We start from the raw sequence: 60948 nt of genomic DNA on the forward strand, positions 1-60948 counted from the left end.
AACGACAACATGAGGCGAAATTTGCCGGATATCGTTAATGAACCCGGTGCCTAGACGGTGGAATACGGTTGAAGAAACTAGAACCGCTGTCTTCTCGCCGTCCATAAACTTAACAGCTTTGAAGGATAAGTATTCAAAGGTTCTAAAAGACACAAACTCTATATCAAACCCTAACTTCAAACCACGAGCAAATTGCCAAAGATTATCTCTGATTAATTTCGATTCGGTTTCGTATTCTTCGGGTACCACAGCAGAGATTCTAACCGCGGGCGAGCGAAGTTTTTGAACCTCTGCTTTCTCCACGATCGCCTTCATGAATGACGCCAAATGACCGCCCAGCCCGATGTCAAAATCGATGACGTGGACAATTGTTGCACCGTCCACGGCTTCCAGCATCGCCTGGTTGGCGGTGAAGTCGGAGAACATCGGGATCGGCGAGACGTTGGAAAACGTCTTGTACGCCTTGATCGCTTGTACGATCTCCGAGGCCGAGGATGGCTGAGTCATCCGAGTTGGCCCCGTGAGTAGAGACTGAAGTGCTTCTTTGAAATAAAAAGCGGCTCTCTGAAGCGCCTTTCCATAAGGCGCTTGGAGCCGCGTGTTTAATCGTGCTAGCATTAATTGAGCTAGCGGGATAGACCGAGTTTCGAAGCACTCGGCTATCCTAATCAACTCATCCACGAAATCAACCCCGTTTTCGATATTACTAATATTATTATCATCATCATCATCATCGCCTTGGCTCATGAAATCAAGTGAGTTTAAATTCGGATTCAAGTTCTCGAAGAACACAGCCGTCGCTTCGGAGTGAATCGGAGGTAGTTCGGGTAGATCAAGCGGGTAAGCGGGTTTAACCGAGTCATCATGAAGCCCTAACTCCTTCATGAGTGAATCCCATTCTTCAAACTGATGGACCATTCCATCTTCAGTATTATTATTATCCAAGGCCTCAGATTTTAAAACCACATCAACCGAATTAAACTCGGTCACCTTACCCGTAATCGGACTAGGCGGACTCCGTTGCAAATCGAGTACCGAATTCGGTTCGTATCGGTTAATAGAATTGAAATTGTTTTGCGATGAAGCAAAGGACAATTTCATTCTTCAAAGGTGTAGTCCTTTAGTTTGTTTGTTTGTTTGTTATGGGTAAAGGTGGTGGTATTGGTATAATTATGAGGTGATTATTGTGTGCTTTTGTAACCAGAGAAAGTGGTGGTGGGGTATGGACGGCCATGGTTAAGGGCCATGAGGTTCATTGAATTGACGGCACAGGGTTGATTGATTAAGCCATATCATAGAAACTTCCTCCTCAAGCTCTTAACAAAAATTAAAACAACTTTTGCTTTTGGGGATTATCAAGTGAAAAAACAAACTAAAGGACAAGTTTCACTTCATGTGGTACAACGTATGAAAATAGCATGTTTTGTGTTTTAACGATCTCCACTCTGGGAAAACATGTCACCTTTGCTTTTGGGGATTCTCTTGGTTTGCCTCTTTTTAGAGTTACCAGTGCATGGGTTGACTTTAAATTATACTGTCGATTATTTTTTCTATAAATTTAATCTAATTTGGCATTTGAATTATAAACCAAAATATATTATTTATCATACACTTCTGAAAATTGAATAAAAATACAACTTTTACTAATTGAATAAAAATACAACGTAGGTTTGACCCATCACAAAAAAATATAAGTACTATAATCGTGGGCTATAGGTAACGCTATGGTTAGCACTAAAGCATGATTTAGTTTACTAATGCCATATTATTTTTATTTTTTTCTCTAGATGTACATACGATTTTACATTACAAATTTAAGTAGTTTTACAAATTATAGAGAAGTATATCAAATAAAATTACATAAGAGATGTTTGTATTGAATATAACATGTGAACTTAATTTTCTCTTTCATGTACTTTGAAACGTTATGCAAATTTGCGTTAATACAGGATTTTTCTTACGATTTCATTGACCTACTGTGCGTACAGTTTTTAGTTATATGAATTTTGTGTGCCAAATAGGTTAATTGAAATTGTTTTTTTTTATAAACAACTAACTATCGTATTTGTATCAATCATTCTAAAGTTAAAATATGAACTAAAACACATGCTTTTTATTATTAAATTACAGTTTTTCATATTTATTGTATTAGTTAATGTAACCATTAAAGTTTCATCATAATATATTTGCTCGTTTAAGCCGAGTCTTTAAGCCAGTATATTAGTATCATAAGAACATCTTTTTCACGTGGAAAACAACTATTTTAAAATGAAGTAAATTTAAAGTGTGATTCTTATGATTTGATTCCAAGAATCAAGGTTTTTCGGTGTAATTATATGATAGATTTGATCTTCTTTTCCTCCACTATGCACTATGCTTAAATTTATATATAAACTATGGGGTGGGTTATTGTATAATAATAAGTTATCGTACATTAGGTACGCGACTTCCTACACCACCGATTCTAATTGAAATTAAAACTGCTTAGTGGCATAATTGTAATTAACATAAAAATACTTAACGCATACCCATCAAAGTCCACCATCGCGACCATCATCTACTGTCATGAGCACCACCATCGTCCGTCACCACCATCGTCCGTTGGTCACAGGTCAGTTAAGCAATTTATAATTGAAATTGAAATTGAAATTGTTGATGAGCTTAATTGATCAATTAACCTTGAAATTGATCCAATTAATCATCAATTTGAAGTTTTCGTCGATCAATTTTGAGTTTTGAGTTCTGGGTTTTGACATTGAACGTATTAACATTAAGTTTAAACGATCTGTTTATACGTTTTGTTTAAACATATTATACGTTCTGTTTAAACGTTCAGAACATAATCAATTAAACTTTAAAAGTTCAGTACAAAAAGTTTATACGTTCTGTTTATACGTTTTTAAATAATGTTGTTTATAAGTTCAGTACAAATATTATGTTTAAACGTTTTGAAACAAAACGGAATACCTTTAAACGTTCTGACAAAAAAAGAACATCTTTAAACGTTCTAATACATTCAAAGAAGATTTGGGTGTTCAAAAAAGTATTGAAGTTCTGATAAAGTTTAGAAGTTCTAAGAAGTTCTGTGTGTTCAAACTGGTAAAGTTTAGAAGTTCTAAGAAGTTTTGGGTGTTCAAAACTGATAAAGTTTAGAAGTTCTGGGTGTTCAGAACTTCTAAAACTAACAAAAAAATAAAATTAAACACCTGTAACATGAAATTGAACATTGAAATCACTTCATATAATCTCATAATCATCAAACAATCGTCAATCGACCGTTAATTTGATCATTGATTCGATCATATGAACAAAAAATGGAGCGTCTGCAACTGGGTTTACTCAAAACTCAAAATTGATTAATTGAAACTTCAAATTGATGATTAATTTGACCAATTTCAAAGTTTAATTGATCAATTAGTTCAACAATTTTAATTTTAATTGGTCACTTTTATCAACTGACCTGTGAAAAAGGCGTGACGAGGAAGATGGTGTTCACGACGGTACCGTCGACGGTCGCGACGGTAGATGCAATCATTGGACGGTGACGGTGAAGGCGTACGGAATCGATGGAGCAGTGGAGCATAATTTTGAAAATCAATGGTGAAGAAACTCACGTAGCTATTGTATGATAAGGGATTATTGTATTTGATCCTTTATCTATAAACTATTGAGGCCGTCTGTTCAAACTTCAAATATAAACAAAATTGAAACTCTATTTTAAGCATATCTATGATTTATTTTTATTATTAATGACATAACAACAATCATAACAATCATACCAAGTAAAATTCCAATCTTTTAAAAAGATGTTTGCTCTATATGACTAACATAATATCTTCAACAAAAAGATGCATCACGAATCTGCCTCCTTAATCGACTTTGATAACACTAAACAAAGTAGTTAACCAAGAAACTTCTTCTCCTAGACACTTTCACACCTTAATTGGTATGTTTTCTGGATCAACAGTCTTATTAGCCCTTCTCATATTCCCAAATACCGTCCTCACCTTTTAACGTGTAATACTACGACATTTGCCTTTATTTTCAAGTCGTCGTTGAATGTGGAATTGTCGCTTTTTTCTTGGTAAGCCTCTCGTTGAAAAGATTATGGATGTCGATTTACCAACTTAAATTGATGTATTGTTGTTTGACTAAAATATGTCCATCCACACCCTTTATAAACTTCACGGCTCCTAAATTTTGCCTCTTGTACGTTTTCCTAGCTATGACAATCTTAAATGTATCGTGTTCCTCATCCTTTATATCTAGGTTTGTATGACAAAAATTTAATTTATTTAACAAATTATAGTTTGTATTATTAGGGCTAACAAATATTTTTTATACCACGAGGCTAAATATTGTTTTAATGTAGAAAATTCAAACTGTTTATGAGGGCTAAAAATATCACAGGATAGAGCGTTATAAATGATCTTCATTTTCTATCGGTGGTAACGGTATAATGTCATACTAGCAACCATAAAAGTAGGGCCGTCATAATGGACACCTGTTTAGACACGATAAGACATGTTTAGCAAAAAAATGTGTTGTGCAATTTTGTATTTTTTTTTTTGAAATAATTAAAATTAAAATTAAGACAGTAGAGTACATCATTTCTCTTTCTTGGTACGTAAAACGTATAACTGTCATGCTCAAACCATCAAAGTTAATTGTTAAACGAGTAATTTTCATGTTTGATACTTGTGTTAATCGCGTCGTCTCTAACCTGTTAAGTCTGTAAAGAAACGAACTGACAGCCCTACATAAAAGTAAGCATTAAGTTATCTACTCATACACTCTCCCTAATTATCATATAAATATTCAGATACTTAATCTCACATCGTGGTTATGTCATTAGACACCCATTATGCGACAAGGCTACTTGTGTATCATGGTATGCGTAGATAAGACAATGCTTTAGAGCGGATCCCATCATCTCTTGGGTTGATTCCTTGTCTCATCGGAGTCTTCTAATTAACCCTGTGTCACGTGTTAACCGAATTCAATCATCACACCTCTTAGGAGATTACGACATATTGGTACTCCATTAGGAAAAAGAAAAACTATAAAATTTAAATTTGATATTTATATGTTATGTCGGACGATTATCTAATTGAAAATTTTTGAATTAAAACTATCCTAGTGGAGATTTGGTATGAATCCATGTACTCATTGTTCACATCATTTATTGTCCAAAATAGTAAACTAAATGTTGGATAGCCGGTGTAAACAAATCAGTATGTGGAGGAAGGAATAATGTATACGTAACATGATGACATCAACAACTTAAGAGCTAAGGTTTCGAAAGATGAAAGACACGGGAAGCACGCAAGGCCCGAATCTAATATAAGAAGCAAGGTGGACGCAAAGACGTGGTAGTGAGAGACTTGTAGATCACAAAAGTGTTAGTTGAGAGAATCTTAATATAAACAAAAAATAATTCATCAACGATCAATGGAGATGGATCGAGAAAGACATGTCAAAACACACAAACCATGCCATATAGGCAAAACACTATGAAAAGAAATGGGAAAGGGGGTTTTGGCCATTTTCTAAAGTGAAAGTTAGATTTTTTTTAAAAAGTATCTTTCTCGTTTTTAATTATAAACTTTTTATTTATTTTTTTACTAGGTTAGCTATCCGTATACAACACGGGTTTAACAAATTTAATTTCATATGTCCAAAATATCAATAACAAAAAGCCATGATAAATAATTTTGCTTATTAGACTATATGGTATGGATGCATCCTTGCTTCCCATTTTAAAAAGTCATTTCATCACTATATCCACTCCACTCCACTCCACTCCACTCCACTCCACTCACTTTCACAATACGAAGAAAATGATCATTAATTCACCACTTCTCTCTCGTTTCAAATAAAATATTATTATTTATGTAACTAAAATTAAATTAAAATTTAGCATAACTAAACTAATACCACATAAAATATTACCGATTAATTAAAATTTGCATTGATTTATGTAAACATTTAATTAATAAAAAAAGGTGAATTGGCTTCAAATATTACCGGTTATTCTTCTTATTACTACTACTACTATGATTTGTAATTAATGACAACTCATTGTTCCCGTCAGTTGGTTAAAAGACACATCAGGGGCCACATCACTAAAAACGAACGGCTTGTTAAATTTTCGTTAACCTTGCACCCACATGAGTAGTTAGGATTATTTTTTGTCATTTCAATAGCTGAGACATATCTTTGCCAATCGAACATAGTTTGGATTATTTGAAACCAATTATAAAAAAAAAAAGTTACAATTAACCTAGAAGTTCCAACACACAAAAAGAAAATAAAAATCATAGAGTATTGAAATTAAATGTTTTTTCCGTATGAACATATAGGCTACCCACTAACAGATTACCGCTCAAAATAAATAAATATCTAAACATAGTATTTCATGTCTTACAATACCTTTCGAATATGGTATTCAGTTCAACATTAAGGGATGGCAATTTAAATAAAAACATTGATTATAATATAAGAGAAATTTAAATAAATAACATGTATATCAAGAAGATTAAGAAAATAATAATCAAATTTAAAAAAGCAAGAAAGTTGATTGAAATAGATTACTTGAATCTAGTCTCCATTATCCACGAATAATTTAGGTGCTGCAATAACATCTTCATATTCATCAATTGGAAGAGGATAAGGGACTAACACCTGCATATAATTTTTCATCTACTCATTAAAACCAACACCACATATTGAATCACAAAGATATAAATAGGCCAGTTTGTTTCTCATTATTTCCGAACTCCTTTTGTAAAGAAGAATCAAGAAGCTATCATGGCGAATCAATAAAACGCATTACAAATATTTGTTAATTTCATCTAAGAAATTAGGGAAATTACAATCTGTTTTACGTTCAGATTGATAAAAACTGAACAATATTATGAAACCACAGAAAATGTTACTCAGATTTAAGCAATTTATTGATCATGTAAGAAAATCAATCAGAGGCATGGGCACGAACAGATTCATGGTTTATCATAATACAAATAATATTCAAATTTAAATTAATAATCTTCCAGAATCTACATCTCTTCAGGGTATATAAACCAAGATATTCAAGTTTAAAATTATAACTATGGCTTATTAATTTAAAATTTTGAACTGATTTCACTCAAATCACAATCCAACGCCGTAAAACATACACTTAGGGTTCCACAACCCAAATTTCCAACTAATTTATTCTCCAATCATGAGTTATCACACACATCTCATAGTCATAATTCCAGAATCCGGATGTAACATCGATATTAAAAAACTAATTATTATTAGTAATGAAACTTGGGAGTGATGTTTTGGTTAAACAGTATATTGAGATGGGTTGCAGTTTGACATTATGATATATGGTATGTTTTCTAAATCCTAATTATACTTTAATAACAATATATGTAATTTTACAATAACAATCAATCTAGAAGTTGAACACAATAACTAATGAATTTGATAATTTCCTGTAAGCTTCAGAATATCAATTGTTTAGATTAGCAATTGCGTCATCAAGTTGAGCATCAATATTTAACTTCAAGAAACAAAAGTATATAAAACATCACTTCAAATTAAACCAGTACAATGATTTTTAGAAACAAAAATCACTAAAGCATGTACGATTACTAATGAATTTAATAATTTACCTGAACAATTTGACTTTTGAGGATACCAATTGTTTCATCAAGTTGACCTGCGATAATCATTTTCAACAAATAAAAATAATCAATCAAGAGCATAGAGATGAGAAAAATAACAAAAAACTTGACTGTTATGATTCAAGCACTATTCTATATAAAAAAAATACATATTTGTATACACAGCTAAACCAATAATGATCGTTACACAGTCCTTTAAGGTTTATACAATAGATTAAATTAACTAATTCAGAAATACAACGAATCAAATGATTTTTAGTTATAATGGTAGAAAAAAGGTCAAACGTGATCCAAAACACCATCCCGATGTCACACGCATAATCGTAAGTCCGTGCTTAGTAATTAAGTACCTCAATGTAGAACTGAGATTTACAAATTAGCAAGAGTAGTAAACAGATACTTATATTGCATAATTTTTTTAAATGATCAATAATTTTACAATTTGAGAATATGTTCCAAATACAATGCCAGATCACTACCCTTTCTCTAATTTCGTCCTTAACATCACAAGCCAAGCAATAAACCAAAAAAGAAACACTCAAAACATAATTTTCAGGAAGGTATTTAAAAGAATATTACCAATAAATCTGATGAGTATAGAGACTGATTGAATTTACTTAACTACACATAACACGAAACATCAATTCAATCTCCATCGAACAACTTCAAAACACAAAATCACTAAGCAAAATATCCAAAATTAATAACAAACTAACAAAAATTGAAAACACATATGTAAACAACCTTAGAACATAGAGGTAAATAACAAAAAAATTGATTGTTATAATTCAAGTACTATTATATATTGAAAAATACATATTGTGAACATACAGTAATCAAAATTGGCTAAACCAATAATGATTGTTACACAATCGTTTTAAGAGTTTATACAATGAATTAAATTATACAATTCAGAATTAATCGAAGACTCTGATTAGTAACATACCGTCTGAAATAAAAGATTTCGATTGAATAGTCACCGATGGCGAGGAGCATGTACTTCGACGGAGACGGAGATTAAATTGAAAAACTTGGTCGCCCGTGATTTTAGAGTTTAGGAATGAGGTTTGACAGATCTGAAACATTAGGAAAGAGGCACAATTGATTTAGGGTTTTGCAAACATTGATGAATCTAATTGTTTGGATAAGGGATCCGAACCGGCGCTGTGAAAGGAGAATTTTGGGAGGCGGGAATTAGAGAGCGAGGATAGGCTAGATACAGGACACGTGGCAAAAGCAAACTTTTATTTATTTAATAGTATAGATTCTAGGATTTTCTTTGCTTCTAATGTTTTTAATTTGCTAATTTAAACTAGAAATTTCCATCAATATTTTAGGAATTTATCAAACTGAATGAGAATGCGGTGAGAGTTTTCATTAACAATTGAAATTATTCAATCGCTTAATTGATTCATGTCGGCCGGTTTGAGATCCTCTTGTTCGGGTTCACTGTTCAGGTTCAGAATTCCAAACTTAGAACTGGCTGTTTAACTTCTCTTAGTTTATGTTTGTGTTTCTATTAGTTTTAAATTTTAACCACCTTTACTATTTTATAATTATTAATACAAACTTTGAGAAAAGTAAGATCTGTTCAAACCGCCGAAATTGCAAAACTTGTTTGTCCGGCTGACCTATCCAACTCGCCGGTGTCTGTACATTTTTTTGTCTGAAAACACAAGCGGAATGTTAACAACCCTACATAACAAAATGAATGTTGAAACACAATAATTTGCATTAAAATTAAAAAAAAAAGCTAGTGAACTTAAACATGTGTGACAATAAAGTTCTTCGACAGGATGTATTTGGTTGGAAAGGTGCCTTAAAGTTTCCTTTTAGACCATGGAAAGCAAAATGGGTTTTTTTCACGGCCATGATGAGCCTTTTTCATCATATAACAGTGTGCTCTCAGTGCTAGGTTAATGTTTCATAAATTATATAGATAAAACGTGTTTGTGTTTTATTGATATGAAAAGCTAGAAGATGAAATACAACTAAAAGTGAGTTTAGCCTAACCATTTAATTATTTAATTAGTAACTTAAGTTTAAGGATAAATTATAGTATCGAAAAAGTTTGTATATTTTACCTCGTCTCTCCCTTCTTATTTTTATTATTTTTTTATTTTGAAAGCAAACTTATATAGAAAACAAAACTTAAATCCGATTATTAATTTAAATAAACTTAAATCAATTTTAATTTATACCATCAGTTTAATACAAATAGGTTTTTTTATTAATATTTTGTTCTTCTCCATTTAATTTTTTTAGGTTTTTTTTTTCTTTTTGAACGGTTGATTTATTACAAAAAAACAAACTAGACTAGCAAGATGTTAGGCTAGAATACAAATATTCACACCCACTAACAAACACACCAAATTACAACAAAAACTCAAAACGAAAAATGACACCATTTTTTCCAATTCACCCTAATTTTCCTTAAGTATCAAGCGTTAGTAGTAAGATAATAAAACTAAAACACTTTAACCAATTAAAATTACAAAATCATAATAAAGAAATCGGTAAATTACAATACGTATTAAAACTGCAGTAAACGAGATAAAAGAACATAAAGATGAAGAAAAATATGGTGGTTGAGTATTCATCTACAAAGAGAAATTTGTTATTTACTTGGGTGTAATAATCGAAGCAATGAAACTATCGAAAAGAGTCAAGCATCATACCTTAAATTAAGAGGAATATCAAACGATCAAGAAATTTCTAGAACTTTTTCTCCTTGTTTGAGAAAACTCTGACGTGCATCTCAATTAAGAGTACCTTAGTTTTATGTTTAAACATAAGTAAAAAAGTATTGTCTTAAATTAATGAAAAAATAAATCAAATAAAGCATTTTCAACGCAAATTATTCAGTGTAACATCTATGAATGAAACTAAATATATGTGTTATCTTTTAGTTAATTGCACATCATTGGGCATAGCAGCAGTCACAAATGCATGCTAGATTGCTAGTTGACCTCATTAGTTGGAATTCAAACGCAAGTCGGTGGCCACTAGATACACCCTTCAAAGAGATAAATGTGACATCCTGTGTGTTATGAATTAACGAACAAGCACACGAAATTGAACCATTGGTCCATTACACAAAAGATTATTATTAACGATTAAAACTGAAACGTGTTTACAGAAGCAATTGCAATGAAAATCAGTAATCAATACAATTTGTTACAAGCCTTATAGCCCTAATTCCAATTAAGCCATAAATAGACTTGTAACAACCAAACTCTACAGATGGACACATTTAGCCCCTAGAGTTTCAAAAAACTTGACTCTTGCATCTGCAGCTTTATTATAACTAGAATCTATTTTGAAATATGTCACAAACACCCCTCCAACTTGTATTGACCAAAGTTGAATTAGTGAATTTAACCTTTAACACTAACACTGTGTTCATTATCCACGCTAACACGCATATGGGTGCACAGCCATTAGGATTAACTAGTGTTCTTCCCGGCACGTTGCGTCGGGCAGGTCGGTTAAATTTGTACGATAGTAAAACCCATTAGTTAAATGCGGTAAGTTGAAGCGAATTCGGCCGGTTTCGGTTACGTGTGTTATTGTGCCAGAACTAAGACAAAAAATAAAACAAAAAACATATATAAAAACTAGGGTGGACCAATGGCGTGACGTCGGTTAGTAAAAACTCGATCATTAGTAAAACGCAACCGTTATCGATCCCGGAAGTTGAGGCGGTGAATCTACGCAAATTCGTTCGGTTTCCGTCATGTACTACCGGAACTAAAAAAATCAACATTCGGTCGGTTTTCGTTACGGTACTAAAACTAAAACAAAATGCAGTGAGTCTACGCGAATTCGGTCGGTTTCCATCACATTCGTCACGATACCGTAACTAAAAAATAATAAAGGAAGGGCTGTCAATTTATGACACTGATGGTCGGTTAATTTGTATATGTTTTAGTTTGTTTATTATTTAGTTTTAACTGTTTATTCTAGAACTATCGATACTTCATACGTGTATTATTGGATTTCTGGTCACAGGCGTTAAAGTATCCAAAATGGACCTGTTGTGACACAGAATAAAGACCCGGGATGTCCAGCACACAAAACGATGTCATTTGTTGAAGTTGGCTGTAGCAGAACCCGTCGCGTTACGCGATGGGTGTGTTAAGGGTCCCATCGCGTACCGCGATGGGACATAAATGAAGTTTTGATTTTTGGTCAATCGCGGTACGCAATGGGCCATAGAAGACCCCGTCGCGTACCATGACGGGAGTGCAGACGGGATTTTGAGTTTATAACTTTATTTTCATCAACAACAAACCCTAACTCCGTTTTGACGAACGATAGGCGATTCCAGTAGCTCCAAGAGGCGATTTCCACCATTATAGCTCGTGCCAAGACCTTCCACATGATCCATATCATCCGTATCGAAGATTTGATGATGTCGCGGCTCGGCTAATCTCCTAGAATCGCACCCGGGATGTATAGTTTGTAACCATTTACAGTTTTTCTCATGTGATTAAGAATACTTATGTTTTGATTATTGAAGATTGATATATGATTATTGATGTTTAGTATTTCTGTGTGTTCGGATCGGTTTAGGTTTACATTGATCTGAACGATCTGTTACCAGTTGCTAGATAATTAGTCATATAACTGTTTGTTTAGATTGAATTTGATAAAACGTACAATTACCCTTAACTGAGTCACACTGGCAAGGACTGTTTGATAACCAGTGCCGTGTGTAAAGTAATTGTTGACGTCTAAGGTTTTGTCTGGTTGATCAGTTTTTAGTTAATCGTTAATAATCAATTTGTTATGTTGCATGAGATACTGTTTGGTTGCTTGAATTCCCGGGTGTGGTTTGCTTTGTTAATTGCTTAATACTCGTTTACTTGTTCGTTGCCTAGTTCTCTTAATTTAACAATTGCTTGTGTGATCAGCACTAAACCGTTTACTTCATAATATTAAACCTGTTACACGAATTACATTAACCACATACTCCTTGTGATACGATACCCTACTTGCTCTAACTATTTAGAATAATTAGGTTTTTGATTGACTCAAACGACGGTCATCAAAATGGCGCCGCTGTCGGGGAGTTAGTGCGCTTAGTGTTTTCGTGTTATTTGATATTTTGTGTCTAATTTTAATTCTAGTCTTAATTTTTGTTTTCAGTTTTTATTTTTAATTTTATTTTTCTGCATTTTACGCGGGTTGTGTTAGTTGTGCAGATTACTTGTTTATGTGCACCCGCCATTCGGGCCTACAGTCTCCGTTAGTTTACGAGCCCAAAATCAAGAGAGTAGCTCGTTAGAACCGAGTACAAAACAGAAACTCACAAATGGAAGACCAGAACCAGAATCAGAACAAGAACCAGAACCAGAACAATAACCAAAACCAAGATCCCATTCCACAAACCAACATGTTTCACCCAGAAAACATACCCGACCCACCAAACTTCAATAACCAGAATAACCAAAACAACTCAGCTCGTGCCTCAAGAACCCGAAATCAAAACCGAAACCGAAACGTTAACCAAAACCTAAACCTCAACTTTGACCAAGCCAGACCATCCGCTCCAAACAACAACCCAAACCGTCGAGTTAGGATAAATATTGATGATGTTCGATCGAGTGTTCCGACTGAAGATGAGGATGAGGGTGAAGAGAATAACGGAAACGAGGGTTTTCGGGCAGCTGATGATGAGGTTGATCGATGGGTTACGAGAAATCGGGAGGTTGAACCCGAGAACGAGGTTGGTGAACCGGAAATTGAGGGTGAAAATAATTATGAAGATGAGGTGGAGGAGCCGGTAAATCGAAGACGGGCTGAACCCGTTAACAGACACCGAAGGAATCGAGAAAGGGTAAATCGGGCGGAACGGCCCGAGAGAGTTCGTGGTATTCCGGTTAACCAGGGCGGTATGGAAAACCCCAGGGGGCAAAGGAGAAATTACATAGCCCCGGCTCATGGTGTTAACAGTCGGTTCAGACCGGCTATCTCATACGGAGCATCCCCGTTGGTCCCACAGGAACGAGTGTCGGGACAACAAACTTTCAAGTCCCGGCCATCTTACATCAACATCGTTCATCATTTCAACGAGATGGCTTCGGAAGACCCGTATTCTCACTTGATTGATTTTTCGGCTGTTTGCGGGTCTATTGGTGATGACACGTTCGATCAGGATGAAGTCCGGTTGCGGTTATTCCAGTTCTCATTAAAAGACAAAGCGAAACTGTGGTTTAACTCGTTACCAACACACAGTATTAGAAACTGGGCCGAGATGCAACAAGTCTTTCTAAACGAGTTTTATTCACATTCGAAGACTACCGAGGCCCATTCAGACATTCATCACTTTTCACAGTTACCAGGTGAGTTATTCCATGAAGCTTTTACCAGGTATAAGGATATGATCAGAAAATGCCCACATCACCAAATCGAACTGTGGGAACTGGTAAGGTGCTTTGTTGATGGTTTGACGTACGAGGACCGAAAGCATCTTAAGGCATCGTGTAATAGCCAGTTGTTGAATCAGTCGGAGGAAGATGATTGGGAATATTTAGAGTTCATGTGTGAAGATTCGAAGGCAGAAGCAGCAGCTGAAAGACGAAGACGTGGTAATTCATTCAGATCGGTTAAGTCAGTTACGAGTGAGTCTGAAAGAATCACTGAATTAGAACGTGAACTGGCTGGGTACAGAAAGGGTAAGAATAAAGAAGTCGGGAAAGTTGGAGTGAAATTCCCGGTTTGTGAAGACTGTGGTGAACTCGGGCATAAGGCAGAAAATTTCCCCGAGTATTATGATGATGATGAGGAGGATGACACTGAGGAAGTTAATTATGCTTACGGGGATTCCAAATATCAAGGGTTCAATTCAAACACATATCACCCGGGCCTGAGGAATCACCCGAATTTTCATTACGGGAACGCGTCTTCTTAGTTGAACCCGAACTTTCAGGGATCGAGTCAGAACAGATCGCAGGGTAATTACCGCCAGAGCGGTTATCAGCAGGGCTCGGGTAATCAGAATCGGGGGTATAACAGAGACGGTAACTGGGGTGAAGATTTTTCGGGTAATCAGGATCAGCAGAAACGATCCTCGGGTAGTTCGGATGACTCAGTACATTCGAAGTTGGATGCATTATTGAAAGCCATGACTGATCAAAAGGCCGAGACGAAGTAACAGTTCAAGTTACGGGATAAATCATCGGAGGCAATGATGAAGCAAATTGGTCAGCTCGTTTCAGACATGGCAAAATTACAAAAGAATGCGGGCCAACTTTCGAGCGACACCACAGTCAACCCGAATCATCACAATTCCAGTTCGAAAAAGCACGTCAACCAGGTAAGTATTTTACGTAATGGTAAGAAATATGATAACAAGATTGGGGGTCCACCACCATTGGTTGATGGGGTGGTGGAAGAGATTGATGAAAATCTCGTCAGTGATGACGAGCCGGAACCGATTGAATTAAATAAACCTAACAAAAGTGAAATTAAAAATAATAAATCGGTTCCGAAGTATGACACCAACAACTCTAAGGATAAGGAAAAGGTGAAAACTGTTCCATATCCCGATGCTTTGTTGGCACCATCAAAGGCGAAGATGGCATCAAAACGAGGCCCGCAACATGAAGAGATGTGGGAAACGTTTAAACAAGTCAAAATTAACATTCCTCTTTTAGATGCCATAAAACAAATTCCCGCCTATGCTAAGTATTTAAAAGAATTGTGCACACAGAAAAGGAGTCATAAGATTCATAAACAGATTGATTTTACCGACAACGTGAGTGCAATTCTTTCGGGTGCTCTTCCACCCAAGCTACAAGATCCGGGAACGCCCATTATACCCATTCAAGTAGGTGATTTTAAAATGACTCGGGCGCTTCTAGATCTTGGAGCTAGCATCAGTATTCTCCCGGGCAATTTATACGACCAGTACGATTTTGGCCCGCTTCATGCGGCTGCCACCCACGGTTGTCTTGGCTGACCAGACACCGAAACTGCCCCGAGGAATATTGACTGACGTTATTGTCAAGGTGGAAGACTTTTACTTTTTAGTCCTCGATTATGTTTCGGGTGAGAGGACTAAACAGCCTACGGTTATCCTCGGTAGACCATTTTTGGCTACCGCAAATGCCAGAATTAATTGTAGAAATGGTACTGTTGACATGGCATTCGGTAACCGTAAGCTGAGAATTAATGTTTTCACACGTGGAGATAATTCTCCGGTCGATGACTAGTGCTCTATGGCTGATGTCATTGACGAGTGCATTCCACTATACGACTCTGTCGTCAGTTCGGATGGCACAGCGGAAACGTGTTTTTTGTTTGACAGGTTACAGGTAGAAACAGACAAGTTGCTGGAAGATGAGGAGAAACAAATGGAGATCGCAGCTGTGCGAGGAGACTGTCCACCATGGTCAGTTCAGGTGGAACCGCTTCCCGAGAAGATTGATACTGGATTGAAACCGTCAATGCTGGAAGCACCGAAAGTCGAGCTGAAAGAGCTCCCAAAGCATTTAAAATATGCTTTTCTTGGTAAGGATAATACATTGCCTGTTATTATAGCTTCTAACTTATCTGTTGAACAGGAAAATGCTTTGATGGAGGTGCTGGTTGCGAATAAAGAAGCAATCGGGTAGACGATCGCGGATTTGAAGGAAATCAGTCCTCAATTGTGATGCACAAATTTTAACAGATCCGGCTGTCAAACCCGCGCACGATGCTCAGCGGAGGTTGAACCCGAACATGAGGGAAGTAGTGAAGAAGGAAGTCCTGAAGTGGTTAGATGCTGGCATTATATTTGCCATATCTGACAGCACGTGGGTGAGCCCGACACAGACAGTACCGAAAAAGGCGGGTATCCAATTCGTCAAGGACGATTCAGGTAACGAGGTCGCCACCCGGCCGGTAACCGGGTGGCGCATTTGTATTGATTATCATAAACTGAACGCGGGCAACATCAAAAGATCATTTTCCGCTTCCGTTTATCGATCAAATTGTCGAAAAGCTATCTGGTAAAAATTTTTATTGTTTTTTAGATGGGTATTCCGGGTACAACCAGATAGCTATTCATCATGAGGATTAGGAAAAGACCACGTTTACGTGCCCGTATGGCACATTCACGTTTAGGCGAATGCCATTCGGGTTATGTCACGCCCCCACCACCTTTCAAAGGTGCATGATGAGTATCTTTTCAGATATGGTGGGGGAGTCTTTGGAAATTTTCATGGATGATTTTTCAATTTTCGGCACATCTTTTGAGTCATGTTTAAACCAACTAGAAAGAGTTTTAAAAAGATGTGTCGAAACAAATTTGGTTATTGGTTGGGAAAAGAGCCATTTTATGGTCCAAGAGGGAATTGTATTGGGCCAAGTTGTTTCAAGTCGAGGGATCGAGGTGGACCGGGCTAAGGTCCAAGTTATTTCTACTTTACCTCATTCCACCAATGTCAAAGGCATTAGATCATTTCTGGGGCATGCCGGGTTTTATAGAATGTTTATTAAGGGTTTTTGTGACGTTATGATATGAGCTAAATTATATATAAATATTATAAGTATTTCTTACACTTTGAGTCACTTTTGGGTTGACTTTTATTAAAACTTACCCTCAAATAGTTTGTATATGAATTAAAAAGGCTTGAAGCGAATATGAGTTAAAACAAGCTAAATAAAAGATAACGAAATTCTAGCTGCTAAGTGGTCAAATTCTAAACATAATCTGAATTCAATTAATTGTAATGAATAAAGAAAGAGAAATTTAAAATACTTCAATTCTCTCGTAGGATGCATAAGTGAAAACATTAGAGAATTAATTGTATTAATTATTATTATTAATTGAAGGAATATATTTTAATGGCATGGGCTTTTTAAGTTATAATACGTAAATGAATTGTTGACATTTGAACTAATATATTGAACCCACCAATTGTGATGTAATTCGTTTTGGGTTTATTATAGCTCATGGCCCAACAAGAAAGATGTAAACAAGGGTTTCTTTGATTGAGAATATATATGGAGACGTACAGGAGCTGAAAGAAGGGGACGTAAGTCAAGGGGGATTTTTGAGAGGCCCCAAAAGCTTGGAGGGGGCGCCCTGCTCACGTATTCCATACGGAGCAAAAGAATCAAAAAGAAGATATTGAGAAGCAAGCTACTTGGTAGCTCAAATAGTCCACGGCTTTGATTGAAATTTCGAAAGCAAAGCACCCAAGCACGCTGGTCAAATAAGTCTCACGTAGGAATTAAAAAGCAAACAAGCAGGTAGGCTGCTCAATTAATTTAAGCTACCAGGCACACAACTCAACTATATTTATTTCTTTTTCGATGAACTGCAATAATTATTATATCTTTGTTTCATCGAATATTATTATGGTTGGCTAAACTTTTATACTGCCTGGGTTTTGGATGAATACTTTTTAGACTCGTTTTATTTTCAGTTTTGGATTAAATATTGATTGGTTCATGCTTTGGTAAAGGTTTTATTTTATTTGGTTGTGATGCTTATGCGTATTTGGTATTAATTTATTATAAATTTATTGTTCCTTATGCGTCTTTGTGAATGTCTTTCATGTATGGATGCATATTAGGTTACTTACTGTGTGTTTGTAACTAGTTTATGGTTTATTGTTAACGTATTCCATAGGAACGGTAATTGAGAGTTTAGAGATTCCTTTTATTCTGTCACTTGAGAGACCGGGAGGTAATTAAGTGTCGCTTGTTTTGGTCTTTTGCGGGTTTGGGTAGTGATTGCACGGGAGTGAGTTACCCTAGACTTCCTTAGATTCATACAGATCCGAATTATAACCGAATTCAATAAAAATACCCCTTTACGCCTTAGGGTATATTGTGATTAGAGAGACTGGGAGGTGATTTAATCTTTGGGTACCTTAGCATAGTTAGGTAAGGTGAGACCGGGAGGTGATCTGAACCATTAAACCGTTAAGTTTTACATGATATTTAGGGTTCTTAGGTTTTGTTAGTGAGACCGGAGGGTGATCTAGCATACTTCAGTTATTCCTTAAATTTCATATTTTTAGAATACGGTACCAATCATAAATCCAATTCTGAGAGTTTACGAGTTGACTAGTAAGATTCCTTACCTAGGCAGTTGTTTCCCCTATTTGCGTTCTAGATCGATTTATTCGTGTCAGTTTTAGTTTAAGTATTATTTAGTTTATATTTAATAATAATTAAAAACGACAAAAACCAATAAAATCAATTTATTTAAGTTATTAGTCAGAGTCTAGTTTAGGTGTCGCTAGTGTCCTTTGGGTTCGATATCCGGACTTCATTAGGCTTTACTACAGTTGATAGGTACACTTGCCTGTCTAGTGGTCTAGCATTAGGATAGTCTAGATTTATAAATTTAAAACTAGAGTGTCTAGGTTAGGTTAAGTTTTTGTAGACCGTGTTTTGCATATTACATTACCAAACCCTTATGTAATTTATTGCTTAAGGATGCCCCATTTGACTTTAATGATGAATGTGCTAAGGCCTTTGACATTTTGAGATTGAAATTAGTTGAAGCCCCGATCTTGCAATCACACAATTGGAGTTTACCTTTTGAAATAGTGTGTGATGCAAGTGATTACGCGGTCGGGGCTGTTTTGGGTCAACGGGTTGACAAGAAACCCGTTGCTATATACTATGCAAGTAAAACCCTCTCGGGTGCTCAATTAAATTATACGACAACCGAGAAGGAGTTACTAGCAGTAGTATATGCTCTAGATAAATTCCGGTCTTATATGTAGGGTAGTAAAGTTATTATATATTCTGACCATTCTGCTGTCAGGTACCTCATGGACAAAAAGGATGCAAAACCGAGACTTATCAGATGGGTTTTGCTGTTGCATGAATTTGATTTAGAGATTCGGGACAAGAAAGGGAGTGAAAATGTTGTTGCAGATCACTTGTCCCGAATTACGGTGGAAAATGGGAACACTGATGGGCCCATTAACGAGTCTTCCCGGACGAGCATATTCTGGCAGTTTCACAAAATCCTTGGTTTGCTCATATTGTTAATTTTAAAGTTGCAGGTGATTTACCAGAGCATTGGCCAAGGAGAAAGAAGAAACAGTTGATGACCTAAGCTAAACAGTATATCTAGGACGATCCGGATTTGTTTAAAATTGGTGCAGATCAGATGATCAGACGATGCATACCCGAGGAGGATGTCAGATCAGTTTTGGAACACGCGCATTCGTCTGCGTGTGGTGGTCATTTCAGTGGCCAGAAAACCGCTCGAAAAGTTTTAACGAGTGGTTTCTTTTGGCCTTCATTGTTTAAAGATGCTCACGAGTTCGCGACACACTGTTTAAAGTGTCAACAACTCGGGAGTATTTCTAAGCGGGACGAGATGCCCTTGAACCGATCCTAGTTGACATTTTTGATGTTTGGGGGATCGACTTCATGGGCCCGTTTCCGAATTCCCACGGTAATTTGTATATCCTAGTGGCCGTCGATTATGTTTCTAAATGGGTTGAAGAGATAGCCACTAGGACAAATGATCACATAGTCGTTTGCAATTTCGTTCAAAGTAACATTTTTTCGAGATTTGGAGTCCCCCGAACCATCATAAGTGATGGGGGATCTCATTTTAAGAATTTTAAATTCGGGAAATTGCTTAAACGATATGGTGTTGATCATATGATTGCAACTCCTTACCATCCACAAACGAGTGGACAAATTGAGGTTTCCAATAGGCAAATTAAACAGATTTTACAGAAAACTGTTTGGACGGACCGAAAGGATTGGTCAACTAAGTTGACCGATACCTTATGGGCCTACCGAACCGCTTATAAAACGCCAATTGGAACCACTCCTTATAGACTTGTGTATGGAAAGGATTACCATTTACCGGTTGAAATTGCACAAAGAGCGTTTTGGGCTACTAAACAGGTTAACATGGATTATGATGATGCAGGTAAAGCGAGAAAATTGGCTTTATGTGAGATTGAGGAATTGAGAGACGAGGCATACGATTGCGCGTCCGCTTACAAGGCCAAAATGAAGAAAGTTCATGATGCAAATATCCGGTTGAAGAATTTTGAAGTTGGTCAACGAGTGTGGTTGTACAACACGAGGATGAAACTCTTCCCCGGTAAGTTGAAAAGTAAGTGGACGGGCCCGTATTTGATTGTAAGGGTCGGAAATCATGGCCAGTACAAGATTGAAGACTTCGATGATCATTTGAGGCAAGTGGTAAATGGCGATAGACTGAAGCCATATTAGGAGATGAAGGACATACACGAGCTGGATAAGGAATCGGTGAATTTTATTGTGACTTCACCGGTTTATGAAGATAACTGAGTTCGAGGCACTGTCAAGCTGTAGACTTTAAATTCAGCGCTTACGGGAGGCAACCCGGGGTTTGTAAGTGTTTGTCCAGTTTTGTTTTTATTTTATTGAATCTTGTACTTAGTGTCGTCTCGAGTTTTGTGCAGTAAACACCAAGTGTGGGGAAGCTTGTTGAAGAATGGGAAATTAGAGAAGTTTGGTAAGCATTGGTGTAGTACACGTCACTCCAGGTATGTAAAGGTATTTTTTTCAGTTTTAAACGTGTCCAGGGTGATGTCGGGATGCCAAAACAGGTGCGCTTTCAAAAAAATTTAAATCTGACTTCCGAACCCATCGCGGTACGCGATGGGCATGGCATCACACCCCATTGCATACCGCGATGGGGTTAAAACCCTAATTTGTTCAGTTTGGGCGGCGGTATGCGATATGTCCATTTCAACCCATCGCGGTACGCAATGGGTCATGGATATCCGCCTGACCCGGCTTCTTATATCTTCTTCTTCTTTCCTTCTTCCTTTCGTCTTCGTCTTCTTCCCTCTTCTCTTTCTCTTCCTTTTCCGTCGAAACCCTCCATCATCGTCCTCATCTACCCCCTTCCTCCACCACACCACACTGCCACCACCACCCCCTCACCATTGCTACCGTTGTAACATCCTAAAATATTCTAATATTAAATAAAGAAAGTCGCGTTTAGTTATCGTGTGTTAATAGTTAACTTATGCCTAATAAAGAAAGGACCATGGACTTGGATTAATTAAGATGGATTAAGGGTAATGGGCCTTAGGTCCATGGGCTTTAAGGGATATAAATATCCCCTAAACCAACCTAAAACCCTAAACCCTCATTCATTTCCATCTTAATCTCTACACACTCAAAACACACACATACACTTACACCTATATACGGCCGAGAGCAAGAGTGGAATCCAAGACCAAGTAAACGAGATTCTTGATAGATCCTTCAATACGCAAGATAAATACAAGATCTATGGTCCGTGACTAAACCAAACAAACACGAAAAGGTACGTTTTGATCTTAAAGTTTACGTTTTTATAAACGTTTAGCCTTGAAACATTAGAACGAGAATGGATCGGGTATGAGTGAAACGTAAAGATCTAAACTTGATGATAAAACCACCTAATGGACCCGTAAACATAAACGGCTCGCTAAACCGTAGTTATGTTATTAAACGTTTTAAGCCGAAAGGTCCAAACTTTATGTCTTTACGGGCTAAGTTTTACCCGAACTAGGCCTTGGGAATGATCGCGGAGTTAGTTAACGTAATATCCAAGAAATTCTCGATGAAATAAGGGTGATTTTGAGGATTAAGATTGAACAGAGGCGATTGCTGAATAACTTCGCCTGCAAGCCAACTTCGCCTTCATGCAAGTTCGCCAGCCAAGTTCGCCCCTGACAATTTCGCCACAATAAGTTCGCTGTTAAGGTTAACTTCGCCAAGTTCGCCAAATTGTAACTTCTCCTGGTGATAAGTTCGCCCATGATAACTTCGCCTAAGGCTAAGTTCGCTAATGCTCAACTTCGCCTGGCATATGTTCGCCTAGGGTTAACTTCGCCGAACACTAACTTCGCCTATGCTTAAGTTCGCTAACGATAAGTTCGCTTAATGTTAAGTTCGCTTATTGTTAAGTTCGTTTAATGATAAGTTCGCTGGAGTTAGCAAATAAGAAAATAAATTAAAAACCTAATGAAAAATGTGTTAAGACAGTTAATGTAAATAAAATTTTTCCAAGTTGACCTGGCAGCTCGACCCCAGCCAGGGGCTCTGCCCCTTGGACCCTGCTAGGGGATGCCGCCCCTAGACCCCGCTGCCAGGGGCGCTGCCCCCGGACCCCCGTTAGTTGTGGGTTATATAAATATAGAAATACAACATGAGTAGTAGTAGTTAATTGATACATGTAAATATTATACAGTTAGCCGTGCACAGCTCAAGAAGGGAATAACGATTAACGGAGAACGTAACAGGATCCAGGTGAGTTTCTAGCCCCATTTATGTGTTATGTTTTCGGGGCTGTGTGCATACTCAATATGTTTGTTAATACGCTTATCCTAAGAGATAAGTGTATGCCTTATGTGAATAATGTGAAATGTATGAATGATTGCTTGATGGTACGTGAATGATCTTCTGATATTGCACGTACTGTCAGGTTGTAACGCTATGCATAAGGTAAGTTTGATATGTACGCTTATGTGTATGAAAGTGATAAAGTTAATAAAAGAAGGAAAGGATGGTTGTATGGTTACGAAAAGGGTACCGAGCCCTAATAATACTCGAGGTATGATGTATGGTTGTATGGTAACGAAGAGGGAATCGAACCCTACTAATATTCGAGAACTAGGGAACCAAACCCTACTAATATTCGAGGAAAGAGGGTACCGAGCCCTAATAATACTCGAGGAAAGAGGGTACCGAGCCCTAATAATACTCGAGGAAGGAGGGTACCGAGCCCTAATAATACTCGAGGAAGGAGGGTACCGAGCCCTAATAATACTCGAGGAATGTAGGGTGTAATGCTCTTTATAACGTAAGATATGAAAGCAAGTTAGTATAAAAGAAAGTAAGAAAGTATGAAAGTATGAAAGTAGGATTGAAAGAATATAAGTTTGTGTGTATTGTATAATGTATGATTAACTAGAACTCACTCAGCGTAGCTGACTTTTAGTATGCACGCAGGTGAGTAGGATGAGGCAGCTCGCTTAGGGAGACACGTGGCATTGAATAAGAGGCTGGCATCAGAAGGCTCAAGACGTGATATGTTTTAATTACTTTGTTTTGAAAGACAAGTTGTTTGTTTAAGACAAGTTTCAGATTGTTACGAAATGTTTTATGAAAGTTTTTAATGTTCCGCGAATGTTTTAATTAACTCTGATATTTAGAACTGCGTTTATGAGTAAATCCAACACGAAAGTAAGGCTACTGGTAACGGGGCCTTACAACCGTCCACCCGCCATAACCCCCCACCGCCGCCAATAATCATTTTCCATCTCCTAATCACCACCACCACCCCGCCTCCCTGTCTCCACCAACCACCCAGCCGTCTACCACCATCCCACTGCCGTCTTCTCCCTGCCACCACCACAGCCAACCACTACCCCACCACACCCACCCACCACTGCCGTAAACCACCAACACCACCGTTACCACTGCCAACCACCGCTACCCCTGTCACCATTCAAAATCACCACCGGCTGCCACCCTACCACCATTCAAAATCACTCGCGTTCATATATCGAGCTCACACGTGAGTTCTACTCGACCTTTGATTTTACGCCCACGGACTTCAGTGGGCGACGTGCGGTATCATCCTCACTGGGACGACAGTTGTACGAGATGTCAGTCCCAGATTTTTCCGTGACCACTGGATTTTATACGGCCGAGGAGGTTCAGGCGCCTGCATTCCTACAGAGTATACGTGGTTACACCACACATGCTCAGGCGTCCCGGCAGCACTGACCCAACTCGGCCAGTAGTGGGTGGAGATCGCCGACGGGGCCCACTCCAGTTCTGTTGTGGAGTCGTCTATTAGGGACCCCATCCATCGCTACATTCACAGGATCGTTGCCAATACTCTCGTCGGCCGTCATTCGGGCCACGAGAAGTGCAGCAACTTAGATCTGCTGTGCCTATATTCCATCCTTGGCCAGCGACCGGCCAATGTGGCGATGCTCTTGCTCACATCATTCGCTCGGGGGTAGCAGACTTCAGGGATCCTCGGCACGCTTACCTTTAGGGCCTTATTACGAGGATCGCCGAGCAGCTTGGGGTTTTTTAGCGTTATCCGAATGGATATTTTACGCGGGGGGCCAGATACAGGTGTTTTTGGGATATCGGAGGCCCGTGGGGCCGGTACTGTTGAGGAGCAGGATCCAGTAGCTTTGGTCCCGGTCCGACAGGGTCCACAGGCACCACCACCAGAGGGATCGGATGCTGTAGTTTCTCTTCAGATGGGTATTCCGACACGCCGGCAGTGTCGTCCGACTCCACATATCGAGCTACCGCAGCAGCAGCATCCGCTCCGAGAGGCTTCAGCATCTTCCTCACGTCAGCCACAACAGCCAGTCACATTGGATATGATTTATCAGCAGCAGCAACAGCTTTTAGAGACCGTGCTGGCACAGGGAGAGCAGACGCGGGCCCAATAGGCCCGTTATGATGATTACTTTCATTTATTATTTGTTGCTTCGCATGTACCACTACCACCGTCATTGATTATTGCAGTGGACCCGCAGGTAGATCCGCAGGACGAGGCAGCTGATGATCCACCAATACAGTAGCTTTTTGGTTACCCTTTTTCACTTTATTTTGTTTTTATTAGTATCATGGTCTGTATTATATTATATTATATTTTGGGGGATCATGTTTGGGTAACTGGTTGGGATTATATGTTTATATATCTTTTGATTGCTGTTGTGTTTGACTTTATTTGTACATTTTGTTGTAACCGAATTTTGTGGGTGTAGTTCACTATAAACCCTCACGAGACCCCACTCGTACTCCCGGGCTACCGGGGGGTTTACAGGGCTTGTTGCATAAGCTAAATGCAATCGTGATTCCTACGAAAGTGAGTTAGGTCTTTTAACGTTTTTAACTAACTTAACAGATTTTATTATGAAACGAATTAATTTGGCTCAGTAATTATTTTAATAAAATTAATAAATATTCATTTTCATAACTCTTAAAAGACCTATGTCTTACACTTGTGAGAAGCTTGCTTCTACACATCTCGAGATTTTGCAGGTTCGATTGTCAGTTTGGTAATTGGATGAGACGAGAGTACACGAGTGTTTTTGAGAGTTCACGAGCCGACTGGTCCTTCTCCAGTCACGTTAATATCAGGTGATTTCAGTTTCATAATTTAATTTTGTTTATATTATTTTAAACGTTAAAAGTGTAATTGTATAATGGTTAGTAGAACCGCTTCACATAAGCCCCGAAATTTTAAAATTGCTTAATAGTCAAAAAGTCAATTTCAACCCCGTCCCTCAAATGTTTATTAATCGTTCTATCATTTTTTAACTTTGAGGACAATATTAAGTGTTCTTACATTGAGGACAATGTAAACCTCAAGTGTGGGGATGGGGGAAATTTGAAAAATTTTAGCCCGATAGTACCTCGAAAAGTGTTCAGAAACCAAAGTTGTTAACTGTTAATTATTGCCATTAATGCCAAGTCATAGGTTTCTGGTCATGGTTGGTTTCTCAGCGTCACATGAGTCTTACTCACAAATGTTTTTTTTACGAGAAGTTGAAAATGGGGTCGTTTAGGCGGGGATAACGAGTCATGGGGACAGGTACACATGTTTATATTGTTAAACCTATTCCTCCGGTACGTGTGTGAGTTGACCCAAATATATATAATACACATATAATATATAGTACACACATGTCCTTTGAGTGCTTTCACTGATGTTCATGGATTACGGGATCACAGTTGGCAAAATGCAAAAGTGATAGAGGCAACTAGATTAAGCCTCGTCTGGATGAGCGTGAGTGTGGGTATTAGGGGGTTGGGGCCTCATTATTACACATATGAGGTGAGGTTAAAGTGAGGGGCGGGGGGTTGGGTCCCTTAGAAAACATTTCTTGGACTTATTTTTCATTTGTTTAACCCCGACATTATGTTACGAGACGATCCGGCTTACTAGGTTTATTTGTATCTGTAATTGTATTTGCTTTTGTTTTGTATTTGTATTTATCTTATTGTTAAGCATCACGTTATTATGATTAAAAATGAGAAAAAGACAAAAAGATGTCTGTTTATATTCAGTTATGTATTCTGTAGTTCGTTCGTTGAAGTTCGTTTAAAAAATGTGAAATCAATATGTTGATAGTTTGCTTATTTAGATGTATATAATCAGTCAGTTAGTTGTACAGTTGTTTCGTTTATTTAGATGTTTTGTAATAAGCCAGGTCGGATCGTTTGAGCTACTTAAATATTTCCCTTCCATACCCTTACACCTGGCCCCGTTACAACCTTTTTAAAGACCTCTTGATTTGCATTTGTGCCAAAGCAGCTTGATGGATTAATATGTACTTACGAGTGATATTGAGAGCTGAGTGATACTGGCACATCTTTTGCTAGTCCATATATTAAACCGAGAGGAGAGATGTTATATTACGAGTGGTATGAGCATGTGTGCCTTAACCGGAAACAAAGTACACCTGCCTGGGCGGCTCTATTGTTTTTATTATAGCATTTAATTGTATTTGTGAGATGTCAAACTAAAAACAGTGTTAGTCTAGGAAACTGGGTCTGACTTTAAACCTTACTAGTATTAATGGCGATAATCTACATACCTATGATGGAGGTCGATGTTTGCTTTAGAGTTTTGCTTGAGGGCAAGCAAAAGATAAGTGTGGGGATGTGATGGTCGGCTAATTTGTATATGTTTTAGTTTGTTTATTATTTAGTTTTAACTGTTTATTCTAGAACTATCGATACTTCATACGTGTATTATTGGATTTCAGGTCACATGCGTTAAAGTATCCAAAATGGACCTGTTGTGACACAGAATGAAGACCCGGGATGTCCAGCACACAAAACGATGTCATTTGTTGAAGTTGGCTGTAGCAGAACCCGTCGCGTTACGCGATGGGTGTGTTAAGGGTCCCATCGCGTACCGCGATGGGACATAAATGAAGTTTTGAATTTTGGTCAATCGCGGTACGCAATGGGCCATAGAAGACCCCGTCGCGTACCATGACGGGAGTGCAGACGGGATTTTGAGTTTATAACTTTATTTTCATCAACAACAAACCCTAACTCCGTTTTGACGAACGATAGGCGATTCCAGCAGCTCCAAGAGGCGATTTCCACCATTATAGCCCGTGCCAAGACCTTCCACATGATCCATATCATCCGTATCGAAGATTTGATGATGTCGCGGCTCGGCTAATCTCCTAGAATCGCACCCGGGATGTATAGTTTGTAACCATTTACAGTTTTACTCACGTGATTAAGAATACTTATGTTTTGATTATTGAAGATTGATATATGATTATTGATGTTTACTATTTCTGTGTGTTCGGTCGGTTTAGGTTTACGTTGGTCTGAACGATCTGTTACCAGTTGCTAGATAATTAGTCATATAACTGTTTGTTTAGATTGAATACGATAAAACGTACAATTACCCTTAACTGAGTCACACTGGCAATGACTGTTTGATAACCAGTGCCGTGTGTAAAGTAATTGTTGACGTCTAAGGTTTTGTCTGGTTGATTAGTTTTTAGTTAATCGTTAATAATCAATTTGTTAGGTTGCATGAGATACTGTTTGGTTGATTACTTGAATTCCCGGGTGTGGGTTGCTTTGTTAACTGCTTAATACTCGTTTACATGTTCGTTGCCTAGTTCTCTTAATTTAAGTATTACTTGTGTGATCAACACTAAAACCGTTTACTTCATAATATTAAACCTGTTACACGAATTACATTAACTACATACTCCTTGTGATACGATACCCTACTTGTTCTAACTATTTAGAATAATTAGGTTTTTGATTGACTCAAACGACGGTTATCAGACACGAACCTGTTAACACGACACAACACGGGTTTTTAACATATTTAAGTTTGAGTTTAACATGTTTCGTGTTTTAAACATGTCGACCTGTTTAAGACATGTTTAAATTTGTGTCATAACATGTTACATGTTAACATGTTAGTAACGTGTGTAGATTTTTTTCTAAAATAATAAATATATGTACACTCCTATAGTTTTAACCTAAAGGCATACTTACAGACGACATTTCACTAATGCCCGTCTGAATTCGATATTATATTTTTATGGATGTTGTGATTTACATCCAGGGTCCTTTGTTTCAAGTATGTTATGAATTTGTCGTCTTTTGTTTCAAGTATGTTATGAATTTGTGGTTTTTTGTTTCAAATACGTTATGGATTATCTATTAATTAAGATTTTTATGCTCATTTTGGAAATTTTGGTTCGTTACACGTGTATTATTTATTGTGTCTTTAAACAGATCCCTTAACAGGTTAACATGTTACTAAATAGGTTCGTGTTTGGAAAAGATGACAGGATTAATTATCGTACTGTGTTCATGTTTAGCACAACAGGTCATCGTGTTTTATTGTGTCGTGTCCGACATGTTATGACAGCCCTAAATAAAAGAGATAAAAATCAAAATTTGCATTCAGTCAGTTTTCGTTACGTTTATTACAGGTCGAAACTAAAAAAACATAAACTAAAGAAAACAAAAAATAAAATCATTGACCAACGCGATAACGTCAAGTGGTTCAATTGGCAGTTAGTGGCACCAACCTTGAAAATATTATATATAATTCCCACATGTTTCGTTGTTTGGAAAAATAATGCATTACGAATTTTCTCTCTCATTTTAAGTGGTAACATTCCCTTAATTGATCTATAAGCAAGTCACTTTATAAGATACATGTACAATGCTTTGAAGACCAAACATTTTAAAAAGAAGACCCCAATCTTAAAAAGAAGAGACCTCAATCTATTATAAGTAATACTTGTAGGAAAAAATAAACACGTTTCAAACAATCTAAAGGAACATAATTTCGTTTCCCATGAACAAAATCCTATTTTCCATTGCTAAAAAAAATTTAGAATGTGATATAAACGTAAAAAAATGGAACGGAAAACATCTCACTTTATTGAAAAGAGATTGTACGGATCTAGGAATAATATACAAACTCGCCACCTAGATAGACTAGGAGACTAGAATTGGCTGTTGGGAAAAACGACCACCTAGCCACGAACGGTATACAAAAAGTGCGGAATTAATCTTCGTTTGGCTAAACTTTTTCTTGACCCGAATGAACCAATGAGGATGCAAACAAATAGGGTAATTAAAAATAAATAGGACACAATAATTTTAGCGTGGAAAACCTCTCAAGGCGAGAGTAAAAACCACGGGACTACTAGAGCCGCTTCAAATCCACTATCACCAATAATGAGCAATACAAAAGTTCTTCTCTAGGTAAAACTAGAGGCATACACAAAACATCATATACTTGGTACAAACAATCTTCAAGTATATGAAATCAAAATACAAAATAAACGAGTAAGATGTATCACCAACGAGAGAATGAATCAATCTCTGGCACGTCTCCTATCTTCCAAAAACACCAAAAGAATTGAGCAAAAACTTCCTTTCTCTTACTAATACTTTTCGGCAGTAGAGAAACTAGAAAAACCCCAACTCTTCTTCGTATGTATTTAATGTTGTCAGGTGAGGAGAAAATAATACCCACCGAAATATAAAAACCTATTTCCTTGCTTTTTGTTTCTCACGTGACAAGCCCAACACAAACCCACCACAATTACTTTGTGGTTACGTAGCCCAAAACAAAAAAAACCAATATTGGTTTATGTCTTGGTAATTGGTATTCATACAGATGAGAACTCATTTCTTTTCTTTCATTTATTATTAATAATAATAATAACACCCATGTAAAATAATATTTGTTGGGCTTTCTCATAGGCAAAAAATGCCCCAACAATCGGGCCCCATTACAACCCAACTACAGGCACTAAAATCGACCATGCGCTAAGGGTCAGAACCCGATAAAGCCGAGCCAGCTGATCCCCTAAAATAGACCATGCGCAAGGCACCAAGAAAAACAACCCAGCATGGCCACAAAATAGACCATGCGTAAAGGGTCAGAGGCACCAATAGAGCCGAGTCATCATGGCTCTAAATTACTAGACCACACTAAGGGTCAGTCACTAGGACCGTGGATCCAGCTAGGCTTCGTTTCTACTTAGGCGCTGAGAGTTAGGTGCCTTTGTAGCCAAACGAGTTAGGCAGCTCCATAGCCTAAGTAGCTTGGTTGGGCACCATTGTAGCCTAGCTGCTGAATTGGAGTTGGTTTGGATGTTGTGCATTTTGCTTTCTAAGGCAAGGAAGGTGTCGTAACAGAGCATGCCAAGATTCTCCGAAGTCTTGGTCGTACATGGCACCTTTGTGGCATGTTCATGGACTTTTAGGCACGGCACCACCGTAGTCTAGTGATAACACATGTCCTAAAGTGATTTTGTCTACTTAATTTTGCTTGATACTTTGGGCATGTTCATTTGGTGCCTAGTGACACCCAAGAGGTCGGGTTATGTTGATTAGCTATGCATGTTTAATTTAGTTAGAAACTTTTTGGGATAATTTTGACTTTATTTAAAGAATGGTGATTATTTTGACTAAAAGGTTTAACCAATATATACAACTGATTTTGCTTAAATCTTTGAAAATCATAAGAAAATATAGAATTTTGTGGGGGGGAAAACATTTTCGTATAGTGTACCTGATGCTTCACTGTCATATAACAATACATGTATACCTTTTTATACGTACTATTATTTTGTAATGATTTTCATTTTTCAAGCTCCAGATAAATAAATAATAATTTTTGTTCTCTTTCTCAATATCATCTGCATGCCCATCCAAAACAATGGCCGAAAACTCCAGTAGGTAAAAGACGACCACGACCGACGTTTATAAATCATAGTACATGACTCACCAACATCCCACCATATCCACTTGTTCAACACCAAATGCCACGTAACACTCCACTCTCCCGCTTTATATATAAAAACATCATCCCCTACAAACAATTTCAAGAAAACGATTACGAAAATGAGGATCAACTCCTTTTCAATATGTCTTGTACTATTGGCATGCTTTGCAATAACAGCTTTAGGAGGTAGTGGTGGTTCTGTTGCAAGTTCGGTGCCTGTGAGTGACGGACCTACGGTGAGGCAGGATGAGAGGTGGCCGCTTGTGTCGTCGGAGTTTGGTGAAAACTCAGCCGTTAAGATTAGTGATGGAAAGAATGGGTGCTACTACCTCCAATTTATCACCTTGAATCCCCGTTCTCTCTTTCTGCCTGTTTATCTTCATTCACAAATGGTTCTCTATGTCAACTCAGGTATATATGAATTATGCATAAATATGTTATGTATTATTAATCAGTTATATGAAGTGTACGTTAATCTTGATAAAGTTTTAAAGAATTAGAGTTTAGTTTGAGTCAGTTTTTTAAGTTTATCGAGTTGTTTAAGTTCAATGTTTTTATCCTTTACTTAGGGTAAGTTAACAAGAACTTGAGTCGTAGTTTGTTTTGGTTTTAAGTTTCCTATAAATAGTTTGTATAGGAATGGTTATGGGTGTTCACGGTCTGGTTTACACGGTTTTTAGGTCAAACTGTAAACCGAATCGTTAGTACGTAACAGTTTTTTAGTTTTGTAAACCAAAACCAAACCGGTGAACTCCTAAACCAAACCGTTAGTAACGGTTTGGTTTCACGGTTTATACGTTTTTTGGGATTTTATAGAAAAAACTCCAAAATAATTTATTTTATTGTATAGCTCTCAATAATTTACAAATTTTAACAAGCATCACTTATTTTTGGGTTCTCATTTGAAAAACCGAAAGGCTGGTTAACGTTTTTGCGTTTTAAAATTGGGCTTAGCTCACTTCTGTTTGCTTGGTATTTAGTAAAAGTAATAATTTATATTGAACACACTAATAACTATTATTAATTATGTCTAGTAATACACACATATATATAATATGTAAAATATTTAAAATACATATAATTAAATCATACGATCCGGTTCAGTTTTTTACGTTAAGTTTTTTGTACAAACCGTAAACCAAACCGTTGGCCACGGTTTGAAAACTTTCAAACCAACCGACTTAAAGTTAAGAAATAAAACCAACCGTAAAACCAAACCGATGACGGGTTTGGGCGGTTTCGCGGTTTCAAACAAAAACCGTGAACACCCCTAGTTAGGGTTGATGATTTGCGTGTGTATCATGTTTCAATTTTAGGGGGTGTTTGGGATTCCTTATTTAAGGTAAAAATGTCTTTTTGTGATAAGTTAAAAAGGTCTTATGGCTTTTTAATAAAGAGTTTTCAAAAAAGTGTTTGGATTAACATAAGACAATAAGTTATTTTTTTAAAAGTGTTTGGTTTAACTTATTGATTTAAATGACCAAAATGGACATAATTTAGCAATGGGGGAATGGAACTTGGAAGGGTATAATGGGTATTCTAATCCTATAAGGAGATAAATTAGCAAACTTCAACTTATTAAAAACCCTTATTTTAGCTTTGTTGATAAAGGAGAAATGAAAAAGGCCTTATGTGTTCCCAAACACTTTGTTAACACAAAAAGGACTTATTCAACCATCATAAGTTATAAGGAGAGGAAAATAAGGAATCTCAAACACACCCTTAAGTAACAGTCGAATGAGTTTGTTCAAATTGTGTGTTCTCGTGCTTGATAATCTGGGCCTGATTTCCAACATTATATACATATAGATAAATTGCAATAAATCTTATGTATGTGACAAATCTTATGTAATATATTTTACGTGATCGATTATTCGATTATAACTGATGTATATATATTATGTCCTTGATATATAAGGCAATGGGACATTGAGTTGGGTCAATGCGGAAAAAGATGATAAGCTCCAACAAGTGAATTTGAAGCAGGGAGATGTTTACGGACTGAGTAGTAACACTGTTTTCTACATAGAAAACAACGTTGAGTCCTTTCAATACCAGCCCCAAAACCTTCAAATATATGCCATTTTTCCTGGCTCAGAGGTGGAGCTACAAGTATGAACATCGATCAATGACTTAATTTAGCGTCCATTTTAAATCAGCTTTATGCTACATGTTTTACATACGAAAATTAACAATGTTTACATGTTGCAGAATGATCAACGTGCCGGAGTATACACCAGTGTGCATGATTTAGTACTAGGGTTTGACAACCAAGTCCTTCAACAACTTTCAGTGTACTACCTCTCTCACTACACATACATAATATATGTACACACACATCGTCTTATGTCTAATCTCACACCGTTACAAACGGCGAATGTCAGAATAGAGGTCGTACCGTCATTTTGACCAAATTTTTTGAAAGTTTGTCAAGCGGTTTTCTGGATTGTTCAATTAACGCCCGTTTTAATCAATAATTTTGAAAGTTTGACTTTTTTTTTTTGTCAAAACGTTTGTCTGATTGTTTTTTGGATGGCCGTTAGATGGTGTGAAAACAAATGGGAGCTGCATAACTACATAACAGCCCATATATAAAATGTTCTACTCAAAAATCATTTACAAGGCTTATAATACATTCAAAGGCCGGTTTACCATAAAATAAATAATTTAATTTTCAGATTTTGAGTTTCCACAAAGAGATCGAGCAAGAATCACCACACCTGGAAGTGTTTTATTTATTTATTTTTTACTAAAACTAACCCAACTTCAGTAAGTATGATTGTGTCTTTTAGAATAATAGTATAGAACAAATCTTAAATCCCCTAATTCATTTAAGCACTAAAAAGGTTGAGCCAATTTCTAGATTGTCGAGTGCATATATTGGAAACTATGGGTCTAATTTCAGGTGCCGACGGAAGTTATAGAAGAGCTAAGAGTAGCAGAAAAGCAACCATTGATTGTTGAAGGACAGTCTGAAATGAGTACTTTGATGGGGAAGGTTGGTTTTTGGGGTATCAGAACCTTACTAGGAAAGAAAAAGAAAGCATATAATCTTTTTAGCGAGAAGCATGATGTCGAAACTTGCTTTGGATGGAGTGCAACCGTGGCTAGTAAAGAATTGGATGTACTGAAATACACCAATTTTGGTGTGTTCATGGTGAATCTAAACAAGGTCGGTTGTTTGAAACTTGTCTTAATGTCACAAGATTTTATTATGATACGTTCGTTTAAGGGTTTGTGATGTTTTATTGTTGAAAGGGATCGATGATGGGACCACATTGGAATCCAAGCGGAGTTGAAGTTGCGATTGTGTTGCATGGACAAGGAGTGATTGAAGTGGTTTGTCCTGGCATTGCGGGCGAAACAGAGTGCAAGAGTTCAAGGCTAACGGTTGAAGAAGGTGATGTGTTTGTGGTACCAAGAGATCATCCTATAGCTCAAATATCCTTCAATAATGACTCCTTTGTTTTTATGGGGTTCTCATTGAAATTTAAGGATGAAAGTTCTCAGTATCTATGGGGCAAATTGTCTATTCTTCAAAGGTTGGATAGAAAGGTGTTAGAGAAGTCTTTTAATGTTAGGAACACAACATTAGATTGGGTTTTGTCAAAGAAAAGTGAAGATGTCATCTATGAATGTGTTTTGTGTGCTGAGGAAGAAGTCGCGGGGAAAAGCAAGGAAGGAGAAGAAGAAGGAAAAGGTAAAGGAGGCGAGTCGCAAGAAGGAGGAAGAGGTGGACAAGGTAGTTGGGGAGAGTGGCAAGAAGGAGGAAGAGGTGGACAAGGAGGTGGGGGAGGGTGGCAAGAAGAAGGACGAGGTGGAGAAGGCGGAGGAGGATGGTGGCAAGGAGGAGACGGTGGAGGGTGGCAAGGAGGAGGAGGAGGTGGAGGGTGGCAAAGGATGTAAAGGAGGCATGAATATGCCGAGTAGGTGGCGGCTAAGGGTAGAAGAGCGACCGAGGAAGGTTGCGACATCCTCATTATATATATGTAATATGAGGTTGTAAAATAAATAGGGGTAAAAGCTTGTATTAATCTGGTGAGCTTGTGTGTTTTTGTTAATAAAAGAGACTGTTTGGTTAAAGAAAAAGAACTTTTTGTTAATATGGCTATTGGCCAGGAGACTAAGGCTTCCATGATGTTGACTGTTATTGTTAACATCCATTGGCATGATCCTTTTTTATAGATTTGTGGCAATAACAATTGTTAATAGGAGTAATGTGGTAATTAATTATCCTTTTATAACGACAAACAATGTTAAATAGAACATAAGAGGGACCTTACCATCACACCATATTAGTGATCGAATTATTTTAACATCATGAAGTTATTTTTCGTTGTCCTATTAAAATATATTATTGGTTAGAATTAGGATTGAGAGAGAAAAACATACTTTCATATTACATACGTGTTTGTTTTACTTTCTCCCATAATGCTTCTATGAATCAAATCAATTTTTTTTATAAATCATATATCAATTTTAAATTTTAAAACCGGAGCAAAGAGGCAGTAAGTATTTGTCAGGCATTGAAGAAGAGTGAAGATATAGTAGAAGAATGCAATTAAAGCAAACAGATTTTAGAAGCATGATAATGAAAAACATATATAAAAAGTTTAAAACCAACAAGATCGAAGAGAAAAACAATACCAAAAACACATTTTCTTTAGAATCAAAATAAGATCCAAGAGTAATAATCACATCATGAACAATTAGTTATCAACGTGCATCATCACATCATTAAAAAATTTACAAAAGTAATCTAAATCCAAATCAGGCACTTACACTTGAAGTAAAAAAAAAGGACAACAACTCCCTCTTAGGCTAAACGTAGTGGGCGAGGGTTGGGGGCAAAATAGGGCGAGGAAGGGCTAGAACACCGCTCCCCTGGGCGATAATTGGGCGAAAAGGGGCGGGGGCGGGGTTTACTTGTCGCCGGTTGGAGAAGAAAATAATAATATTATATTAATATGACCGTTGTAAAACGGTCAAATGTTTAAAAAAAATTAATTTAAACAATATATATATATATATAAACATACACCTTCTTCATTTCATACATAATTCATACCCAAATTCTTCAAAAAAATTAGCAAAATGAATCCTACAAACTAGGGGTGTTCACGGTCCGGTTTTGACGGTTTTTCAGTTAAACCATGAACCAAACCGTTAGTACGGTTTTCTATGATTGAAAACCAAAACCGAACCGTTGAAAATTGAAACCAAACCGAACCGAACCGCTAATAACGGTTTGGTTCCGGTTTGGTTTCACGGTTTAAACTTTTTCGACCTTATGCAAAACTTATTTAAGTAATGTTGTGTTATTTTGTTGATCTATTCTAATGCTGAACTCTTCGTCGTAGCTTTGCTGAGGTCTTCAACACAATTATACCATAATAAACAACATAAGTACATGAAACTTTTACTACCATACATATTAATTTAGACATTTTAGAACCACAACACAAAAATTACTTTTTAATGAATTCTTTGTGAACTTGGGGATAATGACCATAAGCTATTTTATAAGTATAAACTCATAACAGAATTTGATCTTTTAAGTGCAAATCTGCTACTCACCTTGGATTAAGAAAAAAAATATAGATATGGATAAATACAATCTGTCATAACCCATTTATATCAAGCATAACCACATGTAACATAGACCACTTTCAGTTAAGCCTAGGATATGTGTGTATACATATAAATATTCAAAAACAAATAAATATCCTAATCTCACGGTCCGGTCCGGTTTTATACGGCCGGTTATCGGTATAAATCGCAAACCACACCGTTTGTTACGGTTTGAAAGTTTTGAAACCGACCGACCAAAAACTAGAATTCAAAACCGACCGTGAAACCGAACGGATGACCGGTTTGGACGGTTTCGCGGTTTGAAACCAAACCATGAACACCCCTACTACAAATAACCCGAACCAACCGACACTCGTGGAACTCGCCGCTACCATGAGAGAAATCATCAAAAAACATAAAAAATGTGTCGAGGAACTCAACGATGCCATGAAAGAAACCAACAAACAACACGAAAAGATTGCCCAAATGTTGGAATTGCGGGAAATGAGTGAAGAATACGAATCCCTCAAAGCGGCCGGGTTACACGAAGAGGCCGCATTATTGCAACGACAAAGAATTGAAAAAATGCGCGAATATTGTGGATATTAGTTTTTTTTAGATATGTTTTTTAATATTTTTAGCTATGTATTTTTTTTTTTAATTTTAATGCATTATTTGTATGTTTTTTAATTTTTTGTATTTCTTTTTAATTTTAATGCATTTTTATTTAATTATTTTAATAAATTGGTTTTTATTTAATTAGTTTAATTATAAAAAGAAAATAATAAAAAAAGACACTGTGGGCCCAACTTGTAGCCCCTACACCATTACACCAAATGTTTTCATAACCGGACCGGACACCGAACCGGACGGCGGTCGGACCGGCCGAACAAATTTGGTCAAAAATGACTGATCAAGCTTAAAAAATATTTTTTTCCTTATAAAACCGGTTCAACCGGTCCGGTTTCCGGTCCGACCGGCCAAATCGGTTTGGACCGGCCGGTTCCCTGTCAGCCGAGCGAACTATGTGAACTGGACTGGTCGGTGGACCAAATCTCCCGGTTCGACCGGCCGGTCCGGTCCGGTTTCAACAACACTGATTACACCCCAAAAATAAATTTCCACTCTATGCTAACTGGGCGCCACGTGTCACAATTCGTCCCCAATTATAGCCCCTCCACTACACATGGCCTTAGGGACCGCACACGCAGATTGAAGAAGATAATAGTTTTGAGGATTGTTTGCAATGTACTCATTGTTGATGCTGGTTGATTTACTTAGGAGGACATCAATAAAGGTTCAAGTGTTGGATGATTAATCAAATCAAAAGTGTGTCATTGTAAAAAAATAATTCATTTCGATCAAAATAATATTTTTAACATCGTTTAGAACTACGTGTCAATACAAGAGTGAGTCTTTATAAGACCGGATGTCAACATTAATATGCAAATATAAATTAAAGTTTTTCGAAGAAAAATGCAACAAACGGAGTTGCAGTTTGCTACGGTGTGGTTGTCTGGTTGAGCACTTGATCTCATACCAAAATCAAAATATGGAATTGCAATTAAAAGGTTAGTGGGCTGGACTACTGAAGAAATAAAAGAGTTAGGCCTCAAGTAAAGAAAAGATTGGGCTTATGCTACCGAGTGAACGGTCCAGAAAAGAAATCGGAGCAATGGAAATGCAAAGTGAATTACACAATTGAGTGTGCAATATGCACATTTAGTATGATCCTACATTCCTACTTTTGTTACTACTTTTCTTTAGTTTGAAAGACGATTTGTAATTAGTTAATCTGATAGTCATTTTTCTTTATCGAAGATTATTAGGGCTGCACTATCTTCGTATGTGATTGAACTATTAGGCTGTTCACTATGGAGACGCCATCGCCACGTAAGAAATGAAGCTTCGAAGCTCTTCTCCATAACGTCCCGTTGTGGTTTAAAGCCTCTTGGGCACCCCAATATATTATACATATATATATATATATATATATATAGAAAAATGTTTAAATAAAAAACAATTGTTTTGTAAGAAGTGTGAGAAGGCTTTAAAATGAACCACACCACATAAATAGGACACTATACCATGTAAATAGGAAACTATATGGTTTTTAAAACTACTAATCTCAACCACTAGATCCTAGATCTAAGGGCCTAAATCTATTCTTATTCTTCTCACAAAACTATTGTTTTTCACATTAACCTTACCATATATATATATATATATATATATATATATATATATATATATATATATATATATATGGGTGGGTTAACGTACAATAATGGCTTATTGTACATTAGGTACGCGACATTCCAGAACGTTTGATTAAAAAACGCGCGGTGGCAATTTCGTAAATAACCCAACAGTAGTTCGCGATCAAAATTCGTCGATTACAAATCAACTCTGATCCAAATTCGGAACTTGTCGCTCAATCTAATCCAATTTCTAAACTCTAATCACAGCTTACAGTATGAAATATCAAAAGTCAAAAACCAAAATTGAAATAGAACGGCACTGAACATTAAAAATCTTCAAATTGACCAAAAATTGATGATTTAATCAATCGAATTGATGTGTAAGAGGCTTTAGAATCATCAATCGATTATGAAAATACAGATTAACACACTTAATTGAGCTATTATTAGGGTTCATGTTTAAACGTTCTACTCAAAGTTTATACGTTCTGACCAAAATAAACACCAAAATGGTGATTTTAATCAATCGAATTGATGTGTAGAAGTATTTAGAATCATCAAACGATTATGGGATTGCAGAAATAACACACTCAATCGAGCTCTTATTAGGGTTTAAAATGTTATGTTTAAACGTTCTGAAACAAAACTGAAGACCTATAAACGTTCTGATACGTTCAATGAATTTCTGGGTGTTAAAAAATGAACATCTTTAAACGTTCTAATACTTTCAATAAAATTCTGGTTGTTCAAAAATCATGAACATTTTTAAACGTTCTAAGAAGTTCTAGGTATTGAAAAAAGTTTAGAAGTTCTGAAATTCTAAACTAACAAAAAAAATTAAACACCTGAAGTTCAGAACTTCTAAACTAACAAATGTTAAATGTTGTGTTTTTTCAAATGTTAAACCTTTAAACGTTCAGGCAAAAAAGTTTAGACGTTCAAGCAAAAGAGTTTAAACGTTCAGGAAAAAGAGTTTAAATGTTCAGGCATAACCCACTAAAAATTGAAAAAATTAATCAACCGAATCTTCAAATTGATGATTAATTAGATCAATTTAAAGGTTAATTGATGAATTAGGTTCATCAATTTCAATTTCAATTTCAATTTTATCAAAATATTAACAAACCTGTGAACAAATAATAAACGACGATGTATGATGATTGTGGATGGTGGCTTCGAAAATGGACGAAATCGTTGTACGATGAAGATTGCTGAATGGTGACGATGAAGGTGGACGGAATCGATGGGAGCAGTGGATCAGATTTGACGAAAATTACAAAACTTCCATCGCGTTAAATTGAAGATCGACGGGTATAGGAGTCGCGTACGTATTGTATGATAAACCATTATTGTATTGGATCCTTTATCTATATATATATGTGTGTGTGTATGTTAAATTTGTATGAGAGGGAGAGAGAGAGAGAGAGAGAGAGAAAGGAGGAAGGCCCACAAAAATACGACAAATGGCACCGATCTTCCCCCCCCCCCCCCCAACACCCACCCGCCCTCTAAACCGCGCCCCAAGGCAGCCCACTTCGGCGCCCATAGCGTGGTGTCTTATAAATTGTGGACTATGGTTGAACTACCAAAATGGCATGTCATTATGGAGAGATCCCGTCGTGTTGTTACTTGTTACGTGTACCATGTGCGATTGATCAATTTTAACTTATTTGAATGTTTATGCAATTTGTCAAATGATCAAGTGAAATCACCACTTAATTTTTTATTAATTAAATTTGAATTTGAAAGTGATTGTGTATTTCTTATCTTGTGTTGTTGTGTAGCATGTTAGTTTAGTTGTAATCTATTTTGCTTTAGTTTAACTTACCGTCGCCACCATCATCGATTTATAGGTTTTTACAATCAAAGAAACCATATAATACGTGTATTGACAGCATTTTTGTGAATACGACCCTTAATTACTCTAATTGTGTAGGTTAATTAGGATTTTGAATGAAATGGCAACCATCATCAATAACCATGATATATATCAATAATCATATGCTTGATAGACCGAACGCACATGGATTCGGAGAGATTGGCAACCCTTTGAAGTTATGTAAACAAATCAAAAATCAATGTAACATATCTTAATTTTTTTTATTGTGTAAATATTTGAATAACAAAATAGAATTTTTGTAACATCCAACCGGCCTAAAGAAGTCAAAGGCAAAGATGAAATCATTGAACGTGACACCGAAATCTCTCGACAAACTCACCGAGCGGATGAAAAAATTTATGGATCGAAAAGAGGGAACTATGGAAGTGTTAAAACCGCAAATGCAATAGTTTCTATTTAGTCAAGACATTAACATACTAACGATGGACCGAACACACATGGATCCAGAAAGATTGACAACCCACTTGAAGTTATGTGAACAAATCAAGAAACAAGATAACATATCTTAATTTTTATTTTTAGTGGATGTACATTTTTATTTTTTTACTTTTTACATTTACTAAATATAAAAAAAAATATGCTAGTCATATGTTTTTTATAAATTTATTGTTGAAATAGGTGATAACGTGACGTTTGAAAAAAAATGTAGCGTTATGAAATACATGACTAATTTTTAAAGAAAGTTTGTAATCCGATATAGCAAGTATGTGGCATTTGGTGAGGGTTTGAAAAGCAGTAACATTATATATATCGTTTACAACCAGATATAAGACAGTAATTAGCAATACGCGTTTCAAATCCGTCCCATTTTCACATCTAGATCAATGTTTTCATAATTGGATCGGACATCGAACCGGATGGCCAACCGGTTCCGGTTTTCCAGTCGGTGAACCGAATCCCGGTCGAATCGGTTCGACCGGCCAACCCGGTACAGTCTAAACAACATTGATCCAGAGTTACCACTACTCTTACTAAATGGGCAGTGACTTCACTCCAAAATACTACTCACATGATTACATTGCAACTTTTCGAAACTGCATGTAACTTCCCATCCACGTGTTCAACGCCCAATGCCACGTCAAACTACACTCACTCTACTTAACCTGGTCTTCCTCCCTTCCATGCTAATAATTCAACAAAACAATTACCAAAATGAGATCAAACTGTTTCTCAATTTGTCTTGTACTCTCCGCATACTTGCTCTTTTTCCATCATGCAATTGCAACTACAACTACAACTACAACTACAACCTTCAGTGGTAGTGGTAGTCGCATTGACAAACCTACGGTACTAAGGAAAGACGAGAGGTCGCCTATAGTCTGGTCAGAGTACGGTGACATCTCGGCCATCAAGATCACTGACGGCGTAAATGGATGTTACCACATCCATTTTATCACCATGGACCCTCACTCTTTATTCCTTCCTACTTATCTTTATTCAGAAATAGTTTTATTTGTCAATTCAGGTACTAAATTTTCTAATGACATATTATTTTGAATGATAATAATAAATAGTTTTGACATCATCAGGCAACGGAATGCTGAGCTGGATCGAAGTTGACAAAGAAGACAATGAACTCCAACAACTAAAGTTGAAGACGGGAGACATCTTCACATTGCAACCCCAAACTGTTTTTTACTTACGAAATAATTTAGCCGACAATCCACAAGATCTTGAAATCTATGCGGTTTTTTTCGATGGAATGGTACGATGATTTTAATTCTTGGATTCTTAATGATTATTGAGATTTATGTGCAATGTAGGTTCATTTGATAATTTCCGCACGTTGCAGAACCAGGAATGTGGGCGAGTATACACGAGCGTTAGTGACATGCTGCTACGGTTTGACAACAATGTCCTTTTAGCAACACTTAATGTAAACTCATCTGTTTCTTTATCTATAGTTTTTGATATATTGTACTAAACAGTGAAACAAATGTAAAAATCCTGGTTTAGAAAGTTAACACTTTTGTTAAGTTACCAGAAAAAAAAAACGTATATTTGCGACTACAATTTCAGTTGCTAGAAAAATGTGTAATTGCAATAACAATTTTAGTTGAAAATGACTATTTTTATGACCATTTAAAAATAGTGCTAGAAGTATAAAGAAATGTGATCCCTTCGGGAACGTGGCATCCTAGCATCCCATGGTTCCATACTCGATGAATAGAATAGAGATGATTGGGTTCACCAATGGCCTATCAGTGATCCAAATAACTGTTGAAAAAAGAAATAAAAGAAATGTAAACAAATTCCTAAAATAACCGCATTTTGAATGTAGATGTCAGATCTCGTAGTTTGTAATAAGTGGAATTTCAAGTTTTTTCATTGTCACTTCTGTATTATTTTTATACACTCAGGAACATGAAGTTTAAAACTTTAAATTATTTGACAACACATGCAAGCTAAATAAGCATTTCATTAATTATCAATAAAATACAAATGCACTAAACTATCTGTATTGTTTGTAGTGTTAAATGATGATTATTTACGAGTTCCAGTCTTTTTAAAAGAACAACAAATTAAAAATTTTGGATCTAAAGCATGAAATAGTTTTCTATTTTCAGGTGTCGGAGGAAGTGGTAAAAGAACTAAGAGGAGGAGAAAGCCAATCACTGATTGTACAGGAACGTGAACATGAGCATGAACACGAAACGAATGCTTTCGTGTCGGAAGTTAGTTCTCGGATTGTTAGAGCCTTTCTAAAAACCCAGAACTATGACGTTTTCGCGTTAGAAAACAAAAGGAAAATGAAAAAAGACAAAAAGAAAAAAGATAAAAAGAAAAAAGACAAAAAGAAAAAGGATAAAAGAGAGGCATACAATATTTTCAAGGCTGATCATGATGTCAAAAACCACTTCGGATGGAGTGCGAGCGTGAACAATGAACAGTTGGATGTGTTGCCTAAATCTAATCTTGGTGTGTCCATGGTGAATCTAACCAAGGTAATTTGTTGTTCAAACTTGTTTCATGGTTCAAGATTTTAGTATGATATAATAAAAGAAAAATGGGTCATTTTCGTCATAAATAAGAAATAAGTAGGAAATTGCATTTAGCAACGGTTTTTCAACCAAAATGATTTTGGTTGAAACCTGTCAAGTGAAACGTTTTCCAAAAATATTTCCTACATATTTCCGACACTATTCCTAGGAAAATACTGACACTAACCTAGGAAACTAAAGTATAAAAAAAACTATAATAATAATAATGATTATATATTTTTTTGGAGAAGGTTTAGAAATTATGACGTCTTTCCTAGGACAACGAAAATGATGTTCGACATAATCAAGGTTCTCTCTTTTACTAGAGGTGTATATGTGGGCTTAATGGTTTGATGATATGCTTTATTGTTGAAAGGGATCAATGATGGGACCACATTGGAACCCAACAAGTGAGGAAATAACGATTGTGTTGAACGGACAAGGAATGGTTCAAGTGGTTTGTCCTAGCATTACGAGCGAACCGGATTGCACAACCACACGGTTTCGGGTTGATGAAGGTGATATGTTTGTGGTACCAAGATATCATCCAATGGTTCACATGTCCTTTAGTAACAAGTCATTTGTTTTCATGAGGTTCACAATGACATCAGAAAACAACTCCCCTCAATATCTAACAGGAGAGACTTCGATTTTCCAAACGTTGGACAAAACGTTGTTGGCTGACTCGTTTGATGTTAGGAACACAGAGCTTATGGATGAAGTTTTGTCGGGTCGAAAAGAATCCATCTTTTTGAAATGCAAGTCATGTGCCGAGGATGAAGAGAGATTGATGGAAGAAGAGGCCGAAAGAGAGAGGGAGGGTGAAGGAGGGCGACAAGCGGCGGATATAGAAGGAGAAATAGCTAGAAGGGAACAACAAGTGATGCATAGGAGGTGGAGAAAGGTGGAGGAGGCGGCTGCAAGGAGAAGAAAGGTGGTGGCAGAGGCGAAGGCAAAGGCAAAGACGGAAAGTGGCGAGGAGGAGTAGACGTTAATATTAGTGTTGTGACTATTTTAATGTTATGTACGTGTTTGTTGTTATGAATCTTACTCAACTTGTTTTTGTCAATTAATTTCCAGAAGTCCAAGTTAATCTTTTGATCACTCAAGATTTTATTTCATTGTTTGTGGTATTAGACGTCTAGAATCGAGGAAGATTTGTGTATTATCATAAAATTATTATACACATCATTGTGTACAACACGTAAAGTTGTAAAACAATGACTTAATAGAAATGATTTTGGTTGTATAATAGTTTTCTTTGAACACATTACTTTCCACTACCAATTAATTGGTTATATTGTTGGTTGACCTTCCTTTAATTTGACCCTAATTGACAAGTTAGACGTATAGATTAACAAAATATCCGGTTCCCTTACCGTTTCTAGATGGGGAATTTTAAATAGTTAGGTCGAGTTTTGATAGGCGGAACTAAATTTAAAGGAATTATAATTTATAAAAATAAAAAACTTGGAATTTCAAGTAATTGAATCTAGAATTGAAACTTTCTAAATCAAAGTTTACAAATACGAATAAAAGGTGGTGATTACATCGAAACAGAAAGCAGACGGAGAACAAGTTGTATCGTTATTTCTTTTTGAATTGCAAAACTCAATCTTTAAAAAATGAAATGGAATTTACAATGATTGGAACCTATCGAACGTGTAACCGACGATGCTTGATGCATTAATTGGCACCAGATGCATTACCGAACACGTAATCAACGTAATTATGAATTTAATATTTAAAAAGAAGAATTAAAATGGTTTGTGATTTATTTTGAATTAAGCTCTTATAGTCAAAAACAGTTTCATAAGAGACGTTCTTATTATGGATGAAATGAGTTCATGATATTACATTATTTAACAACTTTATAAACCTTATTTAAAAAGTTTAGAATAACAATTGTTTTAGAAAGGCTAAAAGAAAAGAAAACGGTGGGCAATAGTAATAAGAAATTACTGACGCTAAACGAAAAAAGTAGTAGCAAATTTTGGTTCAGAAATTTGTGATGAGTAGAACGAAAGCACACGTTTGTTTGTTTAACTTTAGCCATACAAAACGTTTAGCATGTTAATTTCATTTGTACGTTAACTTTTCCCTAAATTAGTGTTAACACAAACGAATCTAATTTAATGATCGTGTTTTTTCGTTAAGATAATGAAAGTCTATCCACAAACATGTTGTCCAATTGCCATGATGGAAAAATGAAATGAGTTGATGTGTTGCTAGCTAGTATTAGTAAAAAATTTATTTGATTGGATATGTAAACACGTACACTAAAAAAAACCTTATTAAACCAATAAACGATGTTTACGAATGAGTTCGTGCTCTTTTAATTAAATTAATTAATAAACGTGCTGATTTAAGTTCATTTATTAAATAACGATTTCTTGGGCGAACATTTAATTAAAAGTTCCGTTCGTGTTAAAAACACTCACGCAATCGTAAAAAAATTGATAATACCAAGTTAAATTAAAGTAATTAACATGTTTCAAAGTATAGATCTAAAGCCTAGTCCCTAAGTATCAATCAATCAATCCAATATTAGGTTTGCAAGTTCCCCTTTATTCCCCATCCTGGGTCGTAATAACACCACACCATCCACGTAAAGTTGGGAAGCACCAAATGGAAAATAGCAACTACAAAATGACATGACATAAAGTTGAATTTTAAATTGAAACTTACTACTTAAAGATGAAAAGCCACTTTGAGAAAATGAAAGGCCATTTAAACATCGTCGTCGTCGTCATGTCGTGTCCTCGTACTCCTCCTTTTCGTCTTCGCCAAAATCATCGTCAAGACACATTCACCACGTACCTTCACAACATCTCATGTCATTTCGAATTCTACAAGTGTTAGTTATAAGCAGTTATCAAAAAACTTTTGGCCTACTTGTATCAAGGTGTATAAGATGGTGTTCTTCCTATTAGGTTTGGGATTCAAGTCTTGTGACGCATATTGCCGTGGTTAGTAAGACCCAAAAGACATGTAGCCCCATGGTACCAAAATGTTGAATTGTGCCCCTCCTAAGTATATACTTTACACCTAGAAAGAATAGTGTTACATTCTACCCTCCTTAAAGAGATTTCGTCCTTGAAACACGATATCAAGGAAACATATGAGGGCAATATTTTCTCATTTCATCTTATAACTCACATGTTGAGAATGCGCCCTTCACACGCTTAGGTTGTTCTCTATGGAGAGGATTTAAAGCCCCTCCACGTCATCGCCATGTAAAAAATAGTGTTTCGAATCCCTTCTCCATAACTTCTGATGTAGTTTAAAGCCCTTTACCGCCCTAATATATACACACACATATGTATGTATATGAGAGAGAGAGTGTGAAAAGGAGGGCCCGCAAAAATCTCTCAAAGGCACCGACCATTGTGAAGCCGCCCTCCCTTGCACGCCCCTCGGTGGTGTGCAGGTGCTTCGGCCCCCCATGGGAGCCCCCTTCCGCACCTCATAGCGTGAAGTCTTACAATGTTTCTTTTAAATCTCTAAATACTCATCCATGTATATGTGCAAATATCTTCACCCACGCACTTATGCAAGTGCTAGAAATGATATGTTATATCTCAATGTTTTAGTAGTTCTAGCTCGCATGATAAACCTTTCACGTGAGATTAGACAACGTCTCTTCAAGGGAGACTTTCAAGAAAACGAAAACTCCGACCTTGGACTAAATATATCAGTTGACGTCTTTTATCCGCATAAGATTTTTGTCTCTCTTAGGTGGTATTTAAATGCACCATTATCTCACCAGGTCTCTTTGTAGTAAGTAGTAATACTCACTATATAATTACTGCTCCAGTTTCTCTTGGGTGATTTATCTTAGCAAGCGGATATTTAGCAATTCTCTTCCTAAGTGGTATATGTTGTTGTATTATAAGTTAACCCCACTAATGACGAAAGATTGAATCCCCTATTTCCATAATATATTACAATTGCATGTAACACGTCTTCAAGCATTTGAATCATTCGCAATCCATTCATATTTTGAATGTTAAGGTTTAATTTTTATTTACCACTTCGGTGGGGAGGTTAGAAGTTTTATGCCGCACCCCAACTTAAGGCAGAAAAGTTGGGGCGCGAACTGATTTTTCACAGCTCACAATGTACTATCATGCTATATTTAGGTGACAATATTTAAATAATTAATTTAAATAAACAATTTACAAATAAGTACATCAATTCAAAGAATATTACAAAATTAATCTAATAATCTTGAACAAGTTTTAAATCCTAGAAGGCATCTCTACGTGATCTTCATCTTGCTAAATAATCCAACCTGAATCCTGCAAATGCGTACAAAATATATTTTTTGTCAACATGAGGTAGAGTGAGAAAATCACCAGTTTTAGAACATTATAATAATATATAAAAGAAAACTGCAAAATTGTTATCTGTGAGTATAAACAATCAAATCATAGCATATAAATATTGCAAACAAATAATAATGTGTTGGCTAAACTGTTGCCATGTGAATCGGGGCATTGGTTACCATGATAAAATAATTGAGTTGTCGGTGAAACCATTGTCATGCGATCGGACTTCGGCCGCTACGACATAATGTGATTAATATGGTAGACCTCCTCGGATGTGATAAATAAACAACAAAGCAAGTAACAAGTAGCAAGTAGTCATTCAATTGATACACAACACAAATATAACAGTTTGCATGTTTTAGTACAATGTAAAAATGAAGTTTAATAGAAGATACGCATAAGTCCCCAAACGTATTTAAAAACAGTAAAATAGGGGAGTGATTACTCACCTGATTAGATGAACGAAATACAAGAGATGATGTGAGAAAGTTAAACACTTCAGAATTCACCGTCAAGGATTCCTAGTTATATAATATAATATTATGAGTTATTTGTTAATTGATGTATATAATATTATACATCTTTTTAGCATCAAATAATGCAACTTCTATCAAATAATATAGCTCAAAATGCTAATTATCATATTAAAATGTATTTTCAGGTAAACTCAAGCCTTAAACGAAGAAACAATCGAAAAGCCAAAAAAAATGAAAGAAAATGCAAGAAATCACATGACCACGCCCACGTGCCCCTAGACACGCCCCCATGCTTCTCTATGCAAGAAAAGACAAAAATCTGCAAGAAAAGACAGAATATTGGACACTCAGGCATGGGGTCGTGCCTCAAGAAACATGGGGTCGTGGTCACCTTTCAGAAAAAACAAAAGAAATATAACAGATCACCAAAAGCACGGGGCCATGCCTCAGGAAGCACACCCCCGTGGTGAGTCGGCATGTACGATCTGACAAAGCATTTAATGCGACTGGACACGGGGGCGTGCCTCTTGAGGCACGCGTGCTTGCCTCTCTAGACTGTCTATAAATAGAGGAGCATGTTGCATTGATCAAGTGTGCTTGAAGAAAAGTTCCATACGGGTTTCTCTTATAAAAACACTCACATTACACTCATATTGAAGATCTTGTGAAGAGTTTGAAGGCTTGGAGGTTACCATCATCCATCATCATCATCATCCATCACCATTGAAGAGGGAAAATTCATCCAACATTTAGTTAGATTGTTCTAGCTTGATCATGTGTTTGTTATCTTCATCTCTTTTAATTTTCATAGCTATGCTCATTATGAGTTTGAGCTAAACTCCTTTTACCATCTAAAATCTATGAAGAGGCTTCGTTTTACTTGATGATTATGTTGAACATGTGATTTAGTTTGGTAAAGTACATGGTTATTTTGCAATTATACTTTGATGATGAAATGTTTTATCACTTTAACTCAATACATCAAGGTTGATGATTAACAGTCATTCATGTTCATTCATGTTCTTGGAGAATGTTCATTGATGTTCTTGGAGACTAGAAATGGTAAAAAGAATACCTTGATAACTTATTCAAGATAAAACATGCATCCTTATATTGTACTTAGAAATGATGAGATATAGGTTATGATCTATTTCTCTAGTTTTGATAATTATAAAATAACATTGTTAACATGATTTCTTAGGTTATCATGCTAGTTAAGGAAATCATGTGTTAATAGAATTTGTAACTATAACCTAATAATAAGGTTTATTATTACAACATATATACAATACATACATACATACATGCATGCACACACACATATATATATACACGAAAGTTTGTAACGAGCTTATTCGAAAAGAAATGTAAACTTGATGATGTCGGTTCAATAACATAATGTATATTTTATATCTAATATAATTATTATTAATTTATAGACCATATAATGGATTAAAATAACTAAAAAGAGGTTTAACAAAACTGGGTTAGGGGAGGCTCGAACCTGCGCCCCCAGCCGGTACGTGTCTACAACACACACACACACACCAGCCACTGGGTTGGTGTGTCTAGTTGGTTATAATCCCAAAACAGCAAAATAAATATAACAACTGATAAAATCCCCAAATCCATAAGAACCCAAATTCTGAAATCCGCCAATTTTCGTTGAGTTTGTATAATTAATGTTAGGGTTAATGTTACACGGATTAAAACGAACATGTTGTATCATTGAATTAAATTAAAAAAGAGGAATCGATGATGAACGCCGAAATATAAGCCGACAACCAGAATACTTAAGAACATTGGGGTTAGGATGAAACTTAGAGCAATTAGTGGTAGGGCTTTTGATCGTCAGGTCATGGGGAAGATGCAGTAGGGTTTAATTAGATTATCATGAACCGGTGATGGTATAACGCTATAATGTAAATGCCCGTTTGTTTATTTTTATCAATCCGTATTTCTTTGATTTTATTTCCTAATTACAGTGTCGGCGTAACTCGTATAACACGTTATAACGATATGAAAAGATTAATTCCAAATATATATCGAGGATTAAGGCTCAAGAAACACTCGGGTTGCGGGTTACGGGAAAAATACGGATCCGGATAATGGGTTTGGGTTTGGGATTAATAATATAGTAAAAGGTTTAGGCAAATTTGCAAATTAGTCCTTGAGGTTCTAAGATGGAAACAAAAAGAGTTAAAACTAAGGTTTAGGTGAAAATGTATGTGACATTCGTCAAAATCGGGTCCCGTTTGTACTCCTTTGTATTCGTTTTGTAACTGTTTATCATGTAAATCGACCCGTTTTGTAAACCGAAACTTATAATATAATCAAAATGATGGATATTATGTTACAATATTTTTTTACACTTATTGGGTCTTGAAAACATCCATTTCGGTCCTTAAAATGGCCTTAAAACGCTTAAAACCAACTCCGGGGGCCAAAACTGCCAATTTTGAAAGTTCAAAATTTCCACCAGGTGACCTTAGCACCGCGCTAAGGTCAAGGGGCAGACACCTTAGCGCCGCGCTAAGGTGAGTCTCCACCAGATTGCTTTTTGTGTTCCCTTGTTTGTTTTGTTGTCCAACGAATCCAAGTTTTAACCCTTAAATCACTTGTTTAACCCCTCTAAGCTCATCCTATAAATACCCAACCCTTTCCAACATATGTCCCTGCTCATAAACTTTTTCCTCACTCAAATTCAAAGATCATACAAGGTTATTTTCATGTTTATGCAAAGTTTGACTTCCAAAATTAAACTGAGTTAGTTCTTTATTTTTATTAGTATATCTTAGTCTAAATTAATACTTGAAGCATATGTCACAACAAATATTTAATATACATCCCTTTTTACCTTTGGTAGTTACTTATCCGACTCCGGATGGTTAAGTTTCAGGCCTCGAAAGGCAAGGCTACATGGAGGACTTCGTGTTCTTGATATATATATATATATATATATATATATATATATATATATATATATATATATATATATATATAACTTGTTTATACATACTAACCATGAATAACTTCTGCTCATTTTAGTTTGTTTATCATAATTATAAAGTTCCATGGTTATGAGTTTGAAGAGTCTAGCCTCGGTTTAACCGTAAATAGCTCTAAACCGTAAACTGAACTTTGTTTACTAGTTTTTGTTAAATAATTGTTTAAACATGATTATTGTTAGATTTAAGTTTCTAAAATCATTTTTATAAGTTTTATGGTTATGGGTTTGTAGAATCTTACCTCGGTCTTAACCCGAACCAAGATCCGAACCGAAAACCGAACTTTCGTTTAAAGACTTTATTGTTAACATTTTGGTTGTAAAACTTAAGAATCATCATTTATAAATTATTATACAAGTTCTTTGATATATGGGCATGTGGAAACCATCTATGAACTTATTGTGAAATGGAAACCGAACTAAACAGATTTTCACTCGCTTAAGACACACAAGTGTGTTTTTAACTATCAAGACTTGTATATTTATTTAAAGTTACTTTACAAACTGATTTTATATAAATTATTAAAATACTTGGAATGTTGAATCAAACTTGATCTTATAACAAAGTTGGATCGACAAAACCGAACACTCGCTTAACGTGCGTTGTTAGTTATAAAACAATAGAACTACATACTTGGTTAAGTGTTATTATATTTTATTGAGTTATCTCATAACATTATTATTTTGGAAAGTTGACTTTTGGTTTGACCATTTATCGACCCGAACCAACAACCCGAACACTCGTTAAAGACCCGTTTTAGTATCTTTATTCCAATGGGACTTGCATTCTTGCATTTTTACCCACCTTATTACTTAACATAGGTTGAGTAGATATTAAGGCTAGTGTAACATCACGAAAATTTTGAGTAAATAATATCAAATTTTCCATAGTCAAGGGACCATTTCTGCCAACATCCAAACTCCAAGGTCAAAAATAAATATTATGGTTTTCCTGACCCATGGCGATACGCGATGGATCAGAAGGGAACCCATCGCGTATCGTGATGGGTTGTCTGACAGGTTAATACGTGGTATGCCACGTGGCATGACGTTCGCCACGTGGCCACACGTGGCACACCAGTCACCACGTGTAAACACGTGGCACAACTCCTGCCACGTGGCGACACGTGGCAGGCCTACATGGTGACTGGTCATAGCTACGTCGCGATACGCGACGGGCAAGCTTAAGGTCATCGCATATCGCGACGGGCCTCTAAGTTTTGCCTATAAATAGCAAGTCCGGGATCTCTCAATCTCACACCAAATTTGCACATACCACTCTCTCTCTAACATCTCTCTAGAACCCTTAAACCATACTCTCGATCTACCTCAAAGTTCGTGCTCGATTCCTCGTATTCCATGCCCATTACCTCGATATTCGTGCCACCACCCGACGACGTTCATATCAAGAAGGTGATACCATCCCGACGTCCCGAAGATCCCTTTCAAGGAGTGTTGGTGTCTCGTAAAGCGTGCCAAGATGTGGAGAAATATCGTCAAAGAAAAGGCGACGAAGGAAAAAGTGTTGATCAAAGATAAGGAAACTAAGCGGCAACGAAGTGCGGCTCAAGTGTGTGGGGTTGATAAGCCGATAAAGGTAGGCATAATGCCCGAATAAAATAATAATAAAATATTATAAAGGCTTAATACCCTAAAGTCGAGGTTATACTCGATACCTCGATAAAATAAAAGAAATATATAATAAAGAAAAGAAATGAAAGAAATATAAATGTATATATATATGTGTGTGTGTGTGTGTGTGTGTAAATATATATAATTCTTTGTTATAAATAATATTTAAGTAACAATGAGTACTCTAAAATAATAAAGAAAAGAAAGAAACACGTTTCTTATAGAAAAAGAAACGTAGGGTTTAAATAAAATAAGTTTAACTATTGGTTAACTTATAAAATAAAGATATTTTAAAACTAAAGGTTTTTAAGTAAAAGATATATAATCGAGGTAACGATTATCAAGACTAAAGGTCTTAAGCCGGATTAAATATCCGACTAACAAAAGGTTATACTCATACTATAGGTGCGAGATAGCAAGGGAAAGACCCTTGGATAGTGTTTGAATCCGAACCAAATTAAAAAGGTGAATACGCCCCAAACTTTTAAACTTGTTTTCAAATGAGTCAAACATGTTATGTAAAAAGGGTTTACATGAGACTACGTGTCTCTAATACATTTATAAACAAGAGTAAAAGCCTATCCCTCATGTTGTCGTGTACGTTTGTCTGGATCCTTACATATGTGGTAGTACGCGGTGTGCGCATCGCACCACACATGGTCGTAGCACGCTTTCCTACGGGAGCACGACCTTGTGTATGCAAATGGTACTTAACTAAGTCGAACGCTGCGATGTTTGCTGGGGTACTTAGGTAGAGACTTGAGTTTGTAAATTGCATTATAACTTTATTATTCCTAAACTAAGATGGGTCGAGTCTTGTGTAACCCTCGAGGGGTAATAAAGTAAAAGAAAATATTTTAGTGTCAACATATTCACCAGCATTCGTTACTGACGTATTTTCTAACATTTTGCAGGTAATCAGGATTAAGGCTTGAAGAACGAAGTGCTTAAAGAATCCGATGGCTCGGATGTTTTGTTAAACTTAATTATTAATTAATGGTGGTTTTGTAAACTATAAACAAGTAAACGTAAATGGAACTTTAGTTCCATCTTTTGTAATATAAATATGTACATTTTAAATCCACATGTTTTATAAGTCTTCCGCTATTTAACCGTAACTCTGATTTATTTACAAATGTGGTACCAACTGTTGGTCACACTCCTGGGCCCAAGAAGGGGGTGTGACAGCTAGATACTTTAACTCGATTTCGAGTAAACTTACATTTTTAAAGGACTAATGTTATAACTTTCTAAAATAGTTACATTTTAAACCTTGAACTTTAATTGTTTACATTTCTCAAACATTTAATTTATTAAAAGACTTTCAAGACAACCTTTCTAATACAAAGCTTTTATTTCTATTTAGGCTTTGCTCGTTAGACCCGTTCTTCCGATTACCCAACTTTTTCCGAATCAAGTTTCTTACTTAAAAGTTAGTACTTTCATACCCCATTTTCCATCTTTCCTTGTGGGGGTGACATTTCATATTTATTCAAATTAAATGCTTCATACTTGAGTCTTAAACCATAAACATTATTCTATACTTTACTTAAATAATTGCTTGATTTGGTGTTCTATGCGTACATGCTTATATGTTTATGTGTTTACCGCTTTTGGTTGGTTGAACTATAAATCCTAGTCTATTGGGCAACCCTTTATAGCAAGGTGTCGTTAATGTATTCTTATTAACGGTAACTATAAATCCTAGTCTATTTGGCAACCCATTATAGCAAGGTGTCGTTAATATATTCGTATTAACGGTAACTATAACTCGTTTCCTTATCCAGATTATTGCTATTATTTATTGTTTCGTATACAAGATTGTTGACATTTCTTATTATATACATATTGTTTCAAAACTATGAATTGCTCACCAACCTTTGTGTTGACAAACTTTATTTTATGAAATTTTACAGGTTTGAATTTAGGTTGATATTGGAAGCTTGAAAAAAAACGTCACAAATACCTTTAGGATATTAGCAAAAATGAACAATATATTTATTTGCTATGTTTTGTTATATTTATTGTATGAACAAGTATTGTTATGTGACTTTTGATGTTGTGAAATTAAATGAGTTTGTTAAATATTTTCGCTTTAAATAGTGTCGTGCGCTTATGGGCAATCCGTAGCATCCCGGCATGTTTCGCCGCCTTTGGTCGGGGTGTGACAATGTATATATCTTAAAGTTATATTTAAAAATTAATTAAATATAATAAACAATATTAATAAAATAATATTAGCTCGATAAATGCGATGAGTTGTTGATTAAAATTACCCGAAAACGATAACGGGTCGGGTATTGGTATTTAATATAATATATGAAACCCGAGTTGTTACATTTGACCCTAGGCTCACCTAAGAGTTTTTATTTTGTTTGACATCGTGGGTTCAAATCCCATGTTGTGAGTAAAACACCACTAGATGGATTAAGCATCGCAACATCGAACTCCCTGAAATATTTCCAGGAGTTTAGCCAAGTGTTCGTCATTTAAAAAAGAATTCACATTTACCAACTAAGAAAGTTTACTCAAATATCCACTTAGAGCATTTCCAACATCTCTATTTCTAAAATTATAATAAAAATTATTACATTTTCTCTCATTTTCAATTAAATAATACTCTTTTTATATTTTTTAATTACATTTTTTCTCTTCTCACTCTCAACCACTTTCAAAAAAACATTAAAAAATTATTGAGGGTGAACACTGTTTCTTCAAATTTACTCATAAACAAAAGTTTCTTTATCTTCTCCACTCACAACCACTCTATATAATATATAGAACTCACTCACAATAATATGAAGAACCTATTGGTAATGCTCTTGCCATGTTGTTCTCATTAGGCTTGGCGTTATGGAGGCACCAATGGAGCGTCATTGGCCACCTAACATGGCCAAACCACAACACCAAGGCATTAGACCATGTGTAGTGGCAACGTTGCCACGAAGGTTTTGACCGAAAACGCGGGGGGTACACCCCCCCCCCCCCCCCCCCGCGTTATAGGATATGTTATTTTGGCTGCGTTGTATACAAAACGCAAGAAATGGCACACAAATCCAAAAAAATAGCTGTTGGGGCCATTTGAGGCCGTTGGATTATATTAAAATTGATAATGACTGGGCGCCACGTGTCGCATAACCCCTGGTAGTGGAGAGTTATGACTACAGCCTGTTTTTGTACAAAACCATAACTCTGACTGGGCGCCACGTGGCGCATAACCACTGGTAGTGGAGCTTTACGGCTACACATGGTCTTAAACCATGTTGTCGGCATTCCCTCTTGGTGAGTGGGGTCCATAAACTCATCAATCAGAATAAAAGCACATATACATTTATTTACTTTTTATTTTAAACTTTTATTTTAAATATTAGTTAAACCTAGTTAAACCCCAACACATTATTTAAATGAGTAAATTAAAATTCCACTAACCACGTGACACTGACATGACAATTTAACTAGCATTCGATAGTTAAACCATCACACACAACCTCATAGATCATTTTTTTATCATACAATTGTTTTCTGACAATTGTCATATCTCAATTTCTAAGTTTTATTGTTTTAGCTTAACGCTTGCTAACATATATGCAATCATGGGTTCATATCCAATTTGGGGCTTGCAGCTCGCTTAACAAAACTTGTTTGTAATTCAGCTTGAGTGATTGTTTCATATGAACTTTCGAGTCGAGTTCAAGGTCAAGGTAGCTTGTTTAAAATATATATCTAAACATGTTCAAAATCAAACAAAAACATGTGAATTATTAAAATAAATGGTTAGGATGGGTATGGGTCAAGATGGGTAAAGTTAACCCATCTTGACCCAAATGAATGTTAAAATATAAAGGTTTTCAAAAATTCAAAAATAATAATAACTCAAAATATAAATCAAAAACGCAAAATGTAAAATAATTAAAATGTTTCATTTGTCATCCTCATTAAAAAAACCGGTTTTGTATCAATTCAGGTTTGATTTTTTTGGTTTTTTTCTTCTTCGGTTTTGCTTTTTTTATTTCAGTTGGTTTCGGTATCTGTTCGATTTCAATGATTCCGGTTTTGATTTATCGGTTTCTATTCGGTTTTGTGGGTTTTTTAAAATAAAATCGGATTGAGCTTGTTTTAGTCTATTTTAACCCATAAACAAACTCATTCTAACACATAGTTAAAACTTACTAGCATTTCCTCAACTCATCTTGACCTCCTTATAAAATTATTTTAATCTATCCTTACTCATTTCAACTTTAAAAATTGTCAATATTGATACAAAACAATTTATTTGAGTTTGTTTTGGCACCCCTAGTGATTACCAAATTGTTAAAAGCTCAAGAGTCCAGATGTTGATCTGACATCCCTTTAAATATTCATATGAGAACTAATCCGATTACTTTAATTATATTACACTTCGTATATAATATACCAAATGAATCATGGCGAATACACAACAAATATTTTAATGCTTGAATATATAATTTGCTGTGTTCCTAAAAACAAGACTGAATCAGGATATAACCTTTTGACGTTTATGACAATAAGACAATTTGTAATATTAAAAACAGCCAAATCACATTGACTAATACCCAACTATCAGTGGGGAGGGGTGGTGGATGTGGTGTGATCACTCATTACACACCCACCCAATCAAATGGTGCTACATCACCAACCCCAAATCCATTACATGTGATGGTTTTTTACTAGGGGTGGTGGTGTGGTGTGATGTGATGGTGTGTGATGGTTTTTTTAATAAATACTAAATTAAATAAAAAGAAAACAATATTTTACATTAACTAAAAAATAAAACAAAATTACATTAAACAAAGACAACTAAATTAAAAAAACCGATAAAAAAAAACCTACGGCCCTTCCCAACCCCACTTATCGCATATCTCGCGTTTTCGTTGAAGTAGAAAAAGGGGGATTAAAAGGTCGGTTTTCATACGATTGGTTTTGGGACGGTTGAAAAGGTTGGGGATAATAAGGTTGTTGTTCGGGAGGTTGGTTTGTGTCGGGTTCGTCTTGTAAGCAAAATCTCGTCGGTTCGCCTAGATTTTGTCGAACCTTTGGTCGGGTTTGGGTTTTCTTTGAACCCGACCCACGTTTCTTAGAACCCTCCATTTGATAGGTTAAAAATGATGTGTGTAATAGAAGATTTTGAGTTGGATTTGTGTATGTTTTGAAAATATATTTATAATGTTTATTGTGTTTGGTTTTAAATTTTTTTTTTATTTTTCCAAGTCCAACGGCTACATTGACCCCCCCCCCCAACGGCTATTTCTTCTTGGAAAACACCCCCGCCAAGCGTGATGGCCATCACACAAATTTGATATTTTCGCGTAACCATGGGAGCGGCGGCGGTGTTGCCTACCTCATCATGCGTAACGGGGAGGCCACCACGCACCGCCCCGTCCGCCCTCACTAATTTAATTTGACTTACAAGCATAGATGAATCCATCAACACCCCAATTTCATCCAATTATAATAAAAGTGTTAGTTAAGCGTCATCAATGATTCAATGTACCTCATGATACGTGATGATTTAAAAAACATGAATATTTACAAGGACTTAAAATGCCCATATAATTGATTTGTGATTTTTATTACATTTATCTTTTATAACGAATCTTTATGGATCAACAGTCGAATAAGAAATTTGATCCGACGTTGGTTTGGTTCGTTAGGTTTAGACCAATTTTAGTTATTATATCCTTTTATAATTCTTGTTTTTTAGCTGATATAATTTAAACTCAAACCTCTCGTATAAGCTAGAGAGCCATAGATAAACCAAGTGAGTGTTTGGGTGAGTTTGTAAAACTTGGTTATTTGTTTGTTTGCTTGTTGAAAAACAAAATGTGTTTGACAAAAGCTCTTTCAAAAGCTTCAAATTAGAGTTTTTCAAAAGTTGTTTTTGTTTTTTAAAAAGCAAATCAAGAATTTTTTTTTTTTAAAAACTCCTCCAAACACCCTTAAACGCATTATGACAAATTTAATTAATCTCTTGATTAAGATGTTTTTCATTGTCTGAAGAAATATACTTTTTACTTTTTAAATACAACTGTCATATATTAAACACTCAATTTAATACATTTCTATATGTCTAATACCAATATAATTTTCAAAACTAACTATAACTAGTATTTCGACCCCTCGTTTTGCAAGGGGTGTGAAACCATAGTCGAAGTTCAGATCTTGGGTTGTGATCGAGAGTCAATCAAATCTTCTTAATACGCGTTGGCCCGCGAAATAGAAAAGTAGATAGTATAGTGGGTCATGATTCAATGAAAGATTGACTTTTCCAATCTAATGTTAACATCGTTTTCAATACCTAAGGTACAGTATACAAATCATAAAATACAAACTAAGGTACAACATACAAATCACAAAGTACAAACCTTAGATGCATAGTATAGTTCCAAATTAATATATCTAGTTTAATGTTAATATCATTTCCGATAACTAAAATACAACACACAAATTACAAAGTACAACCATAAATGCATACAAAAGATCCAAATTAATATATATAGTAATATCATCCAACCAGTAAAACATATAAGGTTGTGTGTTGTGTAAGGCCATGGCCACCTCACCACCTTATTAAACCACAACAATCCAGGCTCCAACATCCCATTGAACTCTCATGAAGCTCAAAAGTTGGGGTCCATCATCACTAACAACAAATCACATTTTTTGTATTTTTATTTTTTACTTTTTATTTTTTTAAATTTCTAGTTAAGCTTAATTAACTCACAATGCGCTTGTAAAATGTTACCTATAGGTGTGTTATTCGGGTTGTACTTTCAGGTTTATCGGGTCGGGTTCCTTGGGCCCGAGAAATTTATTTCAAGTACTCATACCCGTCCCTAATCTCCCCTGGGTTATTTTGGTTTGAATTTTATGCGTACGGGTTAACTGGCTTTCGAGTATTTGACATAAAAAACTAAAAAAATGTGTATATGCAAAAATCAACCGATCGACTGATGAACTGAGCCAGAAAAATCGATCGATTGATTGAATAAATAGTCATATTTAATCGCTGGAATTAATGAATGTTGAAATGGTAATCGATAGAAAGTTGGAATCGAAATGGCATAGTCGACCTAAAAAATGAATTGGATAGACAATGATGTTCATTGAATAAGCTAAGGTAAGAAATATAATAATTGAATAAAATACATATTCAAATGGGTTATTCGGGTTTTTTAGGTTTACCCGACACTCATTTAAAAGTACTAAGTACTCGACTCGTTTTAGTTTAGGTTATGCTCGGGTTTGTTAGATTCGGGTTCGTATTTCATGAGTACGAGTACTTTCAAGTTCCAACTAGTAGTTATTTAGGTCGGGTTTTAAATTGTGGTTAAAAATGACAGCCGTAGTTTCCTAATTAAAAC

At 36.0% G+C, this 60948-nt stretch overlaps 1 protein-coding gene and 2 pseudogenes across 1 annotated transcript; 2 read left to right on the forward strand and 1 right to left on the reverse strand.

Annotated features, from left to right (window-relative positions):
- The window catches only part of LOC143551224 (scarecrow-like protein 15 pseudogene), a 2016-nt pseudogene extending 501 nt beyond the window's left edge, over positions 1 to 1515 (reverse strand).
- A 29955-nt stretch (positions 1516 to 31470) lies between these two features.
- Positions 31471 to 35373, forward strand: LOC143551263 (vicilin-like seed storage protein At2g18540). Its single transcript, XM_077041731.1, has 5 exons — positions 31471 to 31878; positions 33386 to 33579; positions 33679 to 33759; positions 34373 to 34639; positions 34726 to 35373. Exons 1-5 carry the CDS (start codon positions 31587 to 31589, stop codon positions 35371 to 35373), a joined length of 1482 nt encoding a protein of 493 aa, XP_076897846.1. The 5' UTR covers positions 31471 to 31586.
- Positions 35374 to 44484: 9111 nt separating this feature from the next.
- Positions 44485 to 45210, forward strand: LOC143551225 (vicilin-like seed storage protein At4g36700; annotated as a pseudogene).
- Positions 45211 to 60948: the final 15738 nt, after the last annotated feature.

Source organism: Bidens hawaiensis, unplaced genomic scaffold, assembly GCF_021521415.1.
Source record: "Bidens hawaiensis isolate Kalapana, Puna unplaced genomic scaffold, B.hawaiensis_p1.1 tig00016275_1, whole genome shotgun sequence".
NCBI lineage: Eukaryota > Viridiplantae > Streptophyta > Magnoliopsida > Asterales > Asteraceae > Bidens > Bidens hawaiensis.

Coding starts and splice junctions, on each gene's coding strand:
- LOC143551263 (XM_077041731.1), top strand. CDS start 31,587: ATGAGGATCAACTCCTTTTCAATATGTCTTGTACTATTGGCATGCTTT. Junction 31,879..33,385: donor GGTTCTCTATGTCAACTCAG/GTATATATGAAT, acceptor TTGATATATAAG/GCAATGGGACATTGAGTTGG. Junction 33,760..34,372: donor AAGTCCTTCAACAACTTTCA/GTGTACTACCTC, acceptor GTCTAATTTCAG/GTGCCGACGGAAGTTATAGA.